The 72089-nt window shown below is 37.4% G+C and overlaps 1 long non-coding RNA gene across 2 annotated transcripts; it reads left to right on the plus strand.

Annotated features, from left to right (window-relative positions):
• The first annotated feature begins 840 nt into the window (after nucleotides 1-840).
• Nucleotides 841-52600, plus strand: LOC139826993 (uncharacterized). Of its 2 annotated transcripts, none has more exons than XR_011737163.1 (3): nucleotides 841-888; nucleotides 35199-35336; nucleotides 52454-52600. It is a non-coding gene; the product is annotated as an uncharacterized lncRNA (long non-coding RNA). The 2 variants fall into 2 exon arrangements; XR_011737164.1 differs by lacking the exon at nucleotides 52454-52600 and adding an exon at nucleotides 39297-39375.
• The last annotated feature ends 19489 nt before the right edge of the window (nucleotides 52601-72089 follow it).

Consider the following 72089-nt stretch of genomic DNA (forward strand, 5'->3'; position numbering starts at 1 on the left):
CCGTAAATGCACCAGCCTGGTTAAGCTGTTGACTGGTGTCACAAATGTTAGTGCTCTGCTAGTTTATTTTCACAACTTCCACGTGCTCTACCTTCACTCCTGCTGCTACCCTGTTTAAATTGACATGTTTCTGTTTATGCTAAGCAGGTTGGATCTTACTGCATCCATTTAGGAACAGATGTTACTTAGTATACCCTGCACTGTTCCATGCTCTCTTTTTTCCCCACTGTCTGAGAAGCAACTGCAGGTAGTGCACTCTCACTTCAGTGTCACCCTTCCCACAAGAGCTCCTGGAAAGAGAGAGGAAGAAAGATGAGCTTTTAATGTTGTTATGAAACCGTATGCACCCTGCTGCCACCACATCACAGAGTGTGTTTTCTCCCAGAGTGTTTAATAAACCTCTTTTGATACTACAGAAAATGAATTGTGAAGGATATTGCAGTTAGAAAAGTGTTGATTTTTGCCTGGGGAAAAGAAAATCAGAAAAGGTTATAAAATCCACTGTTCAATATTAACTTAATCACAATACATATTTTAGCAGTGTACAGTGTGTTACTTTTAATGCAGTGCTATGGTTCCATGCCTCTCTTTCTCTCGTCTAGCCTGCAGCTCTCACTGGCTGCAAAAGTTAAGATTTATAGCAATAATATTTGCTATCTGACAATGAATTTCAAAGCTAACAGCTCTGTGGTGTTTTCCCTATCTTGTTGCATATGTTTTTTCACTTGCAACACCCATTAAAGTTTAATAGGAGAATTCTGCACATCATGAACATGAAAATGAGAATATAATTACCCCTCTGTTTTCAGATCACAAAAATCAATCTTCTTGTTTTGTTACAGAGTCTCATGTTGGAAACTATTTCCACAGAAATCCTCAGAAAACCCAGTAAGTGTAATAACTACCTGTGCTACAAATCAGAATATTTCTTCTTATGTCTCAGTTTTGGAAGTCATTTATCCTCTTTTCATAATACATTATCCAAAGCCAAAACACACAAAGTATATAAATATGATTCTATTTGTCTGAAGTGATTTCAAAGGAAATGCAGAAAGAGTACCAGGAAAATTGCTAAGCAGCCTTTGGCCATCTGCTAGTCTGCTATGTTTTTTTAAGGGACAAGGGTTTGTCTTTTTTTTTTTTTAAATAACTTTTTAAAATTATGCATATAACTGATACAGAATTCTGTATTTGGGAAATAACCATGTGCAGACATATTTAACTTCGAAATATGACTTCATAACCATTCCTACAATACAGTGACAGTCACTGAATCTCAGAGAACTCCCTCCAAAGCAAAGTTGTCAGCATACAATACGATCAACAAAGCTTTGTCACATGATGCAACACCTAGAATTCTTTTTACTAAAAAAGTCTTCTCTCCCTGAGTGGTGTTTGTCTCAGGATAAAGTCTACTTAAAAACATTGCTCAGGTAGGTGGGACCTTGACCACAGTCGCGTAGCCCTAACTGATTAGATGGCTCTGGTGTACGCTCAGAGAACAGAGCTGCACAGAGAGATGTCATGGAGATGCCCAGCTGAGAGCATTGTTAAATTACACATGGGCTAATCTGTCCTGCTTTAGTGGTTTAGGTAACTGCAGGGAAGAAAGAGAAAGAGAGAGAGAAAGAGAGAGGAAAGGAAAGGAGAAAGGAAAGGAGAAAAGAAAGGAGAAAGGAAAGGAGAAAGGAAAGGAGGGAAGGGAGGAAGGCAGGCAGGAAGGAAAGGCAGGCAAGCTATTAGCAGCTTTATACCCCGGTAACTCATTTAGGGCAGGAGGCTGGAAGGTGATGGTAACACAGGTTACGAATTGTAATTAGCTCTGGTTATGGGGAAAATCACAGAGATCAGCCTGGTGATAAGTAAGTAGCAGGGCAGATTATCCTGACAATCTTTTTTTTTAAACAGCAATTAAGAGTGAAAACAGCTGCCCCTCAGGTTACAGTCAGTACCCGGGTGTCTGGCACCCTGTATCAGCCTGAGCTTGAGGTACAGCTGAGGGTGGAGGGGGTTGGGGTGAAGCTGTGTCGTGGATGAGTGGAATTCTATTCACTCAAAAGAGAGAACCAGCAATGTTTTATTGAGGCAAAAATTTTACAGAGTTCAATAGATAAGATGGAATTTAACAAAGTTAACAGTGGCTTGACAAGGTTCAACAAGTTTGATGGTGAGGTTCACCTTATCATAAGAAAGACCTTGAGGTGCTGGCGAGAGTGTGTAAAAGGGCAATGACGCTGATAGGGGCCTGGAGCACAAGTCTGAGGAGGAGCAGCTGAGGGAACTGGGGCTGTTTAGCCTGGAGAAAAGGAGACTGAAGGGAGACCTTATCACTCTCTGCAACCACCTGAAAGGTGATTGTAGAATGGAGGGTGTGGATCTCTTCTTCCAAGTAGCAAGTGATAGGAGAAGAGGAAATGGCCTCAAGTTGTGCCAGAGGAGTTTTAAATTGGATATTAGAAAAAAAAAATCTTCACAGAAATGGTTGTCAGGCATTGGAACAGGCTGTCCAAGGAAGTGGTGGAGTCACCATACCTGAAGGAGTTTAAAAGTCATTTAGATGAGGTTCTTAGAGTTCTGGAGTTAGGTTATGGTTGGACTCAGTGATCCTGAGGGTATCCTCCAACCAAAATGATTCTATGATTAATTGCTGCATGGAGGAAATATACAGAGGAAAATCGAGTTAGCCTCGAGTTAGAATGATTTACACAGCAAACGGAGATGAAAAAGGTAAGGAAAATCCTCACATTGAATAACGTTTCATTAGTATCAATTCAGCATGCAATCAAAATCACCGAAGCAAAATCAAAGTTACAATACTACAAAGTTATACATGATATTGATCACTTACCAAATATCTGCTGTTGTTAAAAGGTCCCTCTGCCTTGAGGAGCAAGCTTGGGAGGTGTCCAGCCTCAAAGGGACATCACTACCATACAGCCATGCTGCCTAGCAGGGAGACCTCAAAGGCGGCTCACCTAGGCTGTCAAATTTACAGAATAAAGTGATTGGCTCATAGTTGAATTGTATGCAGTGGGAAGGGTATGCCTGAGGCTCCTTGTACCCACAAACTTCTTTGTCACTTGATAAATGAGTCTTAGAAGAGTCACCTGCCATTCATACATCTCTCCCGTGATCTGTGCTCCAAGATGCTTACTGTCACCCTACTCCTTTGTGGGTGAGTTGGAGGAGTTCTTGACCTGGCTATGGCGAAGGTCTTCACCTCCTGCAGAGCCTGTACCAAACCACTTCCAATCTGGTCAAGGGTGTAGAGAGCACCCATCAAGGACTGCTGGCATGTCCAAGATTGGCATGAGCGTCCTCTTTCCCCAGGTATGAGCTACACCAAAGGCAGGGGGAAATGTGGGGCCTGTGTTGCCATGTGTAATCTGCTTTCTCAAGGAACAGACATTGTAGAATTGGGATCTGAAAAGAGAAATCATTATCTCATCTTCTTGGTAAATAAATTATATTTCATGTCACTGAATGGTATAGTTCTGTCCTTGTGGTTATGGTACCCTAAAGTCCTCCATGACAAGCACTGCAATAAATATTTGATTCATTCACAGGCAGCACCTGTTTGTCTTGGTTCTTGATTTTAAACAGCCTCACATGAAATTTCCTGAAACCTAGGATTTCTCATGCACCAAGTAATATTTATTTCTGTTGTATTTCAAAACTAAATCCATCATTAAAATCTCACCATTATGGCACAATTTTATTTCTAAATGAGATAAATATTTGATTCCTTCCCTCTCGCCTTCTTCAAAACCATCTGCAAATTCTCTACTCTTGGCCAGCTGAAAGCATAGAGGAAAGTGCAAAAAATGTTTCATTTGTTTCTCCACAAGTGTTCAACTTCAAAGAGAATTCTTAATCACCATTTACTCTTTATGCAAAATATGGTTTCAGAGAAAATGTTGAACTCAAAAAAAGCTTTTTAAAGTTGTTAAAAATGTATGTCATAAATAGTAGATGTTCATATGGTCTTTTCAGACACGTACTTTAAAAAAAAAAAAAAATCTCATGAAAGAAACCTGAAAAAACATGATTATTCTGAGAATCTTCAGTACAGATACTCTGCAGTAAATAGCAATTATATTTATTATAATAATATATAGTAATGTATTATTGTCTAGATATCCTTATCTGGATCAGTCTCCTGAGCACATACAATGGAAAAAAATACAGTGGATCAGGGATCAGGTTCTCATCTGGTCTTTCCAAGCCTACCTGTACTGACTTTAAATGACCCCTTTCAAATGAACATGTGAAAGATCTTGTCTACTAAATGAAGACTTATGATAAAGAGTTTACATTTAACCTTCTGCAAATATCCTATTCAGACTTGTTTGAAACATTTCACTTTGATAATTTTAATTTTCAGCATCCTCCTCTTATAGTAAATTACTGTAATCAATTGACTTTTACTTTGTCATTGGAGATTCTTATGCTTTGTGGCTCTGCGCTTGAGAGAGTCCAGCGCAGAGCCACGAAGATGATTAAGGGACTAGAGCGTCTCCTTTATGAGGAAAGGCTGAGGGAGCTGGGTCTCTTTAGCTTGGAGGAGACTGAGGGGTGACCTCATTAATGTTTATAAATATGTAAAGGGTGAGTGTCACAAGGATGGAGCCAGGCTCTTCTCTGTGACAACCAATGATAAGACAAGGGGCAGTGGTTATAAACTGGAACTCAGGAGGTTCCATATAAATTTGAGAAGAAACTTCTTCACAGTGAGGGTGACAGAGCACTGGAACAGGCTGCCCAGGGAGGTTGTGGAGTCTCCTTCTCTGGAGACATTCAAAACCTGCCTGAACACATTCCTGTGCAACCTCGTTTAGGTGTTCCTGCTCCAGCAGGGGGATTGGACTAGATGAACTCTTGAGGTCCCTTCCAATCCCTAACATTCTGTGATTCTGTGATACTTTCAAAGATTTAATCCAGCTGGTTCAAGTTTTTAATTCAGTTGATCATCTGTTTTTTATTCATGGTGTGCTGTTCTTTAATTAAGCCCTTAGATCTTCTGTTGAATTATAGAAGTACCTTTAGCTATTTGTTCTACCATAAGCTTTGCAACGCTACATGGCAGGTGTCAATAACTCTTTGACAGGGTGAAAGCCCTCACACCTCACTTTGATTGTCACCATCAGTTCTGCTCTCCCTTGCCTATGGCCTCTGGAGTGTGCTATTTGTTAGATGGATCTTGGACACACCAATACTCCAGCAGGATATTCGTTCCTGTCCAATAGCACCACAGGCACATTAGCTTGAATTCAGCTCCTCACTGAGCTGACTATAATGCTGCTGATGCTGAAAATAGCTGTGGTAGGTTGTGTCATGTAGGTACAAAATGCTTTCTGTACCTCACCTGCCCTGCCTGCCTCCCCACCGCTGCCTCCAGCTCCTCTCTCCCTGCACCCCAGCTGCTCCTTGCCAGGAACTCCTGGCATCTACCACAAAATGGAAATCTGTCAAAGTGTGTACTACCTGTATGACTTAACACTGATTTTAGCAGGATGAACATTGACTCAAGGTACTGTGAAAACGTAGATTGATGGTTGATACCCTTAACAGCTGGAAGATCATTTAAAAATGCTCTCCAGCAAAGATTGTCTTCAGAACTCACTTTTGGACTCAGAGCTGCAATTATTCTGAGGACCAGCATACAGAGATGACAACAATTTGTGATCTCTGCTGCAATCTTAAGAAGACTATACCTTTTCTTTGACAAAACTTACAAAAGTTTTGAAAACATTTATTAAAGAAAGGTTGTTTCATTTTGACTAAAATTTTGTTTGGCATACTGACTTTTCAAATCAAACATTTTTTTGTTTGTTTTGTTTTGTTTTATTTGGGGTTTTGTTTTTGTTTTTAACTGAATTTTCCCATTTCTTCTAGTGTAAATATGAACTTGTAATAAGGAAAAAAAATGAGAAAAAATGACCATCATGAAAACGGTGGCAATGCAGTTCCACCAGTATTAATAATGTAAACTTTTTTACTTATATTATGAAACAAGTGGTATTTAACTTGTAAATATTAGTTCAGAAGAAAAAGAGCCACTTAAGTGCTCTGGGCCCTATGCCAGTGTTTCCCCCACTGCACACTGAATCATTCCAGAAAATTACACTATTGTGAAGATAACCTGCAAGTCTGAACATTGCTTTTATGGAGCACCTGCTGACAGAACTGCGCCCTGAAGGCTGGGGTACCTCATGAGAATCATCACCAGAAGCGTACGTGTAGGAGTTTTCCTATAAGAGCAAATATTTAAAGACACAAAAGCATTCAAAGCCAGTTTGCAGACTCCAGCTGAATAAATATTAGCGAAAGAAAGAAAGAAGAAATAATAAAATGTATTACACATACAAAATCTATATTAGAAAAACACTATTAAGGCAAAAAGTCAGAAACAAGAAGTTAGAAAAGACCAGTGTGACTACCACTTGTGCAGTGCCACTAATTCATTCTCTTTCACATATTCCCTAGGATTAGAGATAACTTTTTAAACTAATTATTTCTGAAAAAATAATTCTGAGTGACCAAAAATGTGCATGCACTGATATCAAACTTAATGAAGGGTTTTGAAAGAAACAAGTGGAAAAAATCAGTTCTTGAACTAGCCCATTTGGACCTTTCCTAACTGAAACATTTTGAAAACTAATTCCAAAAGGATCCATTTCCAGAATGAGGGAATAAACATGATATGCTGCAGATTTTTATGTCCTTCTTTGTACCTGGTGCTTAAGATATACATCTATAAGGCAGGATAAAAATTTATATAAGGTGGTGAAAAGACAGAGTTTCATTACAAAATTGTTTATTGTTAAAAAAGACAAGGCCATTAGCTTGTAACATTAGAGGATCAAATCTTCTATACACCTGTGCTGGTTTGACTGAAAATGAGTTAATTTTCTTCTTGCAGTTAGAAACCTTTCTTTTTCCTAGCTAGCATAGTCATTATTTGGACTTAGTTTGAGAACAGGAGATAATGTTTTTAATTGCTCTGGTCTGAGACACAAGGACATTCTGAGCACTCTGCCCACATGTGTAAGGCAGCTGGGAAGGGGAGCATGGATGGGGCAGAGCTTGACTGACATCCAGACTGGTCAATAAGAGTATTCCATCCATTAGCATAATGCTTCTTATTTAAGGTGAGTCAGGATCTTCCAATCTCTGTCTCGTTTCTTTGCTTTCTTTGGTCTTTTTGTGGGAGCCGGGAAAGTTCTGTTCAGGATGTTCAGTTCAGCCTTTTGCCATTTTGCAGGGGCCTCCGGGCCTTTCTGCCTTTTTTCCTTTTTTCTCTCTTCAGGATCAGCTGTTTGGGACCAGGTGCTGCTTCCTGGAACTGTTGCTCAGTGTGGATGGTATTTGTGAGGGATTGAGTATCTTTTATTTTATGTTCCATTTCTATTTTATGTATATATTTACTAGTAGTGTATTGGTATTTTGTTATTTTATTAAACTGTGTTTATCTCAATCCAAGTTTCTCCTTTCCCTTTTGATTCTCTTTCCTACTGTGAGGTGGCCCGGGGAGTGAGTAGCTATTGTGGTTGTATTGCTAGCTCGGGCTAAACCATGACAAGAGCTAATCTTTAGCCTCCAGCAAAAGTAAGGTGACAGAATGACATTAGAAAGGGAGAGGTGGGGTCATGTATGTGTGTGATCAGTCATCCTTATCAAAGAGTCACAGTGAGATACTACAGGTTATGTCCTTTGTAGAGATTTACTCGTGGCTGCGCCCCCAAGACAGCAGTCTAAAAGTCTAAAGAGATCAGGGTTCCCCAGTGTAAAGAGTCCTCAGATTCAAACTTTGATGGTCAGGGCATAAGGGAACCTGGTTTTTGCAGTTGCAATAAATGTGAAGTTCCTGTATTAACTTGGAGGCACGTCAGTCATTATTCAAGCACACAGAATTGTAGTGCCTGTTTTGTGGTTACAGTTTTCCAATGGCTGGCTGGAGGGTGTCAGAGGCTGGAAAACCAAGGCATACAACACAGGGTAATTAATGTAGGAGGTGAGAAGTAGCATTCTCAGGCAAACCAGCCACACTTATTTCAGAATAGAAAGTATAAACAACTGTGTGAAATTTTCATTTATTAGTCTATCTATCTATCTATCTATCTGTCTATCTATCTAATCTATCCATCCATCCATCTATCTATAAATTTCCTTTACATATGTGTTTTATATATATATATATTATATATATAAGTAGTTTGTAAAATTTCAGTATCTAACCGCAACCTAAAGTGCATTGAATCTTCTAAGAATGGGTGACCTACTAAAGTTTTGTGTGTCAAGTTGAATTTTAGGTAATCATGCAGAAAAATTGTCCAGTCCTCTTTCCTTTCAAAATTGAACTTGTAGATTTGCACGATGCATATTAATCATTACATTACCTTTAACAGAGAAACCTCCTGTCATTCATTAATGGCCCACTTGTCATGCAAATTCCTAACTAACAATACTCCAGATTCTTCTGCTAAGTCTGTCCGTGACTTATTTGAATGACATTTTCTTTCTAAGAGAAATGCTACAGAACACTAACCCAAAACAGCTAACTAGCCACTTTTTACAACATGAGAAGACTTTATTTCTGAGTGAACCAGAGTTTTATTAAGGGAACGGTATCTTTGCATACTAAAAATATCCTTCCTTACCAGTTATGTCTGAGCAGAGATGTAAGAGATATGAATGTATTTCTTTGTAGCAGACTTATGTTGAATGGTATTGGATTACTTGCCTGTATTTCTTCTTATCCTTACCCACCTTTTGTTTTATCTGTTTGCCAACAGTGCTTATATGCTTACATTTTAAGATCTTCAGAACAGATATGGCTTCACTAAATGACAGGGTTCTATCTAACACAGGGAGACTTGGTCTCCAAATGACACCACGATGGAAAATGCAATTTGTTACTAAGGCTGGTGGCAACAGAAAAATTTTATTGAAAACACTATATAAGATGTTCTTCATTAAATGTTTCAGATTTTCTGAAATTAGATCAAACGTTTCAAGATGCCTCTAGCCAACATAGCTTGTTGTTACCATTCTCCATCCAGGATTTTTTGACCACAATACTTCTCTCATAGACCAAGAAATTTTGTCATTTTACTGATGAGCTGCTGTGGCAGAAGGAAGACTTTCCTGTTCATCTCAGTCTTCTTCAGGTTCATGAAAGACTATATTGAATTGAGTGCTACAATGTGTATCTGAACTGCTTGGCGTATTATTCTCTGATCCTAAGTGTCTATCACTTCATTTCTGGATGCTGTGTGATTTCCTAGCAGCTGTGGCCTGATTTGACCACACATGTAAAATTTCTAGCATGTTCTTCTGTATCATCAGAGAGAGGATTTGTGGGATGCTTGTTTTTCAGAAATTAATATAACATCTAGTTATTCATTACATTTCCTATATAGTGACATTGTTAGCTCGTATCAGTTCCTCTCCTAAGATGTAATTTAAATTTCTCAAAGAGCTAAGACTGTATTTGTTGTTCCTTACTAGAGCTAATTGGTCCAGAGTTTGGCAATTTGCACTTTCCAGTAGCTGAATACCAAATGTCAGTGTTGATTACAAGATATTTTACATTTTGTAATTGTGGAAGCCTGCCTGTAAATGTAGATACACAAGTCCTCGTGACAGACTTTAGCTTATGATTCTTCCACGTGCATTGTGACTGAAATGCTTCAACCTAGGCAATCATCCCGCAATCTGCTGTACATGGCATGCTCAGCCTCTTAGCACAGCCAAAAGCAGTGTATGTGCATTTCCATGCACACTGCATGAACCTTCAAACCCGTCAGCACGTTACCACAGGAGGATTTAATGCTGCTCGAGCAACTGCTCCGGTAGCCTCACATAAAAGATACCTGCCCGCTCTACCAGATAGAGAGAAAAGGTCAAGGCACATAGATGTTAGGAAATACGATTTTCTGCACCTTGTGCTTAGACAGAGATGCCAACTTGCTGCCCTGAGCCAAGCACTTAGCATCTGCCCTGCAGCAAAATTTCAGGTTGTTCCCTGTGTTTTCTATCAGCCAGGTTTAGGCAATGCCCTGCTCAATAGCTGGATTTCTGGTCACCTCTTTGAATGTTGCTTCCTCTCATGCCTCTCACTTTGGATTTTGGATGTCACTGTGTGACAAGGCATCTCCAAGTCAAGCACTGTTTTCAAATACTGAGCTGCAGTTCTCCTTATTGGATTGAACTCCTTGTTTGTGATTGAAAATATTGTAAACCCAAAACTCTGTCAAGTCTCTAGTCATCCTGAAAATATTACCACCTTGTATTCCTGAACACATCCTCATTTTCCAAATCCTTTATCAACTGAATGTTTCAACTAGCCTCTGAGACTGTCAGATATTTTAATTGTACAAATACCAAAAATCCAAATTTCTAAGAAGTCATGAATTTCTAAGCATCTAGTTTCATCTTTATATATTTCTTATCAACTGCTGAAACCATGCCAGAAGTAGGAAATAAAACAGATGATTAAAGAGATGCAATTTTAGATTACACTATCTGATTAAGAGTATTCTAAAATGCCGTACAAGACTTTTAATGCTACAGTTTTTATCAGCAGATGGACTTTTAGTGTAACTGAAAAACAGTTCCATTTAACAATTGATAGGGTTTAGTCCAGAATCTCCTTTTCCATGTTATTTTAAATTGCCAGTTAGTCTTTTCTTAAGAGAGTATCTATAAAGGTAAAACAGTAATTGTAAAAGTAAAATAGTGATTTTACTGAAATATATCCTATTAAATAATTCATTTGCATTTTAATACAGAAGTAGATTTAACAACAGAAACAATTTACAAGTGGCCATTCAGGCATTTTAAAAATATGTTACTGTAGTTTGCCTAAATGACACTGTACATATCAAAAGGAATTATCAGAAAGCATTCAGAAATTCTATTAGCAATACTTTCAATAGCTGGAACATAAGAGTGTGCATGTAGCCTATATATCTTCAATGAAAGAGCTATGAGGTTTTTTTTGTATTCAGGTCTGTTATTTCAATAACCAATTGAACTAAAGAAAATTACATTAAAATGAACTAATGATACTTAAAACTTGTCTTGTTCCCCCTTGACTTTCAGTTCAATAGCTTCTATCTCAACAAATGTTTTCTGCAATATTGCTTTAAAATGAGTCTAATTCTAGGAGTATCTAGGCAGCATCCATTGTACTGACTGGATTCTTTCTTCCTGTCTATTTTAAAAAAAAACTAACTTAAAATTCATGTTCCAATATCATCTGAATTTATTTGTCTGCTGATCCAAACTTTAGCACAATGAGCCAAAGTAGATCAAAGCAATTGCTGAGGACTCTACATCTATAATAAATGTAATTTAGTGTTTTACTTCAAGCTAGTTAGGTCCCTGGACCTGGCACCCCACCACATGTGATTTGAGTCTGCTGGAAGAAGCAGTCGTTGCCTTGGACCATTATTTTCTCATTAGAGGCTAGAGTGCATTTGGTGAGCACCTGAAGCAGAGTTTTTAATTTCATTATTCCTGAAAGGAGTCTCATTTGTGTGTACCAAAACCTCTTTGTGAACCAAACCACTGTTAGGGGCAATCAAGGGATTTGTCTCAGTATTGCATTGCTGCCCCAAACCAAAATACTAATGTAGAGAGAGACTTATTGCTCTGATTTTTATTACTGTGACTTGGCAACTCTGTTGTGCTTACCTCTCTCTGGGTTCTCTGGGTGCTGTTCTGTGATCCAGGCATTCCTCCTTTATCTGTGTCTCAGAGGCAATTAATATTTTATTTTATTTCTTTTTTTTTTTTTTTCAAAACGAAAGAAGTTCAAAAAGAGGTCAACTCAGAACAACTGGTGGTTAAAGAAACTCCAGTTAAGTGTGAAATACATCCTCTTAAGCAAAAGAAGGCATTGAACCCAGGCCTCCCACCTCCACAAGCTGGTAAACTCATCCCATTCAAATTTCATTTTTACTGGCAGCTTTTTTAAAAGAAAGGCATGCTCTAGCCCTCCTTATTTTTCAGAGGGACTCTAATGACCACACTAAGGACCACAGGATAATGTAAATCTCTCCATTCAATCCCATCTGATCAACAGAGGAGCAAAATGAAAGTTGCCTCTTCTGCAATACCCACCGGCCAGCTTGGGCAGTGTCATGATCCAAACTACTGTATCCCAGCTGGCAGTACCTGCCTCGCCTCAGACGCTGCAGGATTACCCACCTGACACATCGCCAAGCTATTTTTTTCTTAAATACAAATAAATGTTTCCAGGACTTTCTAAGTCATAAACCATCACAGTTTATAGCCAGGAGAGCTTACATTTTAAGAAAAACATATTTCACACACAGGAAGCACCAGAAGTCTACAGTAGGTAAAGATTAGATGTTTATTTAATATTATTGACTTCCTTATTTTCAGTAGTGCAAACACAGCAAGTCACTGGAGTAACGTAGTATCTCTGCAGGTCACATCATCTGATCAAAAAGACTGTAAGGTTGGTTCAAGAAATACAATTTCAGACATCACAGTCCTGCTAGGAAGTAATACTGGTAAGACAGCTCCAGAAGTCTTCATTCAGTTCTTTCTCAGCTAAGAAAACCAGATGGAGGGGAATGGGTTATTTTCTAAAATTAAAAATAAATAAATAGAAGTATAGGAAAAAGGACAGCTGAAAAAGAATAGCATCCTATAGTCCATTTGAAATCAGAATTTCTAAGATGCAGTTTAACTCCCAGTACAGTTGTTATTTGAGTAAGCCCTTTACAAATATATTAGAGAGGCATACAGGGCAACAAAAAGTCAGTATAGATTGTGTGACAATATACAGAATCCAGATACTGTTAGCGTAGCCATACTTTGGGATATATAAAGCCAAAAGAAAATTTAAACATGTATATAGACTTTTGAAGGTATTGGAAGATATCAGAAAAGACAGTGTTTGCTGTTACATGGTCCTAGAACTCTGCAATACTTGTGTTTTAACAATAGTTTTCATAGATTAGCTTTAGTTGTCACCTGGTCTATAAATCAAAGGAAAAACTAGGTCAAGCTGTACTAACAAGCACATAATGTCCGTTGTTATCTATAGGATAAACCCACCTCTGTTTGTGACTGAACTTCACAAAAGCTGCCAGGCTGGAAGAGATCATTAATCAGTTTTACTCAGCATCTTGTCTCTCTGTGGTTTGCACTGGATAATTTAGAAAGGACAAAGAAATTTCAGCATTGACAAATACAGAATAAATTGCTGATAAGATGTATTTCTTTATGCCTCCCATGACTTAAGGACTGGTTTGTGTCTCGGAGCACAAGCATTAAGTATCATGTATGTTAGGCAAGATAAACTATTTTTGTAACTGTTAATCACAATATGAAATGATATGCACAAGGAAACTTCAGTATTCTGAAATGCGACTTTGGTCCGAAGCAGAGACAAAGCACTGCGTATTGTTTTGCCTGCAATTTTCAGTGTAGAAGCCTTACATTTGCGCTATAATTGACATTAATGTGTGTTTCGTGACTAACTGTAATATTTTATGGATCATCTAGAAACTGACACATCTGCATCATGGCTCTTTAGATTCTCAAACTGATCTTGGCAGCCTTGAAAGCAAAACTTCTGTAGTATCATTGAGAAATACATTGGAGGTCCAAGCTGGGTACAAATACTCTAGAGCTCTAGCTAATGGAACTACCACAAAAATGGGAGGAGATTGCCTTCTCTGTTAGAAATATGCCTTTGAGTCACCACCAACTTAATTTAAAGGCAAATAGGTAGGAAATTTAGAAAGGTTTGTAAACGTAAGGAAAAGAAGAAAGCTACACTTAACCTACCTACTTATTAGTCAGTTTATGTTTTTTCTGCAGGCAGTACCAGCTTAAATACTCACACTCTGTCTCATTACATCCTGGCCTCTTTTCCAACGCTCTGCAGTTTCTGTATTCTCCCTCATGCTGGTGTTCTAGCTCATAAATTTGGCCCCACATTATGTTGAACTGGGAAACTGATGTGAACTGAAGAGAAAAACACCTAGGTTACTATTTTTAGGTGGATCAACTTCATAGCACGAAGTTTTTCTGAACACTGAATGCTAGATTTCATAACTCTTTTCAAATTTGCAAGTTGACTTTAGTCCAGACATTTATATGGAGTTAATACTTCTAGTTCATTGCCAGCTATTGCTCTATGACAAATGACAATAAGAAATAATTTTGCTATGGTTAAATCCTAGGCCAATATTTTAGGTTTATCAAAATACAAAATCTTAGAGGAGCTATAGTTTAAGTACTTTCAATTTTGCCTTATGACCAGAGTTCCAAGACAAATTAATTCGCTTCTGTCAAACCATATCAATCCAGAGTCTTCTATGGGCTAAAAAGAATTGGTAAGACTGCTATTTGTGAGAAGAGTTTAAATTTTATTAGGACCTAGAGGCTTCTTCTTGAGACCTTGGCAAGATGCTTTCCTTCTCCAAACCTGTTTCCTCCTTGCCTACACTGAGAGTTATGATAAATATAGACCTTAACAACCATGAAAGACTTGCTGCCAACTCTGAGATCTCAGTATACCCACCACAACAAAAAGGGCTATGACCCAGGCCGGTTAAAACCCTGTCTCCTCAAAGCATCAATCAGGCAATTCACTATCAATTTAACATGAAAGAAGTGGAAGTCTTTTGTATTGTGGCTTCATGGTCAAGCAGGGCAGGGCAGTGGGGAGCTGGAGACCTGCTCTACTACAGCATTGTGGGGCAGGGACTGATGGCCCCAGGGGGCTGAAATGGGCTTCTGGGCCATGGGCAGGGTGGGACAAAGCCCCAGGGAAGCTGGACAGGGACAAGAAGGTCCTTAGAGTCCTCAAGGCACTAACAGGACATACCAGAAGCGTGGTTCAGAGCAAGTCCCAACACAGTAAATACTTTGCACACTGTGTCCCACACAGAGATTATCTGCCTCCTCCCGTAGCAAGAATAATTAGCATTAAAGCTGTCCTGAAAATTCAGATAAATTATTTTCTTTTTGGAAATTTTACTTCCTCGGAATGCAAATTTTTCACTAAAATAGTCCAATTATGATGAAATTCCATTGGAAATCTGCCACCAGATGAGCTTTGAAACTTTTCTTGGTGTTCTGCCAGCTTATATCTATGGTTTCTCAATAAAGCACCTGCTGGGTACCATGGCCACAAGATCTGGGTCTTCCAGGGGCTGCAGGAGAGACAGACAGGTGGAAGTCCTTAGTGCCAAAACTCCATACCATTTCGTAGCAAATGTGAATATTCCAGGATTTTGATCCAAGTCAGAGTGAGAACAGTTTTGCAAACGTGAAAATAAGCCACAAAGGGGAATGATTTTTTTTTCCTTTTAGTTCTACTCCAGTGTATTCAATAAATTAAAGAATGACAGATTCTGACAGAAGAACTTTTTTTTTCATAAGAGGCTTAAAAGGAAATGAACGGTTGTATATTCTGGTTTGCGGAGGCTGCATTAATATGCAATACTTTGTTATTATTCGGACATTTGTTTAAACAAATCTTCCTTTTATTTATTCACATGAAGAGCTATCTAAATTTTCAGGCAAATGAGAAGGAATTGATCTAATCTCTCTGGATTACTGGAAATCACCTGACACGATGTCACATAAGAAGTTTTATTAGTGCAGCTGAAGAGGATAGGGATTAATAAAATCCTGTCAGATGAAGAAGAGATTGGAGATACAAAAAAGGGTAGCTTTAAATATACAGTCTAAGTAGATAGAGTTTGTCAGTAGAGCTCCTGAGTAGAGCCTGAGGCCACTTACAAATTCCACTGAATGGTCCTGGCACAAGGAGTGGAAGTCTTCTGATGAAGTCTGTCAATGAAAAGAACATGACTGACAGCCTCCATATTACAGAGGATCAGACGCCTCAAAATAAGGAAAACACTGTCTGTCTTTGCAGCCCTATATTCTAAAAATGCTGTATAAGAGAATAAGATGGAAGGTCATGTGGTTAATACTGAGAGTTTCTGCTCTGAAATAGAATTTATCAGTGGCATTAGGTAATAATGGGATAACTATGATTCAACAACAGAGTAATGATAAAAAACAAGTCCAGAATGTATCAGTTGATATGGTCCTGTGTAGGCAGAGAACTATTAATGTAATCATACAAACCTCGTGTGGAATGGTGAATACAATCCCTATCACCTGTATTCAGAAAATATGAGATCATACTAGAACAAACAGAGAGAAAGCAGAGCAAAGGAATGGAGATACTATCACATGAAGAGCAAAGAACAGCTCCTTATCCTAGTCAGAGAAATTGTAAACTGCTGTCTGTGCATACTGCAGGAGATAATCACTGCAGTGAGAAAAGAACTGTTTAACTAAGGAAGTATATGAAATAAAAGGTGAAGGGGTGTAGCTTGGCCATATACCCAGAAAATATTTAAAACTACTGAAAGAAAAATGTTAGTAAACATCAATGGCAAAGCAGAATAGCAAAAGTAGCAGTAGATTGCTTTTTAGGGGTGTTAGTTTTTCAATTTTTCATCTTTTAATGTCAAGACTTTTTAAAATAAATTTAGGAAATGGATGGTACTTCACATTTTCCCACAGTAGGACCTAGATTGGACACCAGAAAGCCATGTCCAGTTAAATTTAGGATGACATCCAATTACATTTTATGTCCCTATCTAATGATGGGCAAAAGTAAAAGGGTAGAATATGTGAAAATAACCTTTACCAAAAGCAAGAATGACATGGTACTCATAAATAAGCAGAGAGCCTTCACTTAATTTAGATGGAGAGCATCAAACTGCACCCACTTTATCTTTTGCATAAGAATGACAAAGCATGAAATACAACTTTATGGACACCGATTGAGCACCAATTGCAACAAAACACATATTTTTTTCTTTTTTTCTTTCTTTTTTTCTTTTTTTTTTTTTTTTTAAAGTTTTTAAATTATTTTGAGTTTGAAAGCTTAGACAGCTAGGACAATGAAGGGAATATATATATCACTTCTGGTCATGCCCTAAAAGAAAGAAGTGCAGTAGTGTAATAATGAGTGTGTTGTACTAGTGTAATAAAGGCTATGTAAACAGTGCAATAAAGAGTAAAACTGCAGCTAATATCACTGTCGGTCTCATCATTTCAAATCACCAAAACTCTCTAATAACAGAGGTAGAAAGAATTGAAGATAAGGGGCAAATAATTTTAATGATAGCAAAAGCCTTAATCAACAATTTGCTTCATTAAACACAGAATGCATCTCAGCCTGAAAGAAATTCAAAGCTGATTAAAAACAGGCCAAGTGGTAATTCAAAAATGCTTGTCACGGAAGAAATCAACTGAAAGTATAATTCTCAATCCTTTTATATGCATCAGTGGGGTACTAATACATTTGTGCAAAAGCCACTTGACTATGTTCAAGTTAAACGAACTCAAACAGGGTAGAGAGAAACCACTATTAAGTGGATTGTTTAATTATTGGATGAAAGAGGGAACAGCGGAACCTCCAAGCCTTCCATTCAATGATGATATAATATGGAAAGTCTGTTGTAAGGTAATGTGACAAACTCACCCAGGTCTGCAAACCATTGGGACAAGTTTCCTACATTCACATCTTAAAGATCCTCAGAAGTGAACATCTGTCAGCAGATGAGACCTTTCAAATATAAATTTGTTGTCATGGAGGTTGTACAGGTATTTTCCGAGCGCCCTGTGGCAAATTGCAGAAGAGTTTAATTTCCTGGTTCAAAACCACTCAACTCTGTTTTGGAAACAAACAGAAAAAATGGATGTAACTATTTCATGGGTGGTCCTGGAACTGTAAATAGGGTTGTTTTTTTCAGTCATGTCACCAATGCAGTTTTTCTCAGTCACATAGTAAAGTAATAGGCTATCTTGCTTTTCACCCATGAAGTGGTTCTTATTCTCGTAGATTTCAACTCCCTTCAAGATATTGCTAGCTCTCAATCTTTCTCTTCTAAGCAAATCTTATGCTTAAAAGTTTCTTTGACAGGTGCTCCTAAGGATTCTCTGCAAAAACCAAAGGTTTGGCAGAAACTCCACATTCCATAGCAAATTTAATTATGTGGTCAATCCATTAACACCGAGTGCTGAAGTGTTTCTGTAACAGTGCTCATCTTAGAGCAAGACAAATATAATCCCTTCTGAATAATTAAAAGAAAAGCAGATAGAACTTAAAATATTTTAATATTAATTGCATTCTTATATTCTCCACATCTTTTTGATAATGAAAAGGAAAAGAAAAAAATCTTCACTCAGCAACCTTATTCACAGAGCATATACCTTCTGAATACAAAAAATATCCCTCCTTGTCAGAATTTTTACAGTATTGCAACAAGGGATACAGTGCAACAAATAGGTATGAAGGATCATAAGTTAAAAACTTTAATGCTTTGGAGAAAGTAGAGCAAAACTCCTTTAATACTTCTCTATTAAGTACCACATAGAGGATGATGTTTTGGAGATGGAAGGAGAGAGGAGATCATGCACTGTGTCAGCTGAGAGATACCCTTTGTGCTTCTCTCTTCCTGCTTGGTAAACCTATGCCTGCAGTCTGTTTAAAAAAATAGAATTGCCTTACAGATCGTAAGTAAAAATAAATGCAAGAGAAAATATGAAAGAACAGATTTTATTTTTCTGGATGGCTGAGAAAGAATAGTTCTGAAAAAATAAGCACATATGTATTTTTGCCACTGGAAATATTTTAAAAATTGATAAATTATCTTATTACTGTTAAAAACCTGAAAACTTCTCTCACAAATATAAATTAATTGTTCTTTTAGGTAATACATAATATTCACAGTAATTACATGGAGGAAAAACTTTACCTACCAACTCTGTATTTATTTCAGCACTTCCATCTATACAAAAGTAGTACCCACTTGCCTGATTTTTTTTTTTGCCTTTTAACAACAATGATGGTAGAAAGAGCTCCATAGGCTTCTCGTACCATCTTCAGGAGACTACTGCTTTCAATGAGAGCTCTGAGCCTATGGATCAGGAAGGAGCTTACATTAACAAAGTTACTGGATCCATTTCTTGAGATGTTGATTATAGCTTTTAACAGGCTGGAACATGTACTGCAGGAGGAATTCAAGCTTCAGATATTCTGGGACATAAAGCATAATGCCTCACATATCTTCAGCAGTTCTGCACCCAAAAAGCTTTAATACAAAGTATGTTTGCATTCATTTTTTCCCATAGAAATCACAAAAAACATTCCCAGTAGAGTTTCCTCTAATTCATTTTCCTACCTAATCACTTCCAGCAGAGGCAAGAAACTACTCTTTTTTCTATTGTGCTTTCCACACAGGTTGCCTGAATGACAAATGAGAGCCATTGTGTTGGGCATGCAGGCTGAGATAAGACACAGGGAGCATGACTTAATTAGACTGTGTTTTTATTAACTTGCTTCATGCGGAAGCTGTCCACTAAAAATTCATGCTGCACTGGTCATCACTCCTAACTTAATTATTTGTACATGTAGCTATCATCAGCTTCAGATCTGGCCCCCAGACTGCTCTGGACACCATTATCAGCCCTTTGTATGAAATCTGAAAGAGGTGAATAAACTGTCTCCAGTGTAATCCATACTAGATAGTCATAGCTCCTGTAGGAGTCTTCCTCTTTCTGTTCTTTGATGAACTAAGCCTATAGTAAGGTCCTGTTAAACTGCAGCAGACCAACCGTAGCCCCTGAACCATGTAAGTGATTCCTGGTGAGAACAGAGGGAAGATCCCACACATATTTCTGCCTTGATCAAACTAGCTATGAGAGAAAAATTCCTTCCCAATTAAAAAAGCCTTTACCATTAAAACTGGCCTTTTGGGATCCCAGGACCCTGAGACCAGAAGGAAGTTCTGGAACAAGACAGCCTTGGTGAAGGAGGATCAGGATAGGAAGCATTTAAACAAACTGGAGAGGCGGAATCTTTCAGTCTAGCAAGGGCTCAGGAGAGATCTTCTTGAGGTATGTAAATATCTGATGTAAGGGAATGAAGGTGAGGCAGCCAGACTCTTCTCAGTGGTGTCCACTGAAAGGACAAGAGAAAATGAACACAAGAAATTCCATCTGAAAACAAGAAAACTATTTTTTACTGAAACAGCCTGTCCAGACAGGTTGTGTAGTCACCAGTCTTAGAGATATTCAAAACCTGGCTGGACAAGCTCCTGAACTGTTGTCTCTATCTGATCCCGCTGGAGCAGGAGCTTTGGACTAGATGATCTCAAGAGGTCCCTCACAACCTAAATGTTTCTGCAAATATGTGAAAATATTACTATTTTCTATTTGTGTTACATGTTGAACTGAGCAAATATTTGCAATGCACACAAACTACTCCACAAGTTTATACAAGATTTGATCCAACAGTGGTTTCAAATAGACATGATAAAATCGCTTTACATAGAGACCACCAAGAAGGAGGACAAATTAGCCTGCTTTGTGCTGCCAAAATGACTCCACTTCTTAAACTAGCTCATATACAACCATCTTTCATTATAATTGACAGAGTAGCTCTGCCTTTAATTTTTCTGAACTGCTTTTATTGTGCTGTAGGACCCCTGTTTACCAACCACAGCAGAACTCCCTATGATGTAAGCAAGGCCAAACTTTAACTTGTGAATCTGACCACATATGTTGAAAGGGCTGGATCTCCACTTTAAGCGGGCATTTGCATGCACGTGAAGTGAAGATTCACTTATAAATTACTGCCAGTGCTCCAAGTACCAATCTAAATTATCCATGCTAGATGTAGGGCACATGAAAATCCAGCTTGAGTGTTCATTTGTGGGAAAAAAAAAAAAAAATTAGTGATCAATTTGACATATGATTTTCAACAATTTCTCTAAATCAGTGAAGCTTGAAAACTCACCATTTTAAATTGGACTTCTTTTAGCTTAGCTGAAGTTGCCTATGAATCAAATGTAAATCAGGAAATTCTAAATGGAAAAAAAAAATCCTTCTCTACATGGAATCTGTACTATTTTAACTAATACAGTTATAAATTGGTGTAAGCTCATGTTCTCTACATAAACCAGCCAAGCACTGGGGAAGAAAACTAGCAAAGATCATGAATGCTTTTATATATAAAGGAGAAGCAGTGTGGGAAATGCTCCGTGGTATTTAGTTCTGCAGTCATTGACATTGCTTAATTAGTTCCTTCATGAAAAGTAGATGTTTTGGTAATGTCATACAAAGCTGGGAGTTTGTTTCTTCCTGTCACAATGAATCAAAAACTGAACAAAACTAGATTCACCAAACCAAACCAAACCAAACCAAACCAAACCAAAACAAAACAAAACAAAACAAAACAAAACAAAACAAAACAAAACAAAACAAAACAAAACAGTGTCAGTTAAAGAGTATTTGAATTAGGTCAATTTTGTGAGATAGGAGCTTTAGGTAAGAACACATACACTTCAGAAGAGAGCAAGGTATGCAAACTAAGAGGGAAAATAGGGGCCCAAACCCTGGAGTCCCTTACAGTAGAGTTATTTGTGCAGAGTTCTTGTACAAACATGACTGTCTTTATTGAGACAGTGAACTGGTTCCCAGGTGTAGGTCATAAGTTGCTGTTGCAGTGGTAAAGCCTTTGCCAGGTCAAAAAGCATCAGACTCTGCTTCACATACCCCAGATATGATGGACCAGTGGAATATCCTTCCGTTCCATCTAGTTTAAGCTCTGTCTTTACTTGGGCACAATGCTTTGATGCTCCACACAAGACCCTGGCCATCAAACTCATTGAGTCATAGAAGGGGAAAAAAAATAGTATTGTAGCAGGTTAGGCTCCTCAATCTGAGTACTTGTGATTCCCAAACAAGAGAATTCCAGTGGGCAAAGGCTTGAGGCAAATCTATAACCAGACAGAAATTTTAATAAAATATTTTAATAAAATATTTTTATATTTTATATTTTTATATTTATGTGACATTTCTCAACAATGCAAAATACAGTCTAAACACAACTTTGTCCTTCGCTGTGGCTGCACAGCCTTTGACCCTAGAATAGGAAGCTCTAGAGTATATGGTGCAACACTGCCTAAGCTGGTTCCCCTTTTGGGCTCAGAAAGTAGGACAGATTATTTTTGTGAGATTGCTTGAGCTTAAAGTCCCATTGTCAACACTCACAATAAGCTTTGCTGTTTTTTAATTTGGTCCCAAATGTTTCTGGACCCGAGCTGGCACATTTGAGCTTACCAGCAGTAATCATGCAATATCGACATGTCCATAGGTGTCTCAGGGTCTACATGCATAAAAGGGAAATAACTTAGTGCATTATTGTCGCTGAAAACTTTCAGTGGTCAAATCAGCTTCTATCTTGAAAGATTCACTTTGAAATACGAAAATGTTCTGAAAGTGTTTTCCTTGTTTTCTGTATTTCTGTGGTGTACACTTTAGTGATGCTATTTAATTTAAAGGGGAAAGAAGTTACTCTTCTGCTCACAGGTCTTCTATGACTAGATACTTCAGAAAAACAATAAACATTCTGATATGCACAAAAAAATCTGAAGACTGGCAAATCCTACTGTTTTGCAGCTAATTTATCAATGTCGTTTCCAAATTTTTCAGCAGCATTTAGGTAAAGACATGCCAGTTAAATAGATATTGATCAGTATGTCTGTGTACAGTGCTATCTGATGTTACCGCAGTTTTAAAAACAGTATGAGAAGGCTTAATAGAGGTTGTATGATAATACCACATGCTATGGGCAGCAGTGAGATTTTGAAAACTTTAGTGCTGTAATATCTTGATTTCTCTAATGTGAGAAAAAGTAGGTAAAGAGCATACTTTCATGTCTGTAGGAAGCAGGACCTTTCCTCACAAGTCAAACTCCAGTCTTTCCAATGGTAGGAATATGCGCCTAACTGCAACTCCTCATCCACTCTCACAAACTTTCATAAGCAGAGGAGACTGCAGGTTTCCAGGCAGGATTCACTGCCTGATATACAACTTCAGCTAAGTCACTCCTGAAGAAGCTTTTTGGCCGAGAACTCTAGTGATATGGCTCTCTTCCCTGGAAGAATTAGAAGTAAAATGAAATGAGTCATATTTGACTTTATAAAGGTGATGTATGCAACAAAAGGTGTATTTTCAAATCTTATTGTCAACCTTTGCATTTGCCATAGTTGTCAGTTTACTAAAGTAATTCAGAAATCAAGCACAACAGTTATATTAATTGGGGAGCTCTGTAATGTGGTACTCAGGTCTAAACAGCATTTTCAAGGGTGAGTCAGACTAGAGAACCAAAAATTGATAGCTTTTGAAATTTTCTGCTGTTATTGTGCTAATATCACACTCTTGACACTATCACTGAATAAACTTGGTTTGTTGTTTCTGTGTGATTTACTGCAAAAGCCAGTGGTGGGCCAGCTTCTTCTTGCTACTAAAGAAATTGCCATGAAATTTCTTCCTGATGCACACTGATTTAAACCGATAAAGAACTTGAGCCACTAAACATTGAGTCAGTGATCAAACGGAATTGCCTCCTTCTTTTCCAGTGTGTCCTCACATTAATCTGCCAGTTTTCTGTTGCTCCTAATTGTTGCTCATCTCTGGTGATGATGCAATATAACCCTGCTGGAAGGGGATTCAACTTTCTTTACACTTTGTTTTGTTTTGTTTTGTTTTGAATTCAATGAGACTTATTCAGTGGCTTTTCTTGCTTCCTTGGGTACATATACCTGTGATTGAAGACTTTAAGTGTAAGAAGATAGTGCCTAAAGCCAGTATTTCAAATGTCGTTGAGATTTTGATAATTGCATTATGTCACTGTGTGCAATGTGCTCACTCCGTCTCTGCTCACCCTGTGTCTTGTGTGATACCTCTCTGTCTTGTAAGTCTTAAATTACAAGCCAATTTCCAAACGACAGACCTGCTCCAGCTATGTAAAATTCAGCGCACAGTGCTGTCATCTGAAATTCAGAGACAAGATGCGACAGAGATCTGTCAAGCTTTAGATTGACCAAAAATGGTTTCAGTGGTTTTGAGCCACTTAGCCGCACACTAAACTGCCTTTCTTTGTTCACTGTCTGTGCAGGAGGCCGCTGGAACATCTTGAGAGTGGGTACAAGTTCACCATCTCCTTTTCCCTTCCAACTGGATGCCCAAAGCAGGTGGCCCATCACCCTGTTGTCTGGAGGCTTCTGCCTCTGGAGCTCAGATGGGACAGAAGTCGCTATTCCAGTAGAGCTATATATTCTCCTCAGGTTCAATGTAATAGTGAAATTCCCTTAGATATGTATGGATCTAAGGGCAGCCTCTTGGAAGCCAGAGCTTCCTGCTGGCTTCATGTCCCTGATCGTCTTCCAAACCTTTGTCTTCTTAGTTCTGCTGGTTCCCAGCATCCACCTGCTATCACCTGATATAGGAGCTTCAACAATAAAGTCCAGAAAAAACAGTGCAATGCGCTAATAAGTTTGGAAATATTTAACTTTGAACATATCTCTTTTGACATATTGTAACTAGTATTATGGTGTAATTTGGCTGCAGAAACACAAAGTCACAGAGCTTAGAACAGGTTTAACCTCCCAGTTACTCACCACCTTCTGGATTTACAAAGAAAGCCTATCATTAGTGACATTTTAGCTAACCAGCTCACAGCAGGAAGGGGTTTGTGTACAATGCTTGTTAGTACCAGCACCGAGCCAAGCCTAATACCTGGACTCAGAGGTTCCCTGTTGACTTGATGGAATGACTAAGTTCATTACCTATTCTGAAAGGCAGAATTAGATTTTCTTTCCATCCATATTCTGGAAAATTGTAGTATTAATAAGAATGTTAAAACATTGGTTTGGAGCACTAAAACTGTTTTATTTCTGCATAGAAAAAAATACATTTTATTAAATTGATGATAGAATATCTATTGTAAAGTTGCAGTCTTCCAGCAGGAGGCAAAAACATCTGGTATAATGCCACCTACACTGTTCTTTTGCCCTGCTGTTTTTTCTTGATAGGACTAGGGCAGAATAGTATGAAGTGCATTTGATTTCTGCATTTCTCTACATTCTGCAACCTGCTGTTGTTCTGCAGCGTTCACTGCAGGAGGCTGACAAGGCAAAGACCCTGTGTTTAAGATAATTTCTCAAGCAAGCACTGTACTTTCTCAACTTTTATTTAAAAACTAAACAAGGTATAACTGCAGCCAACAGGTCTGTATTCTGCAAACGACCTGCATTTATAGAGCCCACAATTATCTTACCAAATACTGAAATTTTTCATCCTAAAAAACAGTTTCTGGGAAGCAGCATTAACAAAACAGTAAGGAAAACAGACAAGCAACAACAATAGAAAACAGTAAATGTCCCCCCCTACCCCAGCCCCTACCCCCCAAAAAAAAATTGCCTTGGTTAGCTTTGTGCTTGAGTTTCTATATGGAAGCTGTAACTGAGGATTGGAGCTGTAAATGTTCGTCATAAAGCTTTTCCAATAAAAATCCTGTTTAGCTACCTGTTATCTCACTGGTAAAGAAAATATATTATTTTGAATTTAGGTTCCCATGTTCCTTACTGTCTGAACTGCTTGTTCTGGAAACACCTTCTCCAAAGGAAATCATTTTGAAAATGAGTAATTCAGTGCTGAATAGGACTCAGTAGGGCTCAATACGACTCCATAGTACCTCATAGTACTTTATGGAGGAGTCATATCTGGAAAGAAAGTGTGGCAAGAGTAATTCATACTGTTCGGGACGATTTATATGTGTGTATACATACAGGTTTCATTCAAAGTTAGCATGAGTCAGATAAATAGAATGAAATTATAAAATGGGGGACTCTTTTTTTCTACTAGACTTTTAGCTTTATTGCACTATACAAGATTTCTGGCTTTCATAGCCTGTTTATTTTAGAAACTTGGGTTTAAAAGAGTAACAATAGACACATAACAACTTCGCCAGGCCTAACAGGCGAGAGAACAGGTGAATACCCAAATATAGTCAACAACTGCATTTCTCAGAAGCAAAAGTATGCAGCCCAGAATTAGGTAATATTAGCCATAGGAAAAAAAAAAAAAAGAAACACAAACCTAAAAAACTGGCATGTCACTCCGAAAAAGTTTCTTCCAGATTTTTTTCACAAAGAAATTGTCTTCCCATAGAAGTGGTGGGAAAGCCTCATTCTAACCTTATGTTAAGTGGTAGATGAGAGTCACTAAGGATGGCATGGCTACTAAAGTGGAAATGAAAATACTTTTTGGGTGCACTTCAGCTGTTAACACTAAGAAGAAACCTTGATTTCTGAATGATGGCTGCGGGTTACTTAGATTGAGAAAGTAACAGACAAAGTCCGTACTGGATTCCAGGTTGTTTTGCAAGATGGCATAAAGAAAGGAGTCATCAGACCCTTTTGTGAATGTGCATGTGCTGGTAGAATCAGCTCTGAATGTTACCTGCGCTGTACGACAATCAGTGCTCATGAATCAGGAACACTTACTGCAGTGCTAAGTACCTCGGCAGACCTGACTGGAAGTAACAGCATATGCAGCAAGACAAAATAATGTGCAGATAATATCTCCTGTATTTTGTTTTCACTTCTTTGAGACTGTATTTTTATTTTGATTGTTTAATTTTAAGTGTTTCGAAACAGTGCTTGATTGGCACCAGAGAAGGCGGCTGAGAAGGTTTCTGCTGGGCTGTCAGTCTGATGACGGCAGCTGTAGGGATTTGTCCTTTAAGCAAACTTTTGGGATTTCTGCGTTGCCATGATAAATGTTAGCTGAAGGGGAAAAAATGAGTTGTAAAAGAAGATGTGCAAACCTGTGAGGGTGGGGAAGGAGAGCTATATGTGCTAACTAAATAGGAAAAACAGATTAAAAAGTAATTTAAAAAAACTGTTGAAGTGCTGCTTCTGAGCTTCTTATTGTGCTGGTTTGAGCTGCTGACTGTCCCTGTACTGTGATGTCCCTAAATGTTTTGTGTTCAACTGAAATCTCTACCAGTCTTGTCTTTTAACAAAATTGAAAATGATAGGCTTGATGTTTAGTTGTCAGCTGACATTTCTATTGCCTCTGTGTCTGACAGCTCCAAATGTGCTGGACTTCTACAGAGTAATGCTGTACAAACATTGAGCCCACTATCCTAATAAGGAAGGAAAATCAGGCAGAGTGGCTCACATCACTGTGTTTTAATGCAGAAGGTTATTGGGTTATATATATTCATAGGCTCACCAAGTATGGCCCTGTTAATATTCTTATACCCCTCCCAGAAAATCACAGCACCACAAAGCACAGGCATCCTAAAATACAGTAAAGAGAGAAAATCCTGCAACACATATTTTTGGTAGCCTTAAATCTTCTTCACCAGAGCAAATTAAAGCAGTTACATAGTCTTGTTACTGCTTCAAAGATAAATGGTAAAATATAAAGCTGCTCTCCAGAGAATGTCAGGACACAGGAATATTGTGCCTTGGGATTATTTCCACGCAATGAAAGGATCCTTGTTTGTCTATGTGAAAAACAACTTATATGACCACAGTTCATAATGAAGTTACCACAGTTCGTAATGAAGTTACCACAGTCTATAAAGAAGATTTAATCTGGTCTACAATCAGGAGGAAATTTTAAAAGTATGTTGGCTAATTTGAAATTATTTCCTTTTCCTTACTTTTTTCTTTTTCTTTTTTTTTTCTTTTTTAGTCTCCTAATTTCTATCCTCTTTCAAAAACACAGTACTAAATTTTTCTGAGATCAAAGCTCCTAAATTTCACACAGAAGTTAGTAGCAGTGCCATACTTTTCTTGATTTCAACCAAGGTTTTGTAGCGTGTGTATGTGTATGTAGATGCTTTCTTCTTGCAATCCAAGAGCACTGTTAAACTGATAATGCAACTAATTCAAAATTTGGAAATATCAGAGTTCTCTTTTTCTGTACATTATTAATATATTCCTTTCTTTCTCCTGTTCCTCAAACATAGTTCACAGTCCCAACTGGTGCCCAAAGGAGTCTGCAGCTCTAAGAGGCTTTCCATGGATAACAACAGGCTAATCTAATTTCAATGAGAACCTGCATGTTGTGTCTCTAAACTTCACAGTAAAATACATGGTCTTCTATTTTATACATTAAACACTGAACTCAATATATAATTATTATCTGCCATCTTGCATTCTGTTAAGGTGTTCAATACCAAAGTATCAGAGTTTTACCAAGATGCATTTTTTCACAGCTTCCTCAGGAGGCAATGAGTCATGTACAGGGAGGAGTGTTGAAGTATAGGGTAGGGAATAGCAGGGAAAATAGAATAATGCTCACATTCATTTTTGTAAATGGAAAATAGCTAGAAATAATTGCAATATTTTTTTCCAATTATGCTTTTTATATCATGGCTGATGCTGTAAGTTATAAGGTATGATATGTATTAATAATATTTAAAGAAATTCCCTGAAAGAGGTGGTGTTTTTTTTTTTTTTTCTGGAAGATTGGTACAGTGTTTGATCTTCCTATAAGCTCTGTATATCTTCCCTTACTTCCAAGGCTTTTCCAAAACTCATTACTATTCAATATATTCATGTATTATTTCTTATACATGTACTCTATACTATTTACTATACAAAAGAACAAGTAGCGGCAAGATACGCTCACCTGTATGCAGTTAAACATCCCAAATATCCCACCGCTTCTTAAATTTCAATGGCCTTTTCCACATTTATCTTTTAACTTATGCAACATTTGCTTTTCACCTTTTTGAAAAAGACACAGATTAGAAAGAATAACAAAGATGTTAGAAGAGTCACCAAAAATATATTTATTCTTGAAAGTCATAAAATATTTGTGCCTTTTGCATGAAGAATGAGCGGTATCATTTTCTCTGCACTTTGATATCCCATTAAATCAAGGTCTGGCATGAGCTGGACTAGCATGAGCCAAGCTAGCGGGGTTGATAGTAGTTGGTATCACCTTCTCTTGCTTTCTTCTGCAGTGGGATAACCGCTGAGGCAACCCCTGTATTAAGTATGCTAATTTCAGCTTTGTGCAATCACTTTGACCTGCAGGAGGTGAATCATTCAGCCATTTATCTGCTAATCAATGCTGACATCTTCCAAGAGCAGGCATAATTAATCACACCTCCCTTGGTTTTGTGTTTTCATAAACAACATTGTTCTGCTGTCAAGATCTCTTGGTTCGATATAGTTTGGAACATGCCACCTGCGATTCAAGACTCCTTTCTTTCATGGCAAAACATCATGTTGATAAAATAACCCTTTTATTCTAATTTAATTATGCTATAGCTTTGTTTAAGATGATACCTGTTTCGGCTTCCACTGAAAAGCAATAAAATATACTAATTGAGTGGAAAGAAAAAACGTCACAAATACTGACTCATTTTGCTGTATGACGTATCACTGGACACAGGAACAGGTTTTGCCACACTGTTTAATCTTCCATTCCTGTTTATTATTCTGTGGTTAGTTTGGATAATGGTTTCTACTAACTGTGCCTGTGCTTCAATGTTATACATAATTGCTCTGAGAATGTTCATATGCCTCATCTTTTTATTCTAACTTCTGGTTCCAGAAAGCAGTAACTGAGACCTTCCATGTATTTCCAGAGACAGATATATTTCAGGTGGTTTTGGTGATTTTCCTAGAACTTTTTCTCCATATTTGCTCTCACATCACATTAGATATATCCAGGTGCACTTTCAGAAAATCTCATATTGTTTGATGCTGCATGAGGTATACAGATTTCGTCACTTCCTGTCAGCATGTTACATTTCAATAACCCGGGTCTGTCTGACCTTAGAAGGCTCACGTAAGTCTTCTCTCATGAATCATTACATGGTAGCAAATCCTGAACAGGAATGAGGATGGTGAGAGATTATCAAACTGGCTGTATCAAATGTCTCTAATGGAATGTTTCAATTATAAAGTTGAATAGGTCTTGAACTCTTGGCAAACTGTTTCCTGTATTCCACTGAAAGAGACCACTTACACAATCTCTGGGGCAGCAGAGCCCACCATAAAAAACTAATATGTGTTAAAGATTTTCTCACGACCTTCAGTAAAAAAGGTCTTAAGACACTTTGCATATCGTGGGGTAAAAATACACACATGCAGACAGGATCTGTGAGACAGATGATGTTTCCCACACCCAGACTTATCTCACAGTGACATCTTTACATGTTCACATGACAGGAAAAGCTGCAGGCTGCTTATGCACCTGTGAATAAAAACAAGTATACAATGATCATCTAACCAAGTTAATTGTCTAAGTCACATTGAGATCTTAGTTGCCAATCTGGTGCCCCTCTACATCTCTTGATACCTAAGCAAATTTTCAAATAGAGTCTTCTAAGTTCCAAATTCTTCCTGCTCTAGTTAATATGAGTCAAAGCTTTTTCAGGATTTTCCCTTGCTTTTCAAAAGAGAACATACAGACTCATTTAAGTTGTTCATTTAACAAATCATTCCTGAAAAGCATGAGCAGTTAAGAAAATACAATTTCTCAAATCCATTTCATAAATTTACTGAATATGCACTGAAAATAATGTAGATGAGCAAAATTGAACAGATTAATTGTCAGACTTATTGGAAGGCTTCAATGCAGTGTTTGCTTGTTCTGTGCTGAAGGAAAAAAACAAAAACAAATAAACAAACAAACAAACAAACTTCAGAATACCAAAATGAATGGTATAAACATCAACTGAAATGTTAAGCTATCTTCTAGCACCATAGAGCAACTATAGCATAATGACACATTCTTCAAATTGTGGATCATCCTGGCTTATAAGTGAAAATACATATATGTATTATACATATGGCTAAGAAAAAGGATGGGAAATACAAAGCAGAAGTCAATTACATCTGATTTGTGAGTGTAGCCCAAGAATCCAACAATTTTAGCCACTATTAGTTTTTAATATCAAAAATCAGGACAAATAGCAAAGTCCCAAAATAAGTTTATGTTTTGTCCTATTTTAAAATATCTGACAGTCAGATATTTGAACAGAATGAAGGCTGGATATATTAAAAAAAAAAAAAAAAAAAAAAAACACAACCAACCTTCAAGACAATCAGAAGAGAACTGACATAGGAGTTCACTATTCAATCTAAATTAATAGGTATGACCTACAATTTTCTTTAAGCATCTGCCTCTCACTATAGCTAGATTTACCACAATACTCTTTTTGAATTAGGTATTAAAATCAAACTTCTTCTCACAGGAGAGTTCCTTAATTGTTGAGCTAAGTGGAGTGGCACTTTTCACCCTGTCAGGTGAAGCAGATGCCCCTCAAATCCTGAGTTGGATGTGAGGAATTCTGGGCTCTGATCCCCAAGACTCCCACTGGCACATAGGCAAGATCACTCATTACAGAGTTTGATTTTTAGGTTCCCTTTCACTTCTCCTCTTCTAGTCTTCTTTCTTAGCATACTAAACATTTTATTCTGTGCTGCTTGGTTAAAATACTTTGTTAGGACCACTGGCAACAGTCCAAGCCTTGCAGAGCAGTTAGTGCCAGAAGATACAACTTGGAATACTTACAAGGCTAAGGATACATTAGATCTAGGTCTGAGGATATATTAAATCTATGTCTCCCATTTGCTGTTCAAAGGCTGTAAACATCAATAACTGCATTTTGAAAGAAAGAAGCAACTCCAGTTTGTTCTCTAAATTAATAGTTCTAGCTATGTACCTTCAGGTTTCAAGCCCCAGGGAAGACAGAAATCTATCTGCAGTCTCGTCTCCATTAACTCATTTCCAGAGAAGATGGACTTTCAGAAATGCTTCAGGCTTAATGTTTCCCCTTTGCCTTGTTTCTAGGAGTGTACTCACTCTGCATCTCATAATGTCTTCTCAGGCATGCGGCTCTCCTCAGGCATTGCAGAAGGCAGAAGGAGCTTAGGTACCAAATCTGAGATTTTGGATTCCTTTTTGATACTCAAAGATGTCTAATTTAGAGGCTCCTTTCGCTTTATCACATATTGTACATCCAATTGGTATATGCATCTAAAGATAGACTACATTACCAGATAGAACACAGGCCCAAATAAATCCCGTTCTGTGAAAATAGCACTGATGTATTGATTATGTCTACAAAAAACAGTAGTTTGGCAATTGGAACATTGAGCAATTTAGTTACCAATGCAACATAAAGAGATCAGCTGCAGAAATAGGTTTTTCCTGTGCCCTTAGGCTGTAAAAAATCTTAAAATAAAAACCAGCTGTTTCAGGAAGTGTGATACACAGGAGAAACATATCCTTCAAAAATGCTTGAGAAAGCTGTATTTTTTATTACATTCAGCCTATGAGTTAAGACCTAATGGTGACTGACCAGCTGCATCCATCGCTTTATGGTAGAGGCCTGAATGACAAAAGGTCATTGCAAAAGAAAGCATTGACCGTAACTTCAGCAAAAAAGAGTTTGAGAATAAGATGTACATATGCAAAGACTCAAATGTGTGGCTAGTAGACTCCCCTGAATTTAGCATAGAGAGTATGTGACCAGATAGTTGTATAAGTAGGAAGAAAACCACAGGGATTCAGGTCCTCATTCAAGTAGTGTGTACGATTTTCAAAATTTCCATCAGTTTCACAGGGATTTAAAACCCTATGTAATTTGGAGGAACTAAGTTGCAGTAAATACCTGTGTCTGACTTCTGCAGTGTTCTATTCAATATTGATTTAACATCTAACTCAGCGTATCCTTAGATCTGCTTCTGCGTTGCTGTCAGTAGAAGTTATGCCCTGGCAGGAGTGTGCAATAAATAAAAAAGTCAATATTTCTCCCAAATACATGTCTCTACAACAAATATGAGGAGGCTAATTCTAGTTTGTCATTGAAATTTAAGCAACTTTCAGGCCAGCTAGCTATGGAAATAAGATATTTGTGTCATTCTATTTGCAGGCATGTCCATCTGCAAACACTCCCTTCTCCCCAGTAACTTTTGAGCCTGTTGACTGACTTCCATGTTAATTCATACAAAAATAATTATCTCAAAGGTAAGACACTGTGTTTAGGGAAACAGGGAATAAGGTAGAAGAGATCATTAGTCTTTTTCCTAAAAGAAAGGCTAAAACATGACCCTTCAAACGTGATGGCATACGTGGCATCAACATGTGATTTATAAACGTCTCATGAAAGGTACAAGACATAACATGAAGTCAATCAAGCACAAAACAGAAGTCCGTGGAAAATCAATCAAAAATAACAATTTCAGGGTTTTCTGATTGGAAATTTAAGATCTACTCCAATGCAAACCTCATACCTGAATTTAATTTTGAAAGTAAATATCTAATTGAGCATAGCAGTTCTACTTCAAAAATAGGTGTCCCATCAAGTAGATTCTGCGTTACTCCTCTGAAAAATCAAATCGGTGTTTGCTCTCTCCTTATTTTGAAAGTGGAGTAGATAATTTACTGCGTCTCTTGTATAGCTGACATTAAAATACTGCTATATAAATACTGCAAATGCAGGCTTCAGACACATCTGGCAATGTATGTACTACCACTTACTTGCCATCTTTTAACATTTATGTGGGATGAGTACACTGGCAACTTGGGGCAAAGCTTTCATAAAAACTGTAAAGAAACTTGGTTGGCATTTAGAATCACAGAATCACAAAATCGTTTCAGTTAGAAAAGGCCCTCTGAATCATTGAGTCCAACCATGATCTAACTCTAGTACTGAACCATGTCCCTAAGGACCTAGTGTAAACACCTTTTAAGCAGCTCCAGGGATGGTGACCCCACCACTTCCCTGGGCAGCCTGTTCCAGTGCGCAACAACCCTTTCCGTGAAGAATTTTTTTCTAATATCCAATCGAAACCTCCCCTGGTGCAACTTGAAGCCATTTCCTCTTGTCTTATCACTTGCTACTTGGGTGAAGAGACCAACACCCTCCATGCTACAGCCTCAGCCTATTTCAGCCAGAATACCTTGTTTCTCCTGCAATGCTTGTCATTAATTGCCATGCTAGAAGTCAAATATCCACTTAAGTTAGTTATTATTGGCAGTAATATAGAAATGGCATTTACAATAGCTAATGCCTTCTAAATACATACAGTAAATAGGAGTGAAAATGAGGACATGGCTAACTACAGACAGCTTTGCTTGTAGGATTGAGTTTCTACAGTAAAGAAAGAGATAACCTGCTTGCCATGCACACACAGAATCACACAATCAACTCAGTTCACCCTCAGCTTCTGCACAGACACTTTCAAAAGTTGTGGTGTCACAGGATGATGGCAGTAGAGTTTGCTGGGGTAATGCAGAAGGCAAATTAATAGATGAAGCTTTGAAGTTTCTGGAGAGGAACATCCAGAAGCAATAAGCTCTCCATCCGTGGAAATATTAAGCTAAAACTCTACCCTGGGATTTCTCCATTTATGAATATTGGCATCCAAGATTATGTCTTTGAGAAACAGCATTTCGTCTGTATATGATTTACTCAAACTGGGAAGACCTTTTTGTTAGTTTGCATTTTACTTTATTTTTTTCCTCAGGAGAAATATCTGTCAGAGCATAGCAACACAGAAAATATGAGGTTTTTGTAAAGTAAATTCACCTTTTTACTCTATATATTTGATTTTGTCCTTTAGGTCTAGTAACACATTTGAAAATAAATAATTGAGTAAAGCAAAAAAAAAATCAAGAAAAGTGAGGCTGTAACCATGTAAAGTTGCTCATCTTTTGTAATTATTTACCCCTATGTAATAGTGACATAAATTACTTGTTCCTTGGAAATTTCCATCCATTCATATGATGACAACGTTTTTTTCTCAATATGCCAAAAAATTTTGCCAGAGAATATTGTGCAAGGCTAAAGACTGGAAAAAATCAGATTCCTTTTGCAATTCTGTAACAAACATCATGAATAATACTAAAAAGAAGTTTAATTTTTCCCACTTACCCATCTGTGAAATATGAATATAATTGTTTTCATAAATGCTGTCATGGCTGAACATTTGTTTGCTCATATATGGGCAGCGCTTGTAATCTCTAGATGAAAAGAGCAGAGCAAGACTTATAATATTATTACTGCATAATAGCAGGAAAATTGCTAACTGATGTGTGAAACCTTATACTTCAAGGTCCACAACTAGGTAGAAAATTCATGCCTGAATTGCCACGTCCAAGTCAGAAACCCCATTTACTCTATTGTCTTATTTCCAGCCTCTTAGACCTTCTGATTCATCTTGTTTCAATTTTATAACATTTCTTTTGTATTTCTCTCTCTCTCTTTTTATTTTTTTAATTTTTATTAGGTGACCTTACTTATGATTCCAGAACTTGGGCCAGACAGCTCCCTGATGTGCCAAGGTAGAGCTGGAAGGGAGATTCAGGCACCCAAGTGCACTGAGGTCACTACCTACATCCTGAAAGAGGCAGCATGCCTACTCACTGTAAGTGGATGGGAAAGACTGTTTGACAGCAATTTGCTGTCAGATTTGCCTCCTGAGAGTTAGTTTAGTTTAAGCAGTTCTGTAGCACGCAGGTCTCTGTTGCTTTTAGTTAAATACGAATATAGGTTTCCTGTGGTTGAAATCAGAGTAGACTATTAACAGAAACAGATGTGCAATTTCTGCAGTGGTACCTCAACTTTACATCAAAAGTTCATGGACCATGCAAGCCTAATAAATGACTGCAACAATCATGTTATATCTGACCATACAGCTGATTCATGTATATAGCTCTGGTAGCTGTGCCTTCAAACTAAGCATGCTAATGAAAGGATGGACTATGAAATCACACATAGACAATATGTAACAATTTGGCCCAGAACGTAAGTGTACATGTAAGTGCACTATTAAAAAAGCATTATTAAAAATTATGGGTGGTAATTCTTGTGTAAGCATACATATAAAAATTCCATGCTTTAAAATGTGTAGGATGAGTAATCAGACAGTACTCTTCTGGATATTTGTTGTGTTCTGGATTGACAATACATCATCACTGCTCCCACTCAATAACAAGAGTTGATGGTGTTTACCACCAGAATGAATATGATTTTTTTTTTTTTAGATACATACCCCTGTTAGTTTGCTATAAATGGTATTACCTAGCCTAATTTAAAAATTTGAATGCTATGAAAGTAACCAAAACACAAAACCTATGTCTAAGTAGTTAATAAAAAGCTTGTCATTTCTTGAGCATACAATGATACGTTTAATGAGGAATACTTTGAAAGAATGGTGGATCAATTCTTCCCACTTACCTTGCAGATTGATGGAGTAATTCCCAGGGTACATACAATAGAATACCTACTCTAATCAAAGTAAGCCATTAAATCTATCTCCCTGTCCCAAAGCAACATCAATTACTAATTCCACATTAATCAAAACAGAGTTTTCTCTGAGTTATTCCTAAAAAAAAAAAAAAAAAAAAAAAAGAGTTCTTGGAAGGAAATTCCACGATTTCTACTAAGAAGTACAATCTTTCACTTAGAAAACATTTGTTGCTCTCTAGCTGGACATCTACTACTCTACACATAAATAGTGCTATTTTTTAATGTTGAGTCAACATTTTTGGCAATTTTAACCCATTTTTGTATCTTATCTGGTGTATTTGGAGAACAATTTCATTCTTTCCAGCATGTAAAATGTTTCTACAAACTTTGCAGGACATTAGAATATGAGAGATTTTGCCTATGGTTCACTGGTTACCCCAGTGAAGCTCTTGCTCCCACCTTCATGGTCCTCAGTAGTATACATCTTGTCTCTAACCCCCATGTCCTTCAGAGTCCACCAGTTTCCAAGTATGTAGGGTATCACACATTGATGCTTGAGATCTTGGCTCCTTTATGAGTCATTTACAGGTGCCATAGCTCTTCTGTAGCTTAGCTCTGAGCCCAGTGTTTAAAACTACTATTGTTCTTCTCGTTGTGACTCTGTGTCTTGCCACAGTTTTCTCATCTCAACACTAAAAAGCCCCAGTGCTTATTCTTCTTTTGTGTTAATAATCTGATCAATCGCATTTCTCTCTACTGAGCCTTTTCATTAGTCCACAACTTTCCTGCAATGGGGTGCCTTAAACCAGAGCAGGCACTTCAGCTGAGATCCAATACAGGAGAGGAAAAAAAGCATTATTTCATGTATGTTAAAGAAATCAGAGATAGTGTTATGTTCCAGCATGCATTTTTGCAACAGCTTGGCTTCTTTGACTAGCATTCAGTATGGAACCCACTAAAACCCTCCTTCTGCTGGGCTGCAATGTTTTCTGTCATTCTCCACAGTGTAAGGACAGCATGATCAACCACAATGCAGAAGACAACCAATAACCCTATGTAAGACAAGCTTTTAGTATGAAGTCACATCAGCAGTCACTCTTCCCATGATGCCCACAAGTAATGTATTAGGTATACATCGGAAAATATTTACACACAATTATTATTTTTTTCTGAATCTCTTTGTAGTTTTTATTTTAACATCTAAAAGTAAACCCTCTGAGATTTTTCTCATCTAAAACACTGAGCACTGACTCGAGTTAACATGTAAACAAAATTTTGCTATGTGTCCTGTATCTAGAAACATAATCACTTTGAAGACACAAGGGACTATCTTTGGAAGGCTAAACCTATGATCACTGATACTTACACATTTTCATTTATAAAATACTAGGGAAACACTGAGCTATAGGCAGAGCTTCCAGAATTCCTAGTTATGCTGAAGACAGCTGCAAGGTTCACTGTTTCCGAGGGTACCCAGGATAAAGAAAATAGCCAAAAAATATCATGCCATGTTGATCAACATGCATCTGCTGTTTTATAAATTTTTTTTATCATTTAAAAATAAAGTTTAGAAAGATTGTTTTTTAGCATACCTTAGCTTTTGTCAATTGTATCAGTATCACATTTTGGTTTCCGTGTTTTTGTAACAAGTTTTCAGTAATCCTGTACAACAAAAAACAGAAAAGTTCGGAAGAAAATATAAAGCCCAAAAGTTACTTCACAGTGAAAATAAAATTTACCCAAAAGTCAAATGAAATACTTCTAAGATCTAATAGAAATCCTAGATAGTACAGCAAACATTGGTGACATAATAAATCAGAAAAGGAAGGATAGATGGTAGAAGTGAGGTCAGAACTGAATAGAAAAAAAGGGAAAATATATGTGTATATAGCCACTGAAAAATTAAGTACTCAATGGCTTTGAAATAGTTGAACGATTTATGTATCCTCCATTCTTTTCATGAGCTATTTTTTATTATTTTTGAAAACTAAATTCCTGGAGTTAACTTAGCAAATAATTTATAACTTTTCAGTTTAAAGAATTATTTGACTTATCACCATCATTAAACTAAAAAAAAAAGAAATAAATATTTTAAATCTTAATTTTATATACTGTACTGATTCTGATCAGTGTTTTCTATTATAAATAAAACAGGTCAAATATTATAGTAAAACTCCCCTTATTAAAAACATAGGAGGAAAAATGTGATCTTGTGTTTACTAAAATAAAGTGCAAGTGACTTCTTGTCATACTGAATGTGCCGTATTTAAAAAAAGCTGATTTCTGTCTGATTTTTGATCTTGAAGTGGGCATACCATGCTTATCAATATCAGAATATTGAGATTCTCCTCAGAGTTTTGTTGATCTGGTAGTGAATTTGCCTGATGTTATAAACCATTACCTTATCATCTTTTTGACAATAGAGTACAATATGCTCCGGAATGCTTAGTGAGAAAGCTATATTATTTAATACAATTATATCACATCTGTTTCAGTAGCATTTCTATGACTTGAGGAAGGTTGCTATGAGAGTTTTCCAAATATTCAAAATTCTGATCTGCACCTGATACTAGAAGAAACAAAAAAATGTAGATATTTTCTCTACACCTTTCTAAATTGAAATCCACTATAAACAAATCCTTAGACATGTACTGAAGTGTATTTGATACCATCACCATTGGCTTCAGGGGTTATTCTTCAATCTTCCCCCTAAATAACAGCATAGACCTCATCTAGTCTTTAATCTTTGCCCGTTTTTAACATCTTTTCTCTATGACATGTGTCTTCAAACAGTGTATTTTAATGTGGTCTGCCAAATTCATTGAAAACAGACCATGGCTACTATGAAGACAGATTATACTTTGTGGAAATAGTCACTATTCTGTACTACAGAAGTGAAATGCAGGCAGATAGGGAAAGCAACTGTAGCCTCTGTGGCAAATTCTTAGTGTGTGCTGGAGCTGACTTGTGCCAACAGAGATAAGAAGAACATTGGGAGAGTCTATCACATGGCAGGACGTACAAAGAATACCCTTACGCAAATGCTGGAGAGATAGCGGCCAGGGAGGTGGCAGCTGTAATTTGGTGACCTGTTCTGAAGGGATCCTGATTTCTTTTCGCATTTCTTCTTTCCCAGCAGGAGATAGGTGGAAGCATGTCTATTATCTCTGCCAGCTTCTGCTCCCTGTCCTCCTCAAGGAACACTGCAATGAGGATTCATATATTTTTTTCCCCGGCATTGTCTACCCTTATGTCAATAAATTATCCTTATCTGTTAGAGTTCCTGTGGTCTCCTTTGCTGACCTTTTGTTCTCTATTTACTTGAAACATTTCTTATCATTTATCTTAACCTCTGGTGCAATCTTCCTGTCATTCTCTGCCTTTGCTTCCCTTTCCTTTATTTCACAGTGGCTTAACTTCATTTTGCAATGTTTCCAGTCCTTTATAGTTTTTGGTTGAGATCTTTCGAATGACCCTCTCATACTGAGAACTTATTGTAGCTTTTTCTATATTGGCCTTTCTGGCCTTTTCCTTTTATTTTCTAAACCAAGGAGGAAAAAAAATTAGTACTACACAGCTATCCGTTTACAGGTAGCAATCAATTTGTGAAAACATAATGGTTGCATGAAACACGTTTCTTTTCTTTCTTTTTCTTTTTTTCCTTTCAACTTGTCTTCATTCCAGAACTCATGGAAAGTTGATGGTTGGTTATGTCTGAAATTTTTTTATTGTCATAGATAAATATGTGTTTCTTCCTAAGTTGCAAACAATCAGAGCAATGTCTGACTACAATAGGAGACATTTTGCAGAACTTCAGGGATGGTCCTGGGGTTCATCATGTCTTCTCTGGATCATCTCCACTATACTCTGTCCACTGATTATACTCTTACTAACACAATCCAATATTAACATGCTTTCTAGAATTGTCTACATTCAAAATGTCTTTGATCTTGAACAATGGGAAATAAATCTATTTATTTGATGTGAAGTTTGAAGAAGGGAGTTTTCCCCCTTATCTCCACTAGGCTATCAGAAACATCACTTCCCATAAGTGATTCTCACTAGTGTAAGTCTACAAACATTTTCACTCAGTTTGCTGTACACGAAGTTCAAACTTTCAGCCATCACAGCACTGGCTTTCTTCAGCTGTTGCAGGAGCATAACACAAGTGTGTACTTAGTATTCACAGGACTCATTAAATAATATGTCATCTTCATATATTTGAAAAAAAAAATCCTATGCCCATTGTCTTGAAAAACATGTATGAATACATATAATTAGTGTAATTAGTTAGACTTAGAGCTTCAGGTCTTTGACAGCAACTTGTTAATTTTACCTTAGTGGATCTAAACAATAACTACACAAATTTGTTTCTTGAGACAGATATAAAATGTCAGCAAAAATGCCAAACTGGTATACTCATATAAACACTGCACATAACACAAACCAAACTGGCATTGTACATTTCCTATAACACAATCTGAAGCAACCTTTTTTATGTTTCCCTATAATGCCTATAGACATTATTATGAAAAATCTGGAACAGAAGAAAACTACCCCCTCAAAATCAGCATTATTTTTTCTGTTTTCAGAACACAGCTTCCTTCTTTTTTTTTTCTTTACCTCAGGATTGTGTCAAAAGCTTTAAAGCTATTCTGTCATTTTAACAGCTTTAAGTTTTTGCACCTCTACATTGTTTTGTGTGACAAATTGCAAATTTTCTGGATTTCATAATACATGTTTTTACATCTTGCTTGTTCTATACTCTCAGTGCATATACTTGACATTTTGTCTTCTATACTACACAGTCAAAGTTTTTCACCATGTGATGGGTTTTGTTCTTTGCTCCTTCACGGCCATTGCACAGATTGCTATAAGGAACTGCACCTGCTGAATTCTCAAAACGTTTTGAGATTTTGTTCACTAACCAGATCCATATTCTGACTTTGCTTTGGAGTACTCAAATGCATCTGAAATGTGAAAGCTCTCCTTCATATGCCCTGTCTTAAAAGCTGAAGTCATTATTTCAACTGTCAGTCTCCAGTCTGAACTCCTCAGTTTCTAACTGCTCCTCCAACCACACCTCCAAAACTCACCAAGTTTTTAAGAATTGCATCACTAAGATCACACAGAGATAAAAGAGAATACTAGGAGTTTAAAGAGTTTAAAATAAACTTTTTGATGAGATTTCCTTTCATTTGGCATAATTTCTTCTTTCTTTTAGTTAGTCTTCAAGATACATCTCTAATCTTAGTTGTTAAACAAACAAAAAAACAAACAAAAACAAACAAACAAAACCCCCACCTTTTTCAACTCATGTTAAAATGTCTTACTTTTTTAGTTCTTTTGTTGTTCTTCATTTATCACACCCCTTTTTGTTTCATTGCTAATAAGTGTCCACTCTACTAGATTCAATTAAGAAGGTTTTATGTTTGTTCTGTCATTTTACTTCATAATTCTACCTCGTGAATAGGCAATCTATAGCCATTTATTAACTATTGGCTTTAGACTGATGGATACTTGGTTCAGTTCTACTCAGCCATGATGAATCTCTAAACAAGAATTCCATAATCTGAAAATTTTCATTGTTACAGCTTTGTGATAGTGATCAGAAGCTGAGCAAAGAGATTTCCCAGAGAGTAACAAAAAATTAGGGAAAGTTCAGAACTAATGCTTGTACACTTATTTCCTTTCCAAACTATTGCATGCAGAGACACTAATAGAAGGAAGGTCCATCATATCCTGAAGCATGTGTTAACATTCTGAAACAAGAGAAGCAGCAGCATCCAATTATACTGTTTCAGGGGTCACTTGTCCTGTGTTCAGAAACCTGCAGTTTAGTTATACCAAATGATGACACTTCATTTCCTTGATATCAGAGTGTTAGCTATTGTTTCCCTGATTAAACAGTCTTCTTCTAATAAAAAAATAGATTAGTAAGTGTGAATTGTTAATGTTAGCTGTACAAATTCTCTCTGTAAAATCATAGAGAAATTAACATTTGCATACCACATACTTGGCCTCATGTCAGTAGTTTATAGAAAATTATCTGAAAATGTAATTAGTTACAGTAAAGTATTATATTTTGAGAGGGTCAGCTGAATACTAGAGAAAGTTGTGTTCACAACACAGTATTTATTTTTATAGTGCCTTCCTTAAGACTTACTCTTGTATTGAATTTTAAGAAATCAGTTTTCATTAAAGTTCTAGTTCTTTATACTCAGTTTTATGACATGCATATATTTTAAACTACCATTATTTCTGGCCACATTGTCACATTGCAGTCAATGCCAGTTTTGTCTTTCAGATTTTAGTAAAATAATGATAGCAATGTTGCTGCAAGGATAAGAAAGAAAATGATGGAATAAAGGAAGAACATTTAATTGCTTAAAAGAATCACTGAATTGTCATTTTAGGCATACACTACGTTGGGAGAAATAAATAAAAGAACTGATTTATAATTCTAGGTACTTAAAAATTTTGAGCATTTATTGTAGGGAGAATATTCTAAAAGTTTCAATGTAGCTGGCAAAGCAAGGGAAAATATCCTGAGAAACAAGAAGGAAATAGACCTTTCTGTACAATTCCCAGGTATTTACTTTTACTTCAAATACAGTGTTGCAAAACACTAATGATAATTGCAATTAATATTGAACAATTCATTTGCCCCAGCCTCTCACTGAGCTGGGACATCTTCCTAAATCCATCATGCCATATGGCCAGGCAAATGACCAGATCACTTACGTGTTTGCCAAGCTGTCACAAACCTCTATTTGTGCAGTATAAAGCACAAACTGAAAAGTCTGAGAACTCATTACTTTTTCAAAAGGCACCAAACGAGAATGCTAACATGTCCATCATGCTACAGCATGATAGAGTCGTGTACTTTAGTGGAAGTCAATGCAATAAGCAGCAAATACACTTTTTCTCACTGGAATTGCTCACTGGTCTACCTCTATTTAGTTTGAAACCCAACTCTCCTCCCATTTCCCTGCTGCCAGTTCCCTTCTAAGTTCCCTTAATTCCCACCAGGAATAAAGCGTTGGCATTTATTTACTCCAAAACCCTATTGAACAGTGATCAACTATATCCAATTGAAAAGAGACAACTATTCATCCTCTTGAATACTGACTATCTGACGTCTTGAATAAATTTCTTGAATAGAGAATGAAGTAGCAAACTACACCAGGCTGTTTTGTCAGGGGGAAAGATAATCTGAGTAAAGCAAATTGAAACATTGTACATTTTAGTCTCCAACTTCACATCTAAGAGGTCTTTCAAGATTCCACCAAAACATGCATTAAGTTTTGCCACCAGTAGAGCTACTCAGTTTTAAGACGAAATCTTTTATTGGCTATTTATCTCACCTTTCTATGTCTCAAAATAATTATGTTTTATACAATCTAACCTTAATCAGGAGTTTTACTTGAAGGAAAATCACTATGATCTTTGAAAACAATTTTCTGGTGTTCTTCGGGTGTTTGATCTTAAAAGTAATTAGCCAGGAGAAGGAAATAGCTGCTAAGCTCACATCCAGAAACTACACTGAAGGGTTAGAGAAAATAGACATCATCTTTTGCACTAATTACCGTGTTGAAAGAAATTGTTGCTTCACACAGTCTAGGGGACAGCAAGGCACCAAAGAGAGGAGAAGTGCTACAGACTGGAACCACTCATCCTTTCTGGAACAATAGTCAAAAGTTTGTGAGCAGAACTATTGGGAGAAATATATAAAGTTCTTGAGCTTTTGCATCTGAGAAAAGCAAATGTGTGCTGTATCATGTGCTGTAGTCTGAAGATCAGGAAAACAGAGGTTTCAAAGTAGGTAGAAGCACCAGTAAAAGTGAGAGCCATTGACAGGATGATGAATGGTAAAGAAAGATGTCAAAGAGTAGTCACAGTAAAAAGGAGGATGCTCAGAAAAACAGCTTCAACGAATTGAGGTGAAAAGTTAAATTCTTTGAAGAACAAAGTGGTTTTTTAAAATAGGTAATTTACAACTGACCAGTATTCCCATTATGAAGAGTTCTGAAATTGTTCATAAGTTTGCAGAAAAATCTGCTTTTTCCTCATATGTGCGAGAGGGATATTTTCTTGATCTGGTGTCATCAAAAGCAGTGGAAAGGGAATTTTTTGTGTCCTATAAAACATACTAGTAATAGGATGTGGAGCTATATAGATATATATATAATATTTAGCTCAACAATCCCCTCTGCTATTTAAAGAATGAAAAAGTCTTTATACAATTTTATAAGGAGGGTAAACTTTTGAAATTAACTTTAGTGCACAAATTTAGGGACACTACTGGAGCTCTAATGAGCTTCTAGATAGACCACAATACTTCTGTGAAAGAGCTTCAAAGAGCTTTTGAGTTGGAAGTTCATTCTGGTTGTTACCACGCAAACAAGCACAACACATCTTGTGAGTTATAGATACAAATAAAACTTCGATTGTAATGTAAACAATTTTCTGCTTCTGTTTATTTAGCCCAAATGGTTTTATTGCTATGTCCAGAATACTGAAAATCCTTTGTGCTCTCAGTGTCCTTCGCTTGTAGCACATGGGATCGGAAGTACCTTCTGCAGTTTTCTTCAGAGATTAAACAGATCTCACATAAGGGTTTCTTGGATGACAGTTTTACACATGAAATGAACTTAAAGACAGCAAAGCTAAAACAGTTTTCTGCTAATTTGGGTTCTATCAACATAAAGAAAAGAGTAGGTGTTTTTCAAATGAAACAGAAGCTAGGTAAACTAAATGTTTTCATATTGTCAAGAAGTGGCAAGAAAGGATCCTAAAACCAGGAAATGAAAAGAAAATTATTCTAAAAAGCTCTTTTTAAAAACAACAGAAACACAAAAACTAATGCCATATAGACACTATGGAATATTTTTAAACAACCTTCATGGCTACTGCTGTGATACTACTTGTGTGTTCTTACTTAAGTGTAGGGTTGAGAATTTCTGTGAGGATAAAAATTAAACTACCTCATTATTATGTTAAACTTTAATGAACTTGATCCTCCAGTGTAAGCAATTCTATCACATATTTACTTAATTGCTATAACTGCTTAATATTACCATTCATCATTTTGATTTTGTAGTCATAGAATAGTCAGAAATACTGATGTTATGAAACCAAATTGTCATGAAATACTTTTTATGGGATTTGTCTGTATGCTTTTTAAATATAGCATAAATCATAGCTGTAAACCCCTATCATGGATGTATGGAATGTCACAGGATATTCTTTATTAAGAATACAGAGATGCCTGTCAAGGAAATATACTCTTACAAATCAGGTTAATGCAAGAAGTTTTGCAAAGAACTCAGTAGGCAGTGTATTTGTTTAATAATCTTCAATAATACTGTGCTTGTGGGCAGGATTATGAATTTCGAGGGAAAAAAAACAACAAAAAATAGATGAAGGGCTGGAAAATAAGATAAAACAAGACAACAATGGCACTGGTCCTTTCAATTAATTTCACTGAGATTTCTGCATTGACACAAAGTTCTTTCCCTTTATATATTCTTTTATGCATATGTATACTTAATTTCATTATGTATCTCTCGACTGTGAGGCATAAGAAAACCTTCGAGGAAAAGCAGGTTTACTTTCTCAGTATGGAATACTGTCATTTAGGTAATGTTTTGCCCATGGTTTTGCTTACATTTTGCTTACATTCCCTTAATAGCTGAATCTTTGCTTTCAGCATGAATTATCAAATGATACTACCTGAACAGTGAAACAATTATATTTTATATATTAATACATTGAGTGATTATGATTATAAATATTTTATGATGAAGTTAAAATATAGTGCAGTACTAAGAGATAATTATTACAGAATAAGCCAGCATTAGGGATCAGCATTTGTTTTTCAAGATACTCTAAAGCACTCTAAGGCAAAAATGGCAGTCCTTGCAGTATTTCGTTGTAGACATAGAGAAATAGCAGTTTTTCTTTAGTCAGATTCTTTGGTAACAAAGAAGTTGGACTGTACATCAGCTCATGTATTTCACTACTGTTTCTCAGTGTAATCTGACTGCTTAAACTCAAATTGAACCCCAAACACAAACCAGGAAATCAAAAAGAAATTATGTCTGGACAATATTGCAGTAAATATGATTCAAATGGTTTTGTTTAAAAATGTTAAAAAGTGTTAATAGATGTATTGAATACCATTTGCAATCATTTAAGATGATATCTCCTTTTTATAAGACATATCCCTTGTTCCATATGTTTTGTTTCCTTTTATATCCGTTTCATTGAATTAAAAAACGCCTTTGTGTATGTCAGCTGCATGTTGCTGTCAAGATTTTATTAAGCATACTAGAAACAATCTATATGCAGAATCATGCAAATTACAAGAGGGCACTTCATCCAGCAATGTCCATTCTTCTTATTATTATTATTTACCATTGGTGTAGGAGGAGTAGCTTCTGGTTTGGGGGGAAGTTTGGAAAATGCCTGTGTGATTGACAATTAGACCAGTCACTTCACTATAGCAAGGTCCAGTGGGGCTGGTAGAGGTTGGAAATGAATTTGTAGAAGAGGCAATAGGAGCTCTGTTTCCCCTCTTTAAGGGCATTGCTGTGTTTTATACATATGGTTCAGATGCTGCTACACTCACATTTTAATGGAACAAATCACAGCGACACAGCAAGAAGCAGGCCAGCTACCTTCCTGCTCATGGCTCCATCAAGTGGCCCACATGCTCTATTACAGCCAAGTATGTTTGTCTTTGAACCAGTACCTTGCTTCTGTTTTAACGAGGTAAATTAAATATGAATAAAGTTGAACAGAAAAATATTGCTCCGTGGCACCAGTTAGGTGTGTCTGAGTCAGATCAGAAGGACTTGACAAAAACATTTTGTATTTTCCTATGTTATAAAGTAAGCAGCTTTTGTAGAGCAAATTAGATGTCACGAAAGCCTTTTAACTCCCATTAATATATTGAAAGTACAAAAGGAGAGGTTACTCCTGTGTAGCCCTTTAATTTCCTTACTTATAGGTGGCTTTGGGGGATATGACTTTAAAAGGCTCTTAAAAATGAGAGTTGTCATCTTCAGCATTATTTCTGTCTCCCAACTTTTGATGGTTACAGCACAGACATCTCTCCCACTTTACATGTTGGCTCTAAGAAGAACAGTGATCTAAAAGTGTCTGTTTCTCTGCGCTGATTGTAAAGAGGAACAAAGGGGGACGAGCGAAGATATACACATCAATACTGCATACAGTTACAGTTAGTCAGATGAATTGTGCATCTTTTCTCTATCAAGGGGCTTGGAAATATCCCAGGGACATGGCAATAATTACATATTCATAGACTTTCAATTCAAAGAACTACCTCTTTGAACATCCCCAGACTGAGATTTTGTTGAGGTACCAGATTCTTCTAAGTCTCCTACACTACAACTAAGGAAAGCAAGTAAATTTATTTATGAAACAGAAATAATTTTTAAACCTTCTGAACCCTTCTTTAAAACACTCTCTATGGAGCTTAATTTCATTTAGCAAACAGGTTTTATTAGGGGTGACTTGTGAGGACATGACATCAAAATTAAAACATTACTTCAGCAATTTACTCTCAATATCACAAGCAGGATTCTCCATATGCCGGAACAGCAAACAAGTGTGCTGGTCTAGGAATTGTCATCTAAACCTTCTTGGAAGAACCAGATTTTTAATATTTAGATATCCCATGCTTTCTTAACCTTCTGAATAACTCTAATAGAGGTCAAATAAAACCAGTGATGTCCAAAAATAAGACAAAAAAAATGTTAACTCCAGCAATCTGGACTAACATTAAGAATTTATTTTATTTATTTCTTTATTAAATGCATTATGATTCTGACCAGTAATCTGGTGTATGTTTACAACAATACAGGGTCTGAAACTGCAGATCCTTTACTGTAGTGTACAAAGCACCATCACTTACATCTTTTATTTTTCTTTACTTACTTATGAACACCACAGCATCAGCCAAGTAACTTTTCAGTATCCATTCTCTTTTTCCAGATCACGTTCAACACTGGATCCCAGGCAGCCCAATCAGAAATATTAGGTTTTTTGTGTATAAGAATTTAATAAATTCCTTGAAGATTCATATATAAAGCACCCAGATATGAATTTCCAGTTGTCATCTGGACATTTAAGCATGGAAAAGCAATGGTTTGTTACCTGTAACACTTACAGATAGGATCTCCTTGGTTTTGGCTACTCTGCATTTAAACATAGAGGATTAGCATTCCTACTGGAAACTATTTAATGAAAGGAAACCATATTAATCTATTTTGATGGGGAAAAAGGGTTGGAAATATGCTTTCAAACTACTTAGAAGCCTAAACATACAAATAGTCACAGGAATTTTTAAGAATGGCTAAGGTATCTCACTTCTTATTTCATATAAATGAGGCATATTTTAGCATGTGACCTATTTAGACCTAAATCTACAAACTGAGAGATTACAGAGTCATAGAGACAGAGAGTAAATCAGGTTGGAAGGGACATCTGGAGATGATTTGTCTGGTACAACCCACTGTTCAGCTCAGATCAGGCTACTCAGAACCTTGTCAAGTTTTCAACATCCCCAAGGACGAAAAATCCACAGCCTCTCTCAACAGCTTTTTTCAGTGTTTCACTGCCCTGTTGTGATTTTTTTTCCCCTAATATCTATTCAAAATTTCCCATGTTTCAACTTTTGTCCTTGAGCATTTCCTTCTATGAAGTACCTGAAGGCAGCAACATCTCCTTTTTGCCATCTCTTCCTAAGAATGAATAAATCCTTCTGTCAGCTTCTGCTTGTACGTCACATACTTTCAAACAACTTAATCATCTCAGTGGTCGTTTCCTGGGGAACCCAAAACTGGACACAGCACTCCAGATGAAGCAGACAAACACTGAATAACCAAGGAGTAATCACTTCCACCAACCTTCTACCTACATTGCTCCTCACACAGCACAGTATGCAGTCAGCTTTCTTTGGTGCAAAGGCACACTGTCTACTCATGCTCATCTTGGTTTCCACTAGGACCCCCGAAGCCTCTCCTGAAAAGCTGCTTTCCAGTCAGTCCATCCCCAGCCTATACTGGTCTACAGGCTTATTCCTCCCCAGGTGCAAGATTTTGCATTTGATTTTTCTGAACCTCATGAGTCCTGCCAGCTCATTTCTCTAGCCTGGTAAAATCTCTCTGAACAGCAGTCCTGTGCTGAAGTATATTGACCGCTTTCTTAACTACATATCTCCACATTTGGGGGATGAACACTTAAAATTCATATACCTGACTCCATCATGATGACTCCAAGCACCATAGCTATAGAATTCTACTGCCAAAAGAGATAATAAAGCACCTCTGACAACTTACTGAAATTTATAGTAAGGACACAACAGGCAACACCAAAAAAAGATACATTTCACTTGAATCTCTCCCTTCCAGAGCTTAGGTTCAATAGCTGCATAGTGATCTAGGATGAGGGGATCTCTTAAGGACAGTTGCAATAAAGCAGTAGTAATCCTTCCAAAAAAACCCAGAGATGTTTTTTTGCCTCTTCCCCACCTGAGGAGTGTCCAGTCCTACATCTCTAAACTTCCAGAAGAGTTTCATAAGCCTTGGACTTACCATTCAGGATGGTGAGAAGATATTCCTGACTTTTCCTAGTAAAAGACCTACGAGATTGCAACAAATGAAAGCATTTCATAAGACAAAGTAATGTAGGTACAAGAAGGAGCTAAATAAAGAAGTTAGGCACTCAACTCATTTTGGAGTTCTACTCAGTGGTCTCTGGAAAGAGAGCAAGCATATATTTTACAGTAAACAGTCACTGGATAAAGGCATGAGAATTTAAATGCAAAAGGAAAGAGTAATTATGTTGACACCCAACAACACTACTCATTAATAAGTTAAAATATTTGTGCTGCTTATCAGGCATATATCAATCTATTTAAATTTGTGATCAGTATACAATATTGATAAACAATTCTAAATGTTACTTTATTATTCACCCTGAAGTGTGTTTAATGATTTATAGATTTGGCATCTTTCACCTCACAAAATAACTGCTTTGAAATCTTGGGCTGCTGTGAAACATGAATGAGGTTCAACTGAATAACAGTATCAGAGTCTGACCTCCACATAATTAAAAGATCACATATATTTTAAACACTTCTGATTTCGGTGGAGTGTGCTACTTTTTTTTTTTTTTTTGGTTATGATATTAAAAATTAGTAAACACTATTGTAAAGATGTCAAAAATTATGTAGTGTGGATTTTTTGTCTTCTTTTAGTAGTATGACATTATTTACAAAGTTATTGTTACTAAACCTATTAGTTGCTACAGCATTACAATAAGCCACGCAATTTTTCACTTCTAAAGCCAGACTGTTCGGTATAATATTAAAATTAATTAATTTTAGTGCTAGTTTCTGTTTATTTAATTTGAGATTTAAATATTAGAAGACAACTTGATTACTAATGCAAATCAGTTGTAGAAGACGAGTCTGTTTCATGTTTGAATCAAAGTTAACTACAAAAATGATTGCTAAAATGTAACCAGACCTAGTCGAATGCTTTTTAATGGTTAGAAATGGTTTCTGCTGCTTAGTGCACATCTGCTATTCATTCTAATCTGAATTTGGTAATTCATTAAATAGAATAAAATAGAAAACAACATTATGAACTCAAGTTTCAATATCTCATTTTACGTTCAAACTGTAGGGAAGATTTTGTGGGACTGATTGTGGAACTTCTTATGATAAAGCCACAGACTTTTTCATTATCCTTCTTAGCATCTTTTTTATCTCTTGAAAGGTGAGTTCCCTAATTGGTTTTATCCATAGCAAAGAGAAATATCCCCTTTTAGTCTTTGAATACCTATTTCCGTAGAATTTTGTTAAATTTAAAAGGCTAGATTCCTAAAAGTATTTTGGTTTCTCAAGCAGGTCATGCTTGACTTGTTTGTTCTCCCTGATCTCAAGCATCTTTTACCCTCTGTTGCACAGAAGCAAAGATTTGTCAGGCAGAGTTTAAATTGTACAAAATCTACCTTGAAGGTCTTGCAATTTTATGTGAGAAAAAAATGAGCTATATAGGCAATGTGAGATCGTTTGATAGCAAAAACAGACTTAATAGGACAGTCTCTATTTATTGCAAGCCAAAAACTTTCCAGGACTTTGTTACAGCAAACTAGAGCAATTACAAGGAACACAGTTTGCAGAATTCATACAGTAGTTCTCCTTTTCTGAATATGTTGTCCAATGCTAATAAAGACAAATTGTTACAGACACTAATGACAATTTCCTACTGATTTATGACTTTCATCCTGCTGCCTTTCTTGCCACAATAAGCACAGCTCCCTAACACCCGCAGAGCAAGAGAGAGCACTGAATGTGGCAGTTTGAATCTAAATGTATGTTGACTGACTCACCAACACATGTGTTTTGACTAGCCAAACAGTGTATATTGCACTAAATAGAATATAGAAAAGATGTATTAGGAAATTATTTTAAGACTGATGATATTATAATACGTATTATACAACATTCAAGTATTTAGAGATCAAAATCTCCCAGTGCTAGAATGAATCTTTCAGTGACATTAATGCATTATTTCAACATAGAAATTTTTTAATCATTCATTAGAAATTAAACACATTGTTGTAACACATATATTTTACAACATTAAGTTTGGTGGATGTGTCTACTTTACATGTTAAGTACAAATCAAGCCACGGAAGTGTCAAAGGCTTGGGTAATTTTCCTTTCAGCTTACATGTCTAATTATAGCTGAGTAACTTGGTAATTAACTACTATACCTGCAAACATTAAACTACCTAAAACTTAAGATTTTCATATTTTTTAATAGGTATATATTATGTAGCTGCTGCCAGTGAGATTACTAACACTTGAACCATAGGGAATGGATGATCCTTTGACTCCTTGGACTAAGACACCAAGAAAGTGATACAAACTCGGAAAGGCTGATCTTGAGATTTCAGTTCTCTAGACTTTGAAGTCAAAGTGGGGCTATTCTTTTGCTTCCTTGAACTTCCACTCAGCTAATGTTCTAGTATGGTGAAGTTGCTGACAAAGTCATAGATTTAAAAAAGAAAAAACATCAGCAGCACACTTCACAGGGTTGCATTGCCAACTCCACCTTTGACAGTCAGTAGTAAAATCAAACCCACTCTATGAGTTTGCCCACATCCCCAGTGGATCCATACCTGCTGGGCAGATGACTGAGTGATCCTTCAAAGAAGCTGATCAAAGGGTTCATTTTCTCCTTTAAACCCTAGGTCAGAGGAGCAGAGCTTCTCCTGTGCAAACAAAGAAACAAAGACAAAACTAACAACGACAACGAAACCACCACCACCACCAACAACAACAACAAACAACAACAACAACAAACACCAAGCATGTCCCAAAGTGTGCCTATTCTTCTTCTGAAGGTAGGACTATCTGATGATCACAGGGTGCATCAGCAGCCCCTGACAAGGCGAGCAATGAACCAGGTCCAGGGTCCATCCAGACAGTCCTGTCAGGAGCGAAAAGAGACTGGGACAGAAACAGGACTGAAGAAAAGGCAGCAACTTCAGTCCAAAATCTGTCAGGGAGACTGAGCCACATGAACCACAGGGCCCATCCCATCTAGGAGGTAGGCCATCTACAAGATCAGTCTGAGGTCCATCTGGGAGATGGGACCAGAAACAAGAATGACTACAACACAGCTCAGGAAGGGAATTAAGGCTGAGCTGAAATGGGACCCATGGGATGGGGGAGAGGGTAGACCCCAGGGAAGACTGGGCAGGGACTGAAATGCCTGTTAATGCCCTCAGGCCTCTGACAACCTGCTACCCCAAAGTCTTGTGCAGTTCTGTAAAAGAAAAGTCAACTATGCTGAGCTACACACAGAAGCTCAGCTTATTTGAATGCATGCTGGTTTAAAATTAAGTGCTGTTTGCTGGTTTAATTGACTGAGCCAGCATCAGTCTTTTCCATCATACTGATGCTGGGCATTTCTCCAGCTGCAAAGCTGTCTCTGAAAGAATGGTCCTGGCGTGTATTGACAAGGGTCCCGTTATCTTCTGGACAAACAAGTTGCTTCCCTCTGCAAATGTGTCATTTTGTACAGTTATGCACAAAATGACACAGCTGCTTTGGAGCTCAGCAGAGGCATTTTTTTGTAGTGACCACCTGTAAGGCAAGCAGATATTGTGGATATCACTGAAAGAGGAGAGCTGGAGAGTTAGGTGGTTTGCTGATGCCCTGTAGTTACCATCAGGTGACACTATATCTAGGATCAAGGGTTTGCGCTACATCATATCTGCCTCTAAACTGGTCTTCTTCATAATAGAGCCAAAGTGAGAATGAGCATATATATAGTGTGGACAGAAGACGAGGTCATAACCAAGGTGTTCCAGTGTGACAGAAGGGGATACCCACTGATAGCAGGTGCTAACTAGTGCAGCTTTTGCAGTTTTGAAGAGTTATGCTACTTCATCCCTCCTGGTTTTCAACTGTCAGCTTGTCATCAGCCAAATTACAAACTAAGAGACCACTGATTTTCAAAACTCGACGACCTTTTCATATTAATCATTAATTCATTTTTCTACCTATTTAAAATATTCTGCTTCTATTTTAAGAAAAACCTTAAGAAACAGCCTGCATTAGTTTCCATATACTCTATATTACCTGACACAAATAAGACCCACTTGTATAGTTAGCTAAACCACTTCACTCAATGTTAGGAGACCAAAATCCTTGACCCTTGCTACCAGGCCATCAAACCTCTGGAGCATGCACTCTAAATACAGGCAATACATCCAGCTTTCCTCTTTCTGCCAGTAGCCCTTTGCTCAAGTAGGGAGCAATCACGGAAGAAGTGACCACAGAAAAATTCAAGTGACTCTTCCCTGTTCTCCTTCCTGGATGCTTCTGTTATATCAACAGTAAGTACCCTGGGCTGGTTCAGAGGGTTTCACTTAAATGCTCATCAAACATGATGAGAAGATTTTTACTTTTCCAAGACAGAAAGAATAGCTTGAAAAGTAAAATGACTTCTGAGGAAGACTGCAGAAATAGAGTCATTTGTTCCCTGAGTCATGAAATAGTAATATGCTTCCTGGCTCCTAGACAGCAGCAAGAAAATACAGCAGAAGTAAAGCTCTGCAAAGAGTAGAAATGCGATGATTTTGGAGTAAAACCCAACTGAGAAAATAGGCATGCCAGGAAAATGGTTGCTGCCAGATGTCCAGGAAATGACAACAGCATGAAAAAGCTTAATATAGGCAGAGATGGATACGTGACAAAATAAGAACAGGAAAGAGATGCTGTCCTCATGAGGAACTAAGTGGACTAACGCATTCTTAACTGTCTTTTAAAGATCATTACAGCAAAGTTGGTATCAACTTTGGATGTAAGCACCTACTATTCTCTACAGTGAGATTTAGGCACTAAAGAAAAAAGGTGAATGCAAAAGAGAAGAGAAAAGGAACCAATGGATTACAAAGATGAAGACAGAATGAAAACAAGACAGACAAAAGTTATCAACTTAACAACGCAAACTAATTTCAACGGTCTGAATCACTAGCTTGTTGACATTTCTGAACACCTTTATGCAGTTATCTAATAAAAACTAATTTCCTGTGAACAGAGGCATATTATAACAATTAAGGAGTAATTACCAACTTCATTTGATTATTACTGTTAATGCTTTAAAAAATCTTTGTAGTTTCGGAATACAATTGGCAAAATCTTATATTACTATATATTCAAAATTGAAAGCAATCATCCTCATGCTTATATATCAAACACATAATTAATTATTCAGGCACTCCTGTGTTCTTTCAGATACCCTGCAGTGCTCTAGGGAAACATTTCTAGAAAAAGCCAATAGGTCAAGGAAAATTTTATTATGGTATTTACATAAGTATCTCAGAGAATATCCTTTTCTGCTACACTGGAAAATCTGACAACATTTCCTAACAGGTTCCCTGAAAAACATGTAGCAATTAGGCTGAAATCATTTACTTAACACAGACTTGGGTCTGAAGGAAGCAAATATTAACAAATACAGCAAGTGAAACCTCATTGTCCCAAATCTAATTATGTAGTCACCTAATTAACATCGATTGTCTAATTAATTAATATTAGTATATCCCCCATTGTCCCTCTCTTCTTTCATTCTGTAGAAGCTAGGATGTGCATTTGAATATGCTCTTAATTACGTGACTCATTTCTTCAAGTCTTTAACGAGGATAGCTAACCTACCAGCAGTACAAACTAACTTAAAACCAGTTTTTAAAAATACCTCTGAATTTCGGAGCAATTTCATTTTGTATATTTTTAAGATATGATCTGTGTAATATATTAATTCAGAGAAGAGTCAACGTGTCAGAGAAAATTTCAATCAGATCTTTGTCATAAACTGGGCTTCAAATTAAATTTACAGAATACTGCCTAGCATGACCCAGCCTGATGCAGCCACTGTTGATAGTGGCTCCCCACCCTAACTGACCTGCTAATAAAATGTAGGATTAAAGCTCATGACTCGGGATTGAACACATTTCAAATTGGCTTTTTAGGTGGAATAGGGAAGAGCTTTCTATGTCAGTATTATGGATCAGCTTCTGAGGCTGTAATGGATAGAATTTTTCTTTCCATAATGTTTGCAGCCAGTTTGGTTGCTTTCTCACAAAAAACAGTGTGCAGACCTTCATCTCCATTTTGGAGAACTTCATAGGCTCTAGCATATTATATGCATGCATTTTTTTTCCTTTGCTGTCACATTTATAGTATAATATTGAATCTTAATGTTCTAATTGGGAAGGGTTGAGCGAACAGCCACTTGTGAAGAGAATTGTAAGAAGTAACTTCACTGAATGTAAAAATTGGTTCATCTGAGCCTTTCTTCTTATGTCCTACTCGTGTACTTTTGTTCTTAGCTAGGCAAGTTTTCTTCATGAGGATCAGGTTATTTGAAGTGCTGGGTGATAATGAACTTTCTCTCTTGACACCTCACTCAGAGCTTTCCTGCTTATCATCTCCTTTCCAGAAGGACTCCTTCAGGTCAGCACACATGAGGATTTGGGTCTTCTGCATTTCAGTGGTGGAACTGCTAGTTCAAGACTACTAGAGCCATACTCATACTGGAAGACAATTCTTAGCCGAACTCCATCTCTGGTGCTTTGCTCCACACCTTGCTAACCTGGATTATACATGCAATAACAGATTTTACTTACATCTACCAACTGAATGTCTAGTCATTTTTTTTCTTTTTTTTTCTTTTTTCTTTTTTTTTCTTTTTTTTTTCGTTTTTCTTTTTTTTTTCTTTTCTTTTTTTTTTTTTCAGACAGGACATGCAATAGATTAAATAACCAAAACCACTTCCTGACATCACCGACATAAGAGGGAAGCTGGACAGGATTTAGGGACACACTAGTTTTCTTCTCTATCCTCTACCAAGCCCACATAAAATGCAAGTCACGGGGTGGACAATACCTGCGATAACTGAAGCGGTTTAGAAAGGATCAGACATTGTCACCTGCTAAAAGACCAGCTTGACGTTTTTTTATTATTCAGTGAGTCTTAGGGTTGTGCAGATGTTGCAGTGTACACTATGCTCACAGGTGCCTCACTCTGTTAGATTTCAGTTTTTCTGCCCTTTAATATGAAAAATCAGACAGGAAACATTACTGCCTCTGTGACCTTTGTGCCGGTAAGCTTCTCTAGAGCATCCTGCAGTAGGCTTTACTTCACCTCATTTTACAGCATATGCCTAAGAGACAAGTTATCAGTTTTTGCAAGCAATACAGCTCCCTTACTGTGCTTTCCCAGCCACTCCCAGGGGTAAGATCAATATCTCAGTTTTAAAAAGAAATGTTGTGGTGCTTACATAAGAAAAAAGTAATGGCTATGGCTCTTGTGCACAGCAGAAGCAGAGGTACTGCAGAGAGGTATTACACTCGCTTCCCTTGACAACTTTACCAATATCTTTCAAACCATATAACAAGCCTTATTTTGGTCCCAGCATCTTCAGCACAAGAGAATAATTGTTTATGCACTGTATTAAGTAGGGGCCTCAATGTAAACTATAGTATAAGTCTTGACAAGAGCTTCCAGAGCTTCTCTGCCTCCAGGCAGGAGTTGGCTGCATTGGCTGTTAGTCTATAGGCTCATACTGGATGTTTTTCTGTGGCACAGTGTTACTTTTGAGTGGAATAGCTTCAAACTAATGTGTAGAAAGTACCCCCTGCCTCTTCCCTTTTAGCCTGGAGACTTCGTGTATCTATAGGAAAAGAAGATTTCAAAGGCAACAAATGAGCAGCCTGCTGGATGAGTGATTTACCTATTAGGCTACTATAAAAAAAGCAGTAACCATAGCCTTTCTGGCACTACGGTCTGAAAAAGCAAGAGATGATTTCTGCTCTGTTATCAAGATATGATTTAAAGCGTGGAGCCAAAGAGAAAAGAGTCATCTCCCTGTAATCTTGAGTGGGCATCACAGCTCTGGATGGCACCAAGAAGTGAGCATTTCGCACTGCCAAACTCTCTCCATGTTCTGCATGTGCCCTGCACAGGACTCCAAATCACCCTCCAGGATCTGACCTTTTGTAAATTACATAGAGTAAGTCATAGCATAGCAGCACCTACTAGTGTCTTGGGGCACAGTTTTATGAGTTGCATTCTTTACTGTCTCAATATCCTCTCTGGCACAGTTGTAGCCCATGTAGCCCCTACATAATTTGTTCATGTTTATATTTTTTTCCTCCATTAGAGTAGAATTTGCTGGAGTTGATAAAGATAACACTTGCTTCTAGTTCTGGTCTTACCTAACCCATTATAAAGGGCATGTTTTCACCTTTCATTTAGACACAGAAACTTCCATTAACACAATACAAGCATTTTGCTGAAAGATGTACAGACTTACAGTGAATGTACATTAGAGATATTATGGCTTGTACATAATGCACTTTCTTTCTCTTAGATAACAATAGCAGAACTAAGTACCTATAATTTCCTTTAACTTCAAAATCTAGAGACAATAAAGGGTCAAAGAAAAATAACTGAATGAAAAAGTGATTGTCAGAAGGCCTCTGTTGTCTTTAGTGGGCTTCATGCCTCTCTCTGTAAGAAAGTGTTTGAGAGCCTAAAAAGAGGCAAAAAAAGAGAAAGGCAAAGTAACCCAATAAATACATATATATGCTTTTTCCATGAGGCAGAGCACAAATCTACCACTGTCTTTGAGGGCATTAATGCATTGCTACTTTTAGCAAGATCAATAGATAGGAAACCTTATTTGTAGCAGTAGGGAGCATTCTCAGGCTATATCTGTGCAGACGCCTTGCATGATATCTGGCAAAGATTTGTATTTATTTGTGTTTTTAAGCCAGAGACTGAGTATCTTAAAATCATAGAAATGTTGACTGGAAGGGAGCTCTAACAGTCCTCTAGTTCAGCCTCCCATTTGAAGCAGCTTTATCAGGAGCACTACACCAGGTCAGCTGTGATGACTAAGAATTTCCATTATAAATACCAGAAAAGAAGCTTTATGAAGCAAACAGTTTAATATAAGTAAAATACATTTGCTTTTAGAAAATGGAAATGTAGTGGATAAAATTTCTGCTTAATTCATTTGTGAAAATATGTTCTGAAAAAATTTAATAAGACATTTTTCATATTTTTACTAGCTTATTGTGTTGTCAAACTTTTTTTAAATGTGAAAATTCAACCAAAAATACAAACATTTGTCACATTTTTTATTAAAAATCCCACAAATTTTTAACCCACTTTGCTCTTAAGATTTTTCAGTTATCTTTAATGGCACATTCACTGTTTTATTCCAAGCATCATTATTCCCCAAATATATGTTTCCCTAAACTGACTAATTAAAAAATGCTGCAGAAATCAGTGTTATGACTGAGACAAAAATCACTGCAAAGCTTAGCTGATTTTCTCATGTCACATCATTGTGCTAAATTTCCCTTAGTGAAACATGCATTGCAAAAGAGAAGGCAGGAGAAGCTGTTTCTTTTGATAAGATGGTCTATAAAAAAATAGCTGATGCTTTGGTTTTCAGTCCAAGGTAACAGCAGCAAAATGAGAAGATGCCCACCCAAAAGGCGACAGAGGATTCTACTCTGATGAAGGAGTACATAGTATTTTGTTGCATATGAAGCCACTGTATCATTACATAAAAATATTTTTTGCTCCATTGCTCAGCCTGTATTCCTTACCTTGATTTGACTTATTATAATTTAAATAGCATTTCATATCTTCAAAGCACTGTACATGCATTAACAAATTTCACTTTTAAAACCTGACACTGCTGTCTAATGATAAATTCCCACATGCAGTAGATTTGAAAAATTCCTTTTAAGTATGCCTTGATAAGTCTCCTCAAGTGTATAGTTGTAAACTGTCTTTTGATGTCATTAGCTCTGTAACCCCTGCCTGGCTATATGCTGCCAGGTAATAAGGAGTTATACAATGATTCCTGAACTTCTAGACCAGGAAGGGAGGAAGGGAGGCAGAATTTTCCTTTTCTCAGAAGAATTTTACTACCCTGAGCAGGCATTGCTTCATATCATTGTTTCAAAGTCTCCATGGTAGCTTGTCCACTGAAAGGTAGACACTGCCTGATAGACCACTTTTTGGTACCATATTTGGTACCAAGCTTGTTCTTCTAACCTTAAGGCACAAATGAAGGAGACACCTGGCACGCATTTACTCATTCAATCAAGATAGTGATGTCCTTAGCAGCAGCAACCAGCAATGCTCTACATCGAGCTCAGATGCTGTCTCAGGTTGGTTCTACATGACCTTTGCCGTTGTATTACAGCTCTCACCACTCCTATGTTTTTTTCACTTTTCAGAGACAGACCTCAATGTTCTCAGTCCATGGGAAAAAAAAAAAAAAAATGATGAGTGACTGCAAGGTGGGAGTATCAGGACCCTGTGTCCTGAATGACACAAGGCTGTGGGTCAGTCTGGATGTGACCTAAATTAGTCCTGGAACACAAGGTAGCATCCAAATATTGCAAAAGACAGAGATAACCTGTTTGCTAAAGGTGGTTGATGGGGAATACAAGCCACAGGTCTTAATGCTTTTGATCCTTCCCACTTTTAAGAAGACAATGTAGATAAAGTATCTGTTGAAAACATCAGTGGGCTGAAGTGGGGTGTGTAGGAATGACCACAGTGAAAGACTTCAAAGGTTCAGACAAACTGTTTCTAACCTCAAAATTGCCTGTTCCAAAATCTATTAGGTGGCTCCTTAGATGTACAGGTTTCTTCAGTAACATCAAGACAGCTTCAGCTTGCTTTCTAACATAACAGGCTGCAAATACTGAAACAGTAAATCCCCCTCCCAAGCAGTAATGCTAATTAAGCATTGATATTATCACCTGCACAGTAGAGACCTGACAAAGTGCTAGACCAGGCAATAATCAGCAGTAAACAATAATGTATACAATAACAGTGAATCATCAGAAAGAAAACAGAGCACTATTTAGTTCTAGAGATGAGTTAGGACAATCTATTTTGTGTATTAAACAAATTTCCCTGCAGTATTTCAGACTGCCTGGTTTTCATACCTTCAGATGTGTCTGCTCCTCCCGAGGGCTGCTGTAGTCACTGTGCTGAGCTCCTGCTATATAAACAGAGAACTCATCTCTCTTACCCTGCCCTTCCCAGCTTGTCTTAGCATATGCTGCTAGCTTTCACAGTTGATAGACACTCTGACAACTGGCAGTCTGTCTGTCATGAAGATCCTAAAAGATGAAAGTGTTTAGTAGGAAGTTCAGTTCAGGATCATCTCAGAGGCTTTAGGAATATGTTTGCAACACAGATAATGTAGCAGAGTGATGATAAAATCATATACCTTGTTTTCCTGTGAATGAGGAATCTACTTTAAAGTGGTAGTAGTTACATTATGCAATGTTTAATCACCAGAAAGTTACATATTTTAAAAACCAACCTCTGTCTTCCTTTCTCCGGGTCAAGTCCAGTCCTCACAAAAGACAAACAACCACCTCTCACTGTGCTGTGGGTGCTTTGTCTCAAGGTGACCCTCCTAGATTTACCTTTCTCTCACTCTCTCCCTTCCTGGACACTTCACCAGCCTGCTGTCATCTTCTTCTTGCTTCTTCTCACCTTTCAGAACATTGTCTACTTTCCTTCTGCCTGGCTTATGTCAGGTGAGGAGCTGATCCAGCACCATCACACCAGGCAACTGGCACCGGGCCGAGCAATATTGTCCCTTTGCTGCTGGCAGCCAAGAGCAGGACGAGAAGAGGCGGTGACCTGCCTTGCAGTAGTGACAGCAGGGGACGGATGCCAGTGGCAGGGCTGGGACGCTGCCAGGAGCCTTGCTGGGACGGCTCTGGTTCCGCATTGTGAGACCTCAGCAGGAATGGGGCAGCTTCACTGATATCCCTGACAAGTACTTACATTTTATTCTCTTGAGTGTAGTCCTTGACAGAGTTTGGGAGCTGATGGAGTAAAGCAGCTTTGTGCTGTTGTCACTGCTTCTAATTACCAGCTCTAATAAGGCTTCATCCTGATGCCTTCTCCCTGACTTTTAAAATGGTGTTATGGCCTCCTGGGTGAATGGGCTATTCTTTCTGATGAAACAGCAGCAAGAACGAATCTACAGTGCCTGTTTCAACATGAACCAAACTGACTTAGAGTAAAACTGAAGTGCAGAATGTTAGGCAAAATATTATCCCAGAAAAATTAAGATTTAATACAAACAGATAATGGGAATGCTACCCAAACTTCTCCATCATATGTTGTTTATTTAAGCCAATTCATTTCAGGCATACAAAACATTTTGATCACAGAGGAACAGCTTCATTTAACTATCCTCTATTTTAAAGCAGCCTTTCTGAAGAAGAATAGCTCTGCTTAAATAGACTGTTTGTCTTTCATAACGCTATGAAGGATTTTTGATGCAGTCACCTTGCAAGGCAGCAAACTGACAATGCTACACAACTCAACCACAAGCTGTAGTGCACTTGTCTTCAGACAAGTCTCTTTTTCCCCCTCATTTAGACTGTGTGCTGTCAGATTTTGGGATTTTTTCAAAGCGTGTTTTCTCTTTCTTTCTTTCTTTCCTTCCTTCCTTCCTTCCTTCCTTCCTTCCTTCCTTCCTTCCTTCCTTCCTTCCTTCCTTCCTTCCTTCCTTCCTTCTTTCTTTCCTTCTTTTCTTTCCTTCTTTTCTCAGTGAGTTGATTCACCATATCACCCAGTTCACCTCAGTGTTTTATACAATAAATCTGAAAGATTATTTAAATTGGCATGGACCCTATAAGATATGCCAATCAATTCTAAATGCCATCTGTCACAGTACTCTCAAAGTGAAGGAGAGAAAAAAGCACCCACTGGTTCAGTTCCCCCACACTACCTGGCAGGTGCCTGACTGCCCATCAGCCACCCTGTGTCTTTCTGCTTTATGAAGCTTAATAAGGCAACCAGTCATCCTGTTTAATACTGGGGTCTACAGCAGACTTTGTGAAAATTGCATCCAAAGCTAAGGTTATACCATCTCTTCTCAAAAGAGGAGTCAGAGCAGCAAAAATCCTCTTACTTTTCCTTACCAAATTTAGAGGTTAACTCTTCCCTTATCCCTCTTTTTCTTACAAGTAAGCACAGACATATAACCATTTTATGGTTTGTATGTTCATGGCTCCTTTTCAACCTGAGAGCATCTAGACTTCTCACTTTCCCATAAGAGTGAGCTCTGCTGCCCCAGAACATCATTTGCCCTTATTCTTCTGCTTCCAAACCACATTTTCTTCCTCCACGTTTAGTTTGGGTTTGCTGGGGCAGATAAGAGGGATGTCATTTTTTGCATTTTCTTTTGGTAGGGGAGAGTGGTGCAGATATATATATAACAGGAACGGGCCAAATACTGACATGCTTTGCCATACCTCCATTTCCTCATCCATACAGGCGTTAGCTGTAACATGGATACTCGTGCTGTCAGCAGTACCAAACACACCATGAGCAGACTGGCTGTCAGAGTTGCCCAAGTCGTACCGCATCCCTCCCCATCCCTAAACCAGACTGCATTTAGTGGGTTAGCCTGCAAAAGCTTTTATTTTTGTTTTTCCCTATTTACTGTTATCTATAGCCCCAGGAACATGAATGCTGCAGACAGAGTTCTTCAGTCAAGGGTGACTTTTCTTAGATTGTCCAAATCCTACCCCAGGCTGCTTCTAGAGTCTAAGTGGACCTTACCAGTAAGGCTTTTTTTCTGTTATTTCCTGACTATCATTGAAGGACAAACATCATATGAAACTCTTCACATTTTTATCCCAAACTTTCCTCAGCCAGCTATCCTTATTTAGTCTTTTCAAATGATCTATAAATTTATTCCCCTCATTTCCTCATGAAATTAGCAACCTCAAAATGCTTTCCATCTTTTCTGAAGCTTTGATGAGTGCTAATGATAAAAGCAGCAGCCAGGTTGCTGGGATTTTGACAATGGCTGAGAGCTCCAAAATGGCATTTCTTTGCTCGAGAGAGTTACTCAGAGTGGGTGAATTGCTCGATATCTGTTTCCTAGCAGGACCTTTAATCTATGTGCTGGAAGATTATGTCCCCTGCCTCTGAAAGCAGCCATGGTGAGTAGAAACTCTCTTATTCCAGAAGCATTATTTATTTACAGGAAACAACATTACCACCTCAGTGTCTTCAGCTGAAATCAGGGAAGAGGAAGAAATAGTTCTTGTCCTAAAAAAAATACACAAACAAATAAGACGGAGGAATGGTTGAAGAAAGGGGTATTAGATTTCTTCCACCACCCTCTGTTTTGAGATTCTATGGACCATGTGTGCTTGTCCTCAACCAGATACTGTTTTCAAATATAAATATAAAAGACAGTTACACTGGCAATCGGGACAGCTACAGGTCGTTAAACAACATATGCTGAGATTCACTGATGCCATGAAGCACCCACTTAGTGGGTGATGTACATGACATAACCTAATTTTATCCTTGCTAAGCAGAGTGTATGCTAAGAGTGGGCAGGTGGACAACAGACTATTTTTGAATAATAGTTGTTTTTCCCTAATCAAATAATATCTGCCTTCACTAGAGAAGAAAAATATACGGACTTCTTAAAAATATTTGTAGAATTTAATTAGACCATCATAAAATATTTTAACTATATTAAATTAGATAAGCTTTTCTGCCTCGTAAACCTGTATCTTCTTTTAAAATCTTATAGGCATTATCCAACTTTTTATTAAATTGTGTAGGTTTCAAAACAATTTCTAAAGAACTTACCATACTCTTACTGATATCATTCTTTCTGGATATTCTTTGAGAAAAATGTCTAGTGATTATACAAACATTCAGGAGTACAGTTTGTAATTCCACATGGAGATGAGTTTCGTTTTGGTTTGTCCTCAGTCCATATGCTAGGTTAACCTCAATTTCCTTTCTTCTTAGGATAAATCTCAGATGAAAAGGTGGAATCTAAGTTGCTTTTTCTTGCCCTTTTGATTTAATTTTCATTACACAATCACAAAATTACCACATACTTTGTCTTGTGGAGTGTCCATACATTTGGATTTATTTTTTTAAGAGGTACTTTCCATTGATAAGGTGTCCACCTCCACCTTCCCCATCCCCATTTGAACCAGTCACCACATTCTTCAGCAAAGTACTTCCTGAGGGAAGGAGCACGTATACATGCTCCAATAGTCCTTCTTCCCCTGAGTCAGCAAGTTCCTGCACTCGGCTTACACAATGCTCATTCTCAGTGAGAAAAGTGCTGAAACAACCAGGTACAAACATTAGACAAAGGGATTATGATCTCTTTTCAGTATAGCCCTTTTTACAGAGATGCTGTCTTTTCTTCAATTAATTATAACATCCATCAGCTGCTCATCAGATTGAGTGATGCCTTCCATGGTATGCTATGAACAGCCTTCTTCCCTGCTCCTGGGCTGCACAGCAAGCTTCTCAACTGCAATCAACTCCAAAAGCTGCCTGTGCGCTACCACTGCTCAGAAACTCTGCAAGCATGGTGTAAAATATATTATCTGTAATCATGTAAATTTGTAGAGAGAGTTGATTTTCATTTGCTTGGCAGGAGAATCCACAGGCTTGCAACACTCCATAGCTTTCAAATTGCTAGGTACAACTGCTGTGACATTTCAATTCAGCTGTGTTCATCCCAAATGATAGAACGAGCATCTCTGACCTTTCACATGCACGTATATGCATAAAGCTCGACAGTGAGTAAATGTTTGAAATCTCTCTCAGAGTACCAAAAGCAGCTGCTGCCTTGCATGTGTATGTGCAAAGATTTAGAAAATTTTCATTAATATTCTGCTAAAGTAGGCCTGTGAAATTTTATTGTTAGCAGTAGCACTCAACCTCAGAGAAATAATAGGTGAAAGACAATATGTGGCATGCATTCACATCAAACCTCGACAGAAAAGTAAAGCAGTATCTATGGCTACACTCCTCACAAAGGTTCATCTCCCTTATTCCTGAGCAGAGCTGCCAGGCTGGTGTGGAGCTGTGTCACCTGTGGCCCACTCCTCAGCTTCATTCTGCCAGAAAATGTCAGGCAGAGACCTGCATCCACGCTGTGACACTCCATTATTGCTTTCTTCATTCAGCCAGAGGGCCCGAAGTACATTCCCCAGAAGAGAAAACTGCTGGCTGTCGGAAAAATTTATGAAGGCATATGTGCATATGGCATACAGGAGATGAACTGATTTAGTGTGGCTCCCAAATAATCTCTTACAAACACAGATCCTCAGAGATTCTGCCTGTTGATCAAAGCTTGCTCTTCTACAAAACGGTGGCATGTAAATTACTCATTTCCTCTTTCTGCAGAAGATTGAAAGGAACCCTCAAGAGCTGTATCTACTAACGTACATGAATTTTTTTTGTTTATATATTGTCTTCTAGGATTTGACATAGCAAAAAGTGACCAAAAATGCTGCCTTTCATGCTGCCCTCTATAACAAGAACATATTTTTCTCAAATGTGAAGAACTGACTTCCTACAAAAATAAAATAAATTACTTTATAACTCTTCTAAGAGAAGTGTCTGGTCCAAATCTCTTGGCAGTATGTCACACAGCTAAGCTGAGTAACAAATCTGCAGCCTTCTCTGTGCCTGTGAATGGAGACATTATCTTTGGATCATGAAAAGAAGAACCATCTCAGCCCCCGTTGCACCTCTTTAAAACCCAATGAATTTCAATAAAGACTGTCAGCAAATACGTTTGATTTATACCAGTGTTACTTGCCCTAGAACCCAGGCTTACACATATAGTGCCATGCATGCCAAGGAGAATCCAAATTACTCACTGTTTGAATCATCAGAGAAAAGAATAAAGCAGAAAATAGTTTTTCTACCCTGTGATATATTTTGACACATCTTTCAAAAAATATTTCCCCATTCTATAACGACAAAAATCCTAGATTTCAAGATGCTCCTGTAGTATAAAGGAGACAAGGAAAAAAGTGACTTTGACATCAAAACAGCCATTGGCCCAATAATTTGTGTAAAATACAGAGACTTGTGACTTTTTATTGAATCCCTAGAGGTGTTCCATGACCATGAAATAATTAACTTCCTGTTAGTAATCACATTTCTGCCTCTGAATTTGATTTTTTCTTGAGAAAAATAGAACATTCCAGCAAAATATATTTTGGCTTTGAGTAATATTCATTTTCTGACATAAAAACCTCCCCAAAACAAAACTTCTGACAAGCTCTACCTGAATAGAGCTCTTCAGACCAAAATCAATAGAGAAAGTGAATTACAGTTCACCAGAAATTTCAGCCACAATGAAGCTTGTGCACTGTCATGATATTTTAGAAAATCAGAATGTTGTCTTCATTTCCTATTCAAAATGTGAACAACAAGCATTTTCATCTAATTACCATTTAGAATTCAGGATTATCATCTTGACCTTAGCTGTTGTAATGAAAACTTACTTAGCATTGAGCTGTTTGGCTGCCAGAGGGAGGTGCAAAATGAACTCAAAAATCTCACTTTAGAACGTGAAGGGACTTTAGGTCAACATGTCAAAATGTATTGCTGAATCGAGGTCTCTCCCCTTTCACTACTCCTTGCCAAGGCTTTTGTTGCTGGTAATGGACTCCTACCAAAGGAGGAATCTCTTCAATAGTAAGATTTCAGAACAACTCCAAGTAACTGTAAAAGCTCTAGAGAGCAACACAAATGTTGAAATGGTAAGTCAGTGGGAATAAGCAGTAGGATTTCAAATGTTTCCTGAAGAATTCTAAACCCAGAGAGGAGCAAAAATCAGAAGGGCAAAGTGAAAAAGGTGCCTGGCTACCCTCCTGCAGGAGTAAAACTCAGCAACTGTGGACAAGTATCCGAGAGAAAAAATTATTGTGAGGGCATTAAGGCCATTTTGGAATGCAAAAGGAAGGGAAAAGTGCATCTCCCTTTTCAAGTCTTAAAAACAACATGGTTCAGCATAAACTTAGGCTTCTTGTTTTAACTCATGCATGTACAGTCACTAAGCTAATTAAAGTATCTCAAAATGAACATATAAGAAAGCTGTTATATGTAGCATGTTTAAAACATTCATATTTCTTTTAGGTAGAATAACCCAATGCAGATAAAGGTGGGTTCAGATCAACTCCATTCAATTAATGGAATTAACAAAAGTGTGCTAATGTCCTTCTGAAATAAGATCTTCTACAGAACTAAAGAGACAGCATAAAAAAAAAAAAATAAAAAAAATAAAAAGAAAAGACTGTGTCAATATAGAGTTAGCTCTAATGTTGGATCAAAAGGGAAGATAGAAAGCAACAAGCTAGACCCAAACAAAATTGGTTTTCTGTTATTATTGCAGGGAATTTGTTTGAAAAGTGTCCTATAGTTAATAATTTTTGAAAAGCTGCATGCTTTTCATATTTGTTAGACAATTTTTATCAACATACAGGTGTTTGTGAACTCTTTCTAGGTGCTCTGAGACTACTACAGCCAGTTTTGGTCACTGTAGACCAAACTCTTTTTCCACTTGGACATGAAAATACAAGGTCTGTTTACTTGAAGATCGATGAAAGACCAGCATTGTGTTCTGCCCATTTATTCCCACATTGGATAGCCAAACCTTTAGAAATGTAACTCAGTGGCTAAAGAAATTTCTGGTACAGAAATTAGCTTGGGAAAGTTTGTGGGCACTCAAGGAAAGCACTAGAGGTCATCAGCCTGCTGTGTGCTATATAAAAACCTGCATTTATTCCTTCAAACTAGAGCCTAAGCTGCCTCAGATGCATCTGACATGTGGTAGCATCATCTTATTGGCACTGTCTTTCCCCCTCTGAATAAGAAGGTTTCTGCTGGACAGAGAATACGTGAGACCTTGGAATCAAGGTCTACTGACTTTTCTTAAGTGCCAGAACTTCAATTGCCAGAGTCCAGCTGTTACAATTTGTCCACTTTGTACTGTGGGGACCAAGGCTGTAAATTACTGAATCTGAATTGGCACCTCTACAATATTTGAAATTCTCTCTCATCACCTTTGTCCTGGAAGAGTTGTTTAGTTTTATCTATGAGTATCACTTTAAAACATGTCCTGAGCATGCTACATTATAAAGAATACAGGAATATAAACATTCCTATTAGGAAAAAAAAAAAATAGATATAAGCCACATTTACTCCTCTGTAACAGATTACACACCTTAAGGCATTTTTCCATGGGACTGTTTAAAAATTACTCGTATAAGGGAATAAAGGGCTGTAAAAGAATTTTACAGGGCTGAACTTACGTGGTAAAACTACTGTTATTTTAAAAGTTATAATATTAGAAAATGAATGATCTGTCTACTTTAAAATCTAACTTCTAATTTTATATTTTTAAAGTATATGTTTATTTGCTTTAATACAGTTTATTAATTTTGCAAACAATTAGGGTAAATTCTAACCTAGGCTAAAGGTGAATTTGATCTAATAGTAAGTGTTCTTGTTCTTTTTACTTACATTTACATAGATACAGATTTTACTAATACTAAACCATTATCTATTATAACAGCTGGCTGTGTAAGCAATTGTGTAATTGTCCTAGTTTTGTTACAAAACAAGTTTCTCTTTTAGTGAATTTGCCTGTCAGCTAAAGCCTTCATATTAGCTGCATTTTCCTGGAGAATCAGATACATGTTTTGGTAAACGTAGCAATGGAATGCAAAGTTATTGATAAGCATGGATGGACATCTCACCAGAGGGGCAACAAGAGACAGATGACCAAAAAACTGACCAACTGTGTATAACATTCCATTCACGTGAGTACTTCATATAAAAGTGGGAGATCACGAGGATCTCATCCCTTTTTTTTTCCTTATGGCCGACATTAGGAGAGGACCTTGCTGGTCGTCCCTGCGAACTGAAGCCTAATGAGAGACTGAATCCAGCTCCGGTTGGCTGCAGAGTCCAATCCAGGACTTCGGGTGCCGGCTCTGCAGTTGCTGAGACTTACAAGATTGCTTTTGTATATTTTGTATTATTTTCTCTATTCTTATCAGTAGCATTAGTAAAACACTTCTAATTTTTTTTCCAACTCTCTTCTCTCTGTCCTTCTTTTCCTCTGGATCGCCTGTCCTGAGTGGGAAGGGGGGAGAGGGAGGGGCAAAAGAGGGAAGCGGGGGAGGAGAGGAGGTGAACAATACATCTGCCAGGGTTTTATTGTCACCCCGCAATCTTAACCCTCGACAGTAATATATATCAAAGCAATTGTGTAATATACATCACGTCCAGTTTTCAACTGAAAGAGACATTTGTTTTATCTTCAGTGTTCACCTGAAGGGCATGTTAATCTTGAAAGCAGTTTATTATATTAAGCTGACAAACAACTTTTGGTTTAAAGGAAAGGAAATAAGGTCAGAAACTTGTCAAAAAATGTGTGTGTTCCTGGTTCCTATTCTTATGGATTTGTTAAAAGGTAGTAACTATTATTCTTACAAATAAGATGCCCACCGAGATAATGTAGTCCTTTACATTATGCTAAACCAATATGCTTGGTTAGCCACCTCTGAAACTAAGTTATTGAAACAGTATATATCTGTACAAGTTAAACTGAATTTGACACTTGTACTTGCCTTGAATACTACTGACTAACCTTACACAAATATTAAGACATAGTACAAGGGCAACAGCTCAGCCTTCTTCATTGCCATACAGACTTAGAACCAGATCAGTCTTTCAAGCACCCTTGATAACCTATAAACAATGCTTCTTCACAATTGTCATTGCACCCAAAGGTGAAAGATGAATTATTATTTCTGCCAGGGCAGGAATGGTAGCAAAATTTTTGAAATGATGTTATGAACATTCTTCACTTGATTGGAAATGATTGAGAGATTGGCTGATTCAAACCGACTTCTTGTGTTGCATTTTATGTGATGGATAGCTCGGTGACTAAAGTAGGACAATGCTGACAGAATAATAACTGCAGAAATTTCAATATATGTATGACTATGCACAGTTAAAATGTGATCAATATATCTTGTTTACTTCTTGGAAAGAACACAGTCTTACTATGTGTGATTAATGTCTAATTTACCTCCCACACTACAGTATACATACAAGAAACTTTGATAGCAAGCTGGGGAGAAGAAATAAATTAGACTAATGGCTGAACAGCAAATGAAAACTTTTGAGCATTTCAAGATGAACCTGAAAGAAAAGTATTCAATGCAAGCACAAATGAAATATCTTCATGAAAACAATGTTTCTTTACACTGTTTCCTTATGTGTTTGAATCAAAGTGCAGGCACTGCTGCTCTGGCTGGCTCAGGACAGCATTCATACCTTTAATACTCAGGAAAGGAAATTTACACAACCCAGTTGATCTACCCAACCGACACAGACCTTTATCCAAAACAAAGGCCACTCTCCATCCCCTTTGCATTGAGAGAAGTTCAGCTTTCTTTACAACACCTGTGGTCACCCCCTACTCTTTTCAGTTCCATGTCTTGCCTTTTGGCTTTCATAAACTGCCCACAACCTTTCAAAAGCAGAACAGCACCATTGATGTTTTCTGTATGTGAATTGTACGAATGGACAACACTGTTCCAGTACCAAATCTTAAGATTTTTGGACTGGGTTTGGATGTAAGCATATGCAAATATAATTTCCTCAGGGTTCATTTATGTATGTCGTTCTGGTACAGGAGAGAAATCTGTAAGACATCTGGGTTATCATCGTCAGTCAAGCTTGCCTTATTTCTCTACCAGCTCCTAACTCTGAAAGGCTCCTAAGTTGAAGTCCATAGCTGAAATTCCTCTGTAAATTGCTGTACTTCTGTGGCTCGTTGTCTGTAAAGCTACTTGCTACAGTTCAAGTGTGTTCTCTACTCTGTGCCAGGTTGAATCCAGCCGCAGTCATAAGCCACTTTGTCCTAATTAATTGTGTTTCAGATGGTGCCAGCCTTAACATGCCTGAAGTTGCCAGTGATTTCTTTTTTTTTCCCTTTTTTTTTTTTTTTAACAAGACAGGCCTTTACACAGAAAAAAAAAAAAAAATCAGGAATTCCAAATGTGAAGGTATGATCTGAAGGTCCCAAATATATATGCTTGTCTTTACCAGTTGTATAGGTTTAAATCCTCACCAGCAAAGGAAACCTTCTTAATATGCCAAACAGGTTCAGCTGAGATGGAAAGCTGGTTTCTTAAATCAACCCTGTTAGTGCTGATGTGGAATATTGAGTGCTAAATCCCACAGGAGCAAGTGAAACTAATTCCACAAGATTTGTTGTTTATCACTTCCCAAATGGAGTTTAAGATTTAGGTTTCATTTAGTAAGACGCAACTGTATTGGGAGTACCTGTCCCAAGGCAATGGTTTTCTATGTACCTTGTTGCTGCAGCTGTGGTCAGCAGACATGTAAGTTAGATCCCTCAGTTTAAACAATTAAATATTCAGACTTCAG

The sequence above is a fragment of the Patagioenas fasciata genome, chromosome 1 (genome assembly GCF_037038585.1).
Source record: "Patagioenas fasciata isolate bPatFas1 chromosome 1, bPatFas1.hap1, whole genome shotgun sequence".
Lineage (NCBI taxonomy): Eukaryota > Metazoa > Chordata > Aves > Columbiformes > Columbidae > Patagioenas > Patagioenas fasciata.